The 72,089-nt window shown below is 37.3% G+C and overlaps 1 protein-coding gene and 1 long non-coding RNA gene across 3 annotated transcripts; both read right to left on the reverse strand.

The window, feature by feature from the left end:
• Positions 1–18,243: 18,243 nt before the first annotated feature.
• On the reverse strand, positions 18,244–35,294 carry LOC128031488 (paired box protein Pax-1-like). 2 transcript variants are annotated; one of them, XM_052619785.1, is made up of 6 exons: positions 35,128–35,294; positions 34,182–34,802; positions 33,221–33,354; positions 32,684–32,894; positions 32,118–32,253; positions 18,244–18,899 (listed from the first exon to the last, which is right to left on the reverse strand). In XM_052619785.1, exons 1-5 carry the CDS (start codon positions 35,129–35,131, stop codon positions 32,168–32,170), a joined length of 1,056 nt encoding a protein of 351 aa, XP_052475745.1. In that variant the 5' UTR covers positions 35,132–35,294; the 3' UTR covers positions 18,244–18,899; positions 32,118–32,167. The 2 variants fall into 2 exon arrangements, with proteins under 2 accessions (XP_052475745.1, XP_052475746.1); XM_052619786.1 differs by lacking the exon at positions 32,118–32,253.
• An 18,438-nt stretch (positions 35,295–53,732) lies between these two features.
• On the reverse strand, positions 53,733–56,364 carry LOC128031499 (uncharacterized). The gene is made up of 3 exons (XR_008188101.1): positions 55,950–56,364; positions 54,996–55,030; positions 53,733–54,574 (listed from the first exon to the last, which is right to left on the reverse strand). It is a non-coding gene; the product is annotated as an uncharacterized LOC128031499 (long non-coding RNA).
• Between the last annotated feature and the right edge of the window lie 15,725 nt (positions 56,365–72,089).

Here is a 72,089-nt window from a genome sequence, read left to right on the forward strand (position 1 = left end):
AGTCTGCCTGATTATGAAGGGTAAGTAACTGTTAATATAATCGTATGATGTATGTAACTGTCATAACATTAAGTAATGTGTCTGATACGTTAATTCTTGTTTTTCTATACGTTAAAAAAAGTTTTAGTTTCCCTTTAGTCCATTTGTTTCCCCCAGATAATCAGATCAATTGTATATGAATGCTATTCCTGTTTGTTCACCAGTATAAATACATTAAAAGATTAGCTGCAAAAAATGTTTAGACAATAATTACTTAAAATTAATAAAAAAAATTAGAAAAGCCTCACGGACCATTTATCTGATCAGACCAGTGAAAGCTGCTCGAGCTGAGCCAACGCTATCTCACGGCCAATTCGTACGTATTTTACGAGGTGGCTTATTCGTACGAATTTATACGACCTCACTCGTACGATTTTATATGATTTGTCTAAACCCCAGTGACGGTTAGGTTTAGGGACGGGGTTAGGTGTAGGTCATTCATACAAATTCATACGAATTGTGCAACTCGTAAAATACGTACGATTTGGCAACAATCAAAGTATGAATTTGTACGAGTGTGTTCGTACGAATTCGTACGAATAAGCCACCTTGTGAAAGATTTACGAATTGCCATGAGATCGGGTTGGCTGAGCTCACACATCAGTCATGCGACAGACAACAGACTCAACGAGAATCGTTTGAATGAACCTGCAATTTTTTGTTCTAAAAGTTCAAAACCCAGACGAAAGAAAAGCATGCAGTCGTGAGGTAATCCACTCTTTCAGCGAAAATTTATACCAGTGTTTTTATACATTTATACCCCAAATTTACATAACGTTAACGTTACTCCTACAACCAACCTTTAAGAGGGGAGCGTAAAACAGGAGCCATATTCGTCTTAGCGCACCAGCACTAATTAATTGTACTGTAAAAGTGTTTTATGATTTATTCATATTAAATATTGTTATGCAGCTATTGGAATACACTATAATTGCAGCAGTTTTTCTTATGATTGACATTTTTTTTTTTTTTTTTATAAATGTGTTGTACTAAATGTGTTTATACTTATGTTTTAGACAATGGACTTTTTCGGGAAGGAAAAATTGCAACAATAGAATTTCTGCCTGTTAACTGAAACATTTCAACGTAAGTAACCTTTTTAAATTAATGATACATAAGTTTTCAATTTTACTTAGACCTATGACTTCCAAAAATTATGAAAAAAAGACAAATGAGTTGAAATAAGTGTATTGTTGCATTCCGTCCAACAAAGCTTCCTTTTCATTTACAGTGTACTTTTGTTCCTCCCTACAAGTCCAAATCAGTTAAAGGGTAAATGGTGGGAAAATTTACTCACATTAGCCGCAAATATAGCCAAATTTTATGGAGGGAGTGAAAACTGGTTTAGTCTGTCTCTTAGTGCAAATGATAGTAGATCCCCACAAAGACTGTAACAATGTAAACAGTAAGCTTAGCTTTTTTTTTTTTTTTTTTTTTTTTTTACTTTTCTGTAAAATAATAATAATAATAATAATAATTCCATACATTTATATAGCGCTTTTCTAAGCACTCAAAGCGCTTTACATAGACAGGGGGTATCTCCTCATCCACCACCAGTGTGCAGCATCCATCTAAAAATCTCTGTACTTTTGTCATTTAAAGGCCTTCGTGCAGAAATTGTCTTTAAAACCCTTCCTGCCATCTGCACCATACCACACAAATGGAAAAATGGTGTGCACATCATACACGGAAATTAAGTGGTCCTTCATTGACATTTAACCTGTAAGTAAAAGCAACACTTAAAATTACAGTGCCCTGTGTAGTCAAGTCACCTTTATTTATTTTGTACAAGACAGTTCCAAGAAGATATTTTGAATTAAAAAAAAAAAAAAAAAATTACAGAATTTTAATTTTGGGGTGAATTATCACTTTAACCAATTTAAATTCGCCATAGCTTTTAACTCATTTAAATCCACTCATTTGTAAAGTGAGTGTATCAATGAAACATCATCACAATGCATGTTAACTGAACTTTTTATTTTTATTTTTTTTATTCTTTTAAGGTTGGCACGAATTAGTGCTGTACTTGAATCATGAGACAAGCCATAATCCACATGTCCTGGTGCTTGATGACAAGGAAAACTCCTCCAAAGATTTTATTATTTTAAACAGGGAGGTGATGGAACAGAAGACAATACTACAAGCAGTCGACCTGTGTTTCAAACTTTTCTTTGTATATGACATCTACTACCCAAAGCCCTCTGCTCATATTTGAGAGTTTTTGGAACACACAGTCTTTAATAGTTTCTTCTGCACACTGTCTTCTCCTTAAAAACTTTGTATTTAGTAATCAGTAAAAAAAAAACTTTTTTATTTTATTGATCATCAGTAGGTCCAGCAGTATATTTTTTATTATTATTACTTGATCTTATGATTATTTTTTGTTTTATTATATGTTAAGTTCATTTTATTTGATAGTCGTAATATTTGCCTAGTGTGGTAACCCATATTCGTAATTGGTGCTCTGCATTTAACCTGTCCAAGTGCACAGACACAGCAGTGAGAAGTGAACACACAGTGAACACACCGGGAACAGTGGGCAGCTATAGAGCAGCACCTGGGGAGCAACTGGGGGTTCAGTGTCTTGCTCAAGGGGCACTTCAGTCATGGGTATTGAGGGTAGAGGAGAGTGCTGTTCATTCACTCCCTCCACCTCCAACTCCTGCCAGCACCCCCCTGAAGCTACCCCCCTGGGAAATGTAGCAAGCTAAGCTACATCAACAGTAGCTTGCTACATCTAAGCTACTTTTAAAATTAAATTTTTATGTTGAACATGTTTTATTACTAGTCAATGCAATCTCAGTGCTCAAAACTGTCAGTCAAACAGATAGGCAGGTGTAATTGTTAATAGTTTTTTGTGTTCCTTATCAATTTGGCAACAAAAACAATCAAAATACATGTAATTGACAATCTGCGCACAAGTAAGTGTATGCACCTGTTGCATGGGCATGCTTAATATACTGTAGGCCTTTACAGAACAAAATGCAAGATCTCCAAACAGTACAAAAAAATGGCCAGGCTGGACCCTGATAATTTTTACAAGCAGCATCTGAAAACATATTTTCTCTCTGTTATCTCGGTCAGTGTCAATTCGAGGTACGGCCACGGCGACTCACTCCTCGGGATTAACTATTCTCCGACTTCATCCTATGCCATCATTTCATCAAATAATTTTTTTTTGTGTGACTGGCAAAGGAGTGGTACCATCCGGAGCAGAAGGTGGCGGTAATGCATCATAAAGATGGTTGGTTGCTATTCACCGTTAACACGAACAAGATGAAGTAGCGCCGTCGCGTCACTACTGATCCAGGATCAGCGATCTTAGCAGTTGTATTTCCCGATTTGAGTTTGAGCTTCAGAAACGCTTGCGAAAATGTAGCTTGTGTGGAAGCTACCGCACTAATTGGTAAAAAAAAGAGCTTCGCTGCTGAAAAGCTATTTGATTCAGAAAGCAGCGAAGCTACGACCAAGCTACTGAGAAATGTAGTTAAACTAGTAGCTTCGCTGCTTGTAGCGACGCTACTGCCCAACACTGAGAGTGGCTAAATTAATGAAAAATAAAGCATCAACAAATGTTGACATTGCCCAACATCACAGCAGTAATGACTTTATGAACTGCTTTACTTCTAAAATCGAAAATATTAGAGATAAAATTGCAACCATTCAGCCATCAGCTACAGTATCGCATCAGACAGTGCACTATAGACCCCCTGAGGAACAGTTCCACTCATTCTCTAATATAGGAGAGGAAGAATTTTATAAACTTAAATCATTTAAAAATCCATCTTCCATCTTCCATATTCCATCTAAGCTCCTAAAAGAGGTGCTTCCAAGAGTCATAGATACTCTTCTGGAATAACCTACCTAACATTGTTCGGGAGGCAGACACACTCTTGTAGTTTAAATCTAGATTAAAGACCCATCTCTTTAACCTGTCTTACACATAACACACTAATAAGCTTCTAATTTCCAAATCCGTTAAAGGATTTTTAGGCTTGCTTTAATTAGGTAAACCGGAACCTGGGACACTTCCCATAACACCCTATGTACTTGCTACATCATTGGAAGAATGGCATCTACGCTTATATTAGTCTGTTTCTCTCTTATTCCAAGGTCACCGTAGCCACCAGATCCAGTCTGTATCCAGATCAGAGGGTCACTGCAGTCACCCGGATCCAGTACGTATCCAGACATGATGGTGGATCAGCACCTAGAAAGGACCTCTACTGCCCTGAAAGACAGTGGAGACCAGGACAACTAGAGCACCAGATACAGATCCCCTGTAAAGACCTTGTCTCAGAGGACCACCAGGACAAGACCACAGGAAACAGATGATTCTTCTGCACAATCTGACTTTGCCGCAACCTGGATTTGAACTGCTGGTTTCGTCTGCTCAGAGGAGAACTGGCCACACAACTGAGCCTAGTTTCTCCCAATGTTTTTTTTTTTTTTTTTCATTCTGTCACTGATGTCTTGCCGCTGTCGCCTCTGGCTTGCTTAGTTGGGGTAAATTCATTCACAGTGATATCGTTGACTTGATTGCAAATGATTGCAAAGATACTATTTAAACTGAACAGAGATGATGACATCACTGAATTCAATGGTGAAATCCTTTTTGTTTAGATCGCTATATAAATAAAGGTGACTTGACTCACAACTAATTGTGTGGCATGCTGTGGTAAGGAAATACTAATCACAATAGAAGATCTGTCACACTTTTACTCATAGCAGATCTTTATGCCTTATGAAAAAAACAGCAGTTGATTTTGAGTCCTTGGTATATGTTACAATGGGAGTTAAAGCAGCTGAGATGCATTAGGAGAAATGGTCTTGGAGTGAAAGACCAACCACAAGAGGGAAAAGAATCACTACATATCTCCTGCCACTCAGTGTATGATAGAGGAAATGCATCCCCCAATCTTCCATACTCAATCATGGATAACAACATATTTCTTGCAGACTAATGTTCAAATATTACATTATTCGCAGTAAAAGCCAGTGTACAATTTTGGGGGAAAGAAAATCCTAGAATGTGTTTTCTATTGAAACATGATTCGGAGTTGAAATCCATGAATGCATCTTCCGTCACTTTCCATTTTCCCTTCTGATGGCATCCTACCTGCATGCATGGTGTCTTTTCTACATCATCAGCCACATGAGCTGAAGAGCTGAGGTCAGCTATAACGGCCCTTCCAAACTCCCGTAAGGCATCTGCTGGAAGCGGACACTTTCCATTAAGGCAGGACGTGCCGTAGGGGTCAGTTGCTGCGGATAGGCTGCCTATTGTGTCGTCTCCAACAGAGAGAAGTTCAGGTCCACTCAAAAGGATGTCAAACCCTGACTAACCATATTTCATCATATATATATATATATAAATATACTGCACTATACTCAAAAGGACATTCGCCAAATCAAGTAAATCACATTGCTGAATAAATCCAGTGGGGTTTGTTGCACTCAAGTCGTGTGTGTTTTCTCAAAAATAGCTTATCTTAATTTAGTTACTTCAGTTCAGAAATAAATAAATACATAAATAAATAATAATAATAAAACAATTAAGTTATATTATAAAAACTGATAAAATACCTATACAACGGACAAAATATTTGTTTAACAATTAATAATACATTACTAATATATTAATATTAATAACATAATAATTACTAATAATTAACAATAATATATAATATATAATCATATATTATTCTGGTCTCACTGTATTTCAAAGTCAATTTCTCACTATTAACTAACTGTTAACTGTTACTTTTGCCTCAATAAACTCCTTATCTGCTACAGACTAATAGTTGACAAGTTTAGGTATGTGTAGGTTTAAAGGATTTAAAATATGGTCATGCAAAATAAGGCATGGATATGCGCTTTATGAGTACCAATACACAGCCAATATGCTTGTAATATGCATGCTAGTGAATAGTGAGAATTGGTCCTTAAAATAAAGAGTTACCATTATTACAGTATAGTTCAAAATAATAGCAGTACAATGTGACTAACCAGAATAATCAAGGTTTTTAGTATATTTTTTTATTGCTACGTGGCAAACAAGTTACCAGTAGGTTCAGTAGATTGTCAGAAAACAAACAAGACCCAGCATTCATGATATGCACGCTCTTAAGGCTGTGCAATTGGGCAATTAGTTGAAAGGGGTGTGTTCAAAAAAATAGCAGTGTCTACCTTTGACTGTACAAACTCAAAACTATTTTGTACAAACATTTTTTTTTTCTGGGATTTAGCAATCCTGTGAATCACTAAACTAATATTTAGTTGTATGACCACAGTTTTTTAAAACTGCTTGACATCTGTGTGGCATGGAGTCAACCAACTTGTGGCACCTCTCAGCTGTTATTCCACTCCATGATTCTTTAACAACATTCCACAATTCATTCACATTTCTTGGTTTTGCTTCAGAAACAGCATTTTTGATATCACCCCACAAGTTCTCAATTGGATTAAGGTCTGGAGATTGGGCTGGCCACTCCATAACATTAATTTTGTTGGTTTGGAACCAAGACTTTGCCCGTTTACTAGTGTGTTTTGGGTCATTGTCTTGTTGAAACAACCATTTCAAGGGCATGTCCTCTTCAGCATAGGGCAACATGACCTCTTCAAGTATTTTAACATATGCAAACTGATCCATGATCCCTGGTATGCGATAAATAGGCCCAACACCATAGTAGGAGAAACATGCCCATATCATGATGCTTGCACCTCCATGCTTCACTGTCTTCACTGTGTACTGTGGCTTGAACTCAGAGTTTGGGGGTCGTCTCACAAACTGCCTGTGGCCCTTGGACCCAAAAAGAACAATTTTACTCTCATCAGTCCACAAAATGTTCCTCCATTTCTCTTTAGGCCAGTTGATGTGTTCTTTGGCAAATTGTAACCTCTTCTGCACATGCCTTTTTTTTAACAGAGGGACTTTGCGGGGGATTCTTGAAAATAGATTAGCTTCACACAGACGTCTTCTAACTGTCACAGTACTTACAGGTAACTCCAGACTGTCTTTGATCATCCTGGAGGTGATCATTGGCTGAGCCTTTGCCATTCTGGTTATTCTTCTATCCATTTTGATGGTTGTCTTCCGTTTTCTTCCACGTCTCTCTGGTTTTGCTCTCCATTTTAAGGCATTGGAGATCATTTTAGCTGAACAGCCTATCATTTTTTGCACCTCTTTATAGGTTTTCCCCTCTCTAATCAACTTTTTAATCAAAGTACGCTGTTCTTCTGAACAATGTCTTGAACGACCCATTTTCCTCAGCTTTCAAATGCATGTTCAACAAGTGTTGGCTTCATCCTTAAATAGGGGCCACCTGATTCACACCTGTTTCTTCACAAAATTGATGACCTCAGTGATTGAATGCCACACTGCTATTTTTTTGAACACACCCCTTTCAACTAATTCAACTAATTGCCCAATTGCACAGCCTTAAGAGCGTGCATATCATGAATGCTGGGTCTTGTTTGTTTTCTGACAATCTACTGAACCTACTGGTAACTTGTTTGCCACGTAGCAATAAAAAAATATACGAAAAACCTTGATTATTCTGGTTAGTCACATTGTACTGCTATTATTTTGAACAATACTGTATATCCTGATTATTTTATTATTTTTATTTATATTTTTATTTTTGTTTTGCTTCAATATTATGCATTGATGAACATATATTGCACATCTAAAAGGAAGTAATTTGATATTTCTCATTTTAACTGCAATTGATCTATACCTCTTATTCTGCAGTGTTGTCCAGTTTCAGTAACTTAAACAGGTGAAATGTGTGAAAGCTTATCCTCACTCTCTCCAAAGGAATGACTTGTGATGTGTTAGTCCCTGGAACCTCAGGGTAAATAGCAGTGAGCTAGAATACCAAGAGGGTCTCACTCAATATTTGGATAAAGGATTCTGGTAGGAAGCTTTTAGGATTGCCTCAGCTTTGAAAAAAAAAAACAAACAAAAAAACAAACTTTGTGCTGGCAGGTCACATTTTCCACTGAGAGGATTAGAAAAATGGTCCTGCTTAGTCCTCAAAATGAATTTCAATATCCATTATATTAGGTACAACATTACAGCTATGTATATTCATTGTTGTAAAACTGTGTTTGAAATGATGTGTTTGAAATTTTTATGAAATTGTGTTTGAAATTATGTTTCCTATAATTCTTATAAATAAAATATATATAAAAAAATACATTTAATATATTTAAGACATAGACCTCATTTATGTCTTGAATGCAGTTAGCAATTGATGAGTTAGATTTAGATTTAAATATCTAATCTATTTTGATTTATAAAAGTACAGTAAAAACAAATCAAAAACATTTATTGGCCATTAACAACATACTTAATTTGAAGAACAGCGATAGTAGTAAGTAAGCATGTATAAGTAAAGAAAGTAAGTAATTGGAAATGGGAAAATTAGATGCTGTTTTAGCATGAAACTGAATATTTAACAGAAATGTATTTTCCAAATAGTCAGAAATTAACCAGGGCTCAGAGCAAAAATGATCCAGATATATAAACTTATTGAGAGAAATGTCGATGTTCATAGTTAACAAATTGAATTTAATAATTTCTGACACTAGTTCAACTGCTCCAAAAATGTTTTATCTTTAGTCAGGTTTAAACTCAAATGTACCAAAAAACAAAAAAACAAAAAAAACATAAAGGATATGATATGCATGATTGTGTACATATTATTTTGACATAATAATTTCACTCTCAGTCACACTTATTGCACTACCATTGACCAATCAGAATGTGACAGTGAAAGACTGTGACTGATTGTGGCAGAAGTTGTGGCTCTGTCAAAGTAATAGAAACGATAACAATGATCACGATAACAGGGATTTGTCAAAATGTCACAGAAGTAATTATTCAGTTGTGCACCCTTAAGGGCAAATCAAGCCACAAGTAGAAAGTCACTTTTATTTCTGTTTGGGTGAATCACAAGTTAAGTTGACATAATAATTAGTTCCATGACACACCCTGACATAACAGCTGTCACTAAGTGGTGAATGTCTTTCAGGATCTTAATATCTCGATAGGCAGCGTTTTACATCAATTACTGACTTACTCACCACAAAGAGTCCTAACAGTCACAACAGCTATTAAACATCATTTGCCATATTGGCACAGAACACTGCTAATTACCCATCGTCTTTGCCAATGTTCACGATACGCTTTCGTGTTGAACACTGAACACAGACTGTAGAGTGAAGGCCAGTTTTGACCTTAATGATAAACTGACAACCACCTTCAAAACACAGATGGTAAAAAGAAAGTCACATGATGATTTAAAGCATCATGGTACATAAAATTATGCAATAAACATTAATTTGACAAGATTAGATTAAACATAAACAACTAATGTACATAACTGGTAAGAAAAAACTAACGATAAACAGTTACATGAAAAAGCATCAAATGTGAGCTGTCACAAGGAATTCTGGGAATACCATTTTACTTTTTTTTTTTTTTTACTGTAAATCATAAGATGTCTTGCTGATTATCACTTCCAAAACTGTACATTTAAGAGTATTTACTGTAAAATTATATGAACTGTGAATTTATATTCTATTAACGTTTTTCACTGTACAGAATGAGGCAACCTTTACAGTTTTTTTTTTTTTTTTTTTAGCATTAAAATTATTATTATTATTTTCAGTGTATGTATAGTTACATACATTTATATAAATATAAATGAACACAAGCATGCACAAGCATGAGCGTGTAAACTCTTACCCCTGTATACATAGGTTATTAGGTACAGCATATATACGCAAGCAACAAATATCACAATCAAAAGTCATACACATGCACACTTACTCCGTGTTCTATCTCCATCTCACATCACAACACAACACACACAATGAGCAGTACATACGCATCTGATATGGGCCACCTTACACGCAGAGCAGCAGGGACATGGCCCAGAATGCCTGGGTGGTGCCAAGTTGAATTTTGGTATAGGTCCATTACAAGCACAATCAGTGAGTGTGTGGCATTATGGAAGACATCCAGATGGTTAAGATGGAATGTTGTGATTTGTTTCTGAGACCTGAACCCTACCCTCCTTGACTTGATCGCTATCATTCAGCACTCCAGCCACACACAGCTATTCATTAGAGATGATTATCAGAGCAAGGGAGGAGAGAGGCGTTTCAAGGGTGACAAGCACAGAAAGATCAGCCGCCTTCACCTCTATTCTACCTCCAGTCATGGGGCTTGAAATGAGCACAAAGGTGAAATCACATCACTGATGCAAACTAGAGAAACTGAAGAATGCACATTGATTCTGGGAAAGTCTGGGAATTTATGCTCTTGGCTGTGACACAATATAAGTATTACATGTATGACACACATGCAAAAAATAAATAAATAAATAAATAAATAATAATAATAATAAATAAAATAATAATAATAATAATCGAAAATCCAGGATCTGATGACATACAGGAACAGTATGGAGTTTAATGTCTTTCTTTCTTTATTTCTTTCTTTCTTTCTTTCTTTCTTACTGCTATCTGTGCCCTGCAGAAAATCTCATTCTCATTCTGATTGTGATTTTGAGACTGTTCAGTCATTCTTTTTTACACTTTCTACACCTTTAAGAATTTAATTACTTTGTGAAAACACTATAAGATAATACTTAGTTTTATTAAATAAAAATTAACAATTCAACTTTTGAACTATATACAATAAATCGATACTAAAACATAATTATCGCAGTATTTTAATGATTAAAATATGGTAATATTACTTTATTAATAAACTTTGTACAACATACCAAGAAATGTAGTAATTTAATTTTGGCTTTGAGCTTAAGACATATGGCTGCCAAGCCCTAAATATCCAGTCACTGGTTCTTCACTATCACTATCTGTCGGCTGTTATCAGAGAACACACATACATGTGGCCATTCAACACGGGAATTACTGTACACAGACCAGAGATGCGCAGGTGTAATTCTCATTATTTTGACTAGTAGCTTACTTTTTTTTCTGCTTCTATAGGATAAAAAAAAAAAAATTATGTTTCACCGTATTATTATTATTACAAATCTGATTAAATGGAGAGCAAATTAGCACTCTAGTTCATCTCACATTTCTTTCTGAAAGAGACAATGTTTCAACAATGTCTCATGCCAAAACTGTACGTTTAGCTTTTTTTAAATGTAAATTAATTTGATCATAGCTTAATTTAAATCATTACATAATTATCTGACAATTCATTTGTGCTTTAACGTTTTAATAAAATAAATAATAATAATAAATAATAAAATGTGTAAAAAAAAAAAGATTTTAATCTGAAATGGATGCAAGCAAAATTGTATTACAAATGTTTTAGAACAATATTCCAGTAAATTATTATTTAAAATGATATTGATAGATTTGACACTGTTTTGTATTAGCTTGTTTCTTAATCTTATATTTCTCTCTCAAGTCTGAAGTCTGATGGCACATCAGCTAAAGTTTTTGCATGCTTTCGTTTGCCATTAATTTTGTATTAAGTCTGACTAGTTTAGCCAAGATATCAAAGTCTACTGGACTGTAACTACTAAATTTACTTACTACAGTTTATGCGAAATAGAGGTTTATTGATGTTTGTGTTCACATACATACATATACATACATATAAATGTATGTGTGTGTGTGTGTGTGCGTGTGATCTTGTTTTAGTGACATATCAGGACACAACATAACCCATGTCCCCATTTTTCCAAATGCTAATAAATCATACAGAATGAGCTTTTTTATTATTATTATTATTATTATATTTTTTTTTTTTTTTTTTTTGAGAAAGTAAAATGCCTCCTGTGAGGGTTAGGGTTAGGTGTAGGGTTGGTGTAGGGCCATAGTATATACAGTTTGTACAGTATAAAAACCATTACACCTATGGGATGAACCCACTTTTCATAAAACAAACATATGTTTGTGTGTGTATGTGTGTGTGTGTGTGTTCAAACGATAAGTGAATAAATATAAATAACACAACAGAGAGATTGCATGTATGTATTATGTTAATTGTTTAAGACCTTAATTAATGGTCAGCAGCAGTTGACTGACCACTGCACTGGAATGATACTGAACATCAAAGTGAAAGACTGCAAGACTGAAAGACTGACCTCAGAACCAAGGTTTTCCATTTTAATTTTAATAGTAAGGCTGTAATATTTTACAGATGTTTTGAAAGAAACAGTGTATAAGCACAGACTGAGAACCTGGAGAGAAAATCCTTGTCCTTTGAGGCTGTTCCGAGGTTAAATGTGCTGTCTTTATTAGTCTGGCTGATGTAAGATGAACCACTGTGTAATAACCAATTCTGCAGGCAGACAAGAAGACAATCCTCTTACAAATCTCTGTCAACTCCCTATTTCACCTTGTATTTATAAGTTCAAATGAGTATGTGATAGTGGGTACATTTAGCTTAAGGGTTAAGCAAAAATACTAAAGTTGATGCTTTTAAATACAAAATACTGGTGTCTCTAACAGCTACGTCTTTTTTGACGTAAGTTATTTTTTATAAAGTTATTTTTTTTCCACAATATGGCTTTAGTAAAATCACATATTCAAACAATGTGTCAATAGCTTTTATCTCTTTGAACTACTTACTTGTGTTACAAGTGCCAAACAAGTTACAAGTTACTAGAGTGAGCTCTTTTAGTGAAATGGAAAGATTTGCAAAAAAAAAAAAAAAAAGGTAGAGCACTAAGCTTGGTTTGAAGTCTGTCCACAGTGGTGAATCTCCATTTGACACAGATCTGCTCTAAATAAAATCAGATTTGCTTCCCCCAAAAATTAGTCTCTTAAATTACACAGTCCAGGAAACACTGTATGAATGCAGGAGTCTTGAAGGCTGTCCTGCTCTCCAGATTGTAATGAGAAACTGCTTGTAGACTATGCTTGGTCATAAAAGCAAACACCTGCAATGTTGACACCAGAGACATCCATCTCCCTTTATCACCACCATCAACACTCACAAGGAGGGGTATTTGCTTGACCTCTGTATTATTTTCATGTGACGAAAGTGGAGACCACTGTCAGTAAGAAGAGAGGAAGGTGCAGACAGAGAGAAAAGTAAAAAATGCCTGCTGAAATAATAAAAAGAATATATATTTTTACTAAAGCCATATTGTGGAAAAAAATAACTTTCAATCATTCAAAAAAGACGTAGCTGTTAGAGACACTAGTATTTTGTATTTAAAAGCATCAACCTTATATATATATATATATATATATATATATATATATATATATATATATATATATATATATATATATGTGTGTGTGTGTGTGTGTGTGTGTTAGTTTTCAGCACACAAACACACACACACACACACACACACACACACACACACACACACACACACACACACACACACACACACACACATATATATATATATATATATATATATATATAAGGAAATATATTAAATTCAATTAAATTAAATTCACATTTATTTGTTTAGCGCTTTTCACAATACAAATCATTGCAAAGCAGCTACACAGAAGTTTCTACATTATATTTAGGAGTAGCATATCTGTGGTATCTGTGTCAATGTGATGTCCATATGGCAGAAATGTACAGTAAAAATCATGCAGTTAATTAATGACGTATTCAAATGGTAAATGGACTGCATTTATATAGCGCTTTCAACAGACCACATGGCCATCCAAAGCGCTTTACAATTTGCCTCACATTCACCCATTCACACACCGACGGCGGTGTCTGCCATACAAGGCGCCATCCAGCTTGTCGGGAGCAGCTGGGGTTAGGTGTCTTGCTCAAGGACACCTCGACACTTGGTCAGGTGGAGCCGGGGATCGAACCACCAACCTTCCGGTTTGTAGACAACCTACATGAACCACTGAGCCACTGCCGCCCCAAACAATGGGGTATTCAAACAAACAATGAAAAATATTAATAGCAATGATTATATGTTGCATACAAAATTATAGGAAACAATTTGGCAGTTTTGCATGTTGGTTCAGGGTTGTCGTAATCTGAGGTCCTCTGAGGGGTTGGTATCATCTCTTCTTAGGTGTTTAGTCATCTCAGATCTTTGTAAGGGTTGGATCCAGACTGAAGCTTGTGTAATTCCTAGTTACCAAGCAAAAACTGATAATGTGTTTAAACTAAGCAAAGAATGATAATGTGCATTTAATCAGATATAACTAATGTACAATGTTATGAGATACATAATGTGAATGCTTGCCTAAAGAGATAATTGACTAGATTATCTTAAACTAAAGATTGACTTTAATCTAGATTTAAAGAGGACTTTGTTATCCTAGGTACTAGAACGCTAGTTAGGTACACAGGAGCTACACCATATATGGCCTTATAAGTAAGTAGTATTATTCTTTAACTGATACAGATCTTAATAGGTAGACAGTTTACAGATTGTAAAATTGGGGTAATATTATCATATTTCAAAAGCTTTTCTACATCAGAAACAGGTGATATGTTTTGTAGCTTGCCATTGTTTCTAAGATGGAAGAATGCAGTTTAGTGAAACTTTTGGCTGTAGAGGAAGTAACAGAACATCCCTCTAAATATAAATTGTAATCTAATAGATTCTCTGTACTGTTTTTTGGTCCAATAAGTAATATCTCTGTTTAATAGGAGAAAGTTATCGGTCATCCAATCTTTAGCATTTTTAACATACTCTGTAAGCATCTATAATTTAGAAGTTTAATATGGTCTTTCTGAAATATATTGTTGAGTATCTGCAAAACAATGAAATCTGAACCCGTATTTTCTAATAATATTACCAAGGGGCAACATATGCATTAAAAGAGGGCCTAAGACAGATCCTTGCAGCACTCCATATATTCTTATGCCTTCATTTACTATTACATAAAGATTAATTTCTTAGAATAACTCTCAGTAACACTTTACTTGCATGTGTAATGCATTATAAAAGTGTTTTCAAATACATTTAGTATGTATTTTAATGCACCTTATAATGCATAACATGATCTCATTAGTAATTATAAACATAGTTATAATGGGAAATGCATTAAAACACATGATGACGAGTTTCAGATGTAACTAGGAATCTGCCTTTATTATAAAGGATTTTACCTTCATTTAAAATTATGTATGAGATCAAATTCATTGCAATGAACAGTATGAGTACCTTTATAATGCATGATACTGTACATAAAGGCTTCAAGCAATGTGATACTGCTTACTCTAAACATTCAATGGGATTAAGTGGAAAAGATAAACAATTGTTCAATCGACACCCTTTCAGCACATTTAGGGAGAATTGTTTTTCTAAAAACACAGACTATAAAACACACCCAATAAAAAATAAAAAAAATAAAAAAATAAAAAATATTAATAATAATAGTGTGTTTCTCTCAAACACATTAAATTTGCACACCACAGTAAAATGCCACTGTGGGTGTGTGAACCTGTTGCGGACTAGTCACCTGTTGACACCATAACTAACAGGGCTTGCTCAACTGTGTTTATTTGCTTTGCATTTCAGGGGTGGAAAAAGGTGCAAGTAGACTGAAAGACGGACCTAGAATTTACTCAGAGGATCCCAGACTTTTCTTCAGGAAATTGCCCTTCAAGACCAAAGCAAATACCACAAATGACTACAAAATGAGGCTGAAAGCACTTCCTCAAATCTTCTGAAACAAAGCTTTTGTTCTCACCTACAGAAGAATAAGGAGACACTGGGAGTCTTTAGTCGGAGTAGCTAAAGAGTGACTAGAGTGACAGCTAAACACGTACTCCCATTTCCCACAATGCTAAAAGTTTGAGGTGAATTCTTTTAGCTGTGTATTATGATACCTCAATTGCAATCCAAATGAAACAACCAGGATAAACAATCAGTGAGCAGAACATCTTGTAGAGGGTTATGCTTAATAAATTGAGAGAAGCAGAAATTGTCAAACCATTCAATGTGCAATCCTAGCTGAACAGAACCAACATTGAACTGACTTGAGTTAAATAATGACACTATTGACTCTTGTTAATATTTTACTAATATATATATATATATAAATATATATATATATATATATATATATATATATATATATATATTTTTTTTTTTTTTTTTTTTTTTTTTTTTTTTTTTTTTTTTTTTTTTGAGAAATAAATAAATGCAGATATTCAACAGAAACAAAGTAATCCTCTAAGTCAGTGTGCCATGTAATTAGATTTAAGAAAGCGTTATCAATCCCATAAACATCTAAGGTCCTCCTAAGTCCAGAGTAGACCTGCATTTCTACAGAAAAGTTGGGTAGAAAACATTTTCTGGGCTCTGTTTGCATAGTGTGATCAGTAGATTATTAGTACAAAGGCATGGTTTTGACCTCTGCAGTGATGTGACTCTGCTCAAATAAAGCTATTTGCTCTTGGATCATGTTGCATTCCCCATTCCTGCCAAGAAGCAACTGAAACACAGCAAATAATTTACTTTGAAGAAAATGCTTACGAAACAATCAACCCTCTACTGGAAATCGTACAGTTCCGTTAATTAAGGAACAACTGAAAAATACCTATTATCGAAATATAAAGTTACCGGACAATGTACAATTTTCATTAAGGATTTGTCACAAATTTAAAAGAGACAGCAAGTAACACATGCACTGAATTAAAAACTGAAACAGTATTTTCTGGTAAAACGTATTACAATAACCTTTGCTTTATTAAAAACGTAAAAAAATAGTAAAAAAGAAAAAAAGAAAAAAAGAAATAAGTGTATGTTCTTTACCACATTTCTGGTAAATAAGTCAGATAACCTAAACCTTTATTGGTTTTAGTTGTCAAAAACTTATATTTTATTTAGCTAAATCAACCTAATCACATTTTCAGTGATCATTTAGAAATATCTCCTTAACATTTTGACTGATTAGATTTATTATTATTATTATTATTATTATTATTATTATTTTATTTTGTTATTATTATTGTATTTTTAATAGAGTAGGTTAGTTCATATTATTGAGGATCTGGTATGTAAGTCTTACATATCAACAAAAATAATAATAATAATAATAATAATTCCATTATGACATCACCAGCAGACATTATGAAACCATTTCTGGTACCACTTAACATTAAGGTTCAATTTGTTAGCATTAGTTAACTACATTGGTAACTACATTATTATAGATTATAACTGCATTATTAAAATCAGAAGTTATATCTATTAAGGTTATTTCATGGATCTGAGCTGACATGGACTAACAATATGTATTGATCATTATTAGTTTATGTTAATTAAGGCATTAAATAAAGTAAACAAATGAAACCTTACTGTAAAGTGTCACCCCGTGTCTTATACTCACTGTGACGCCCAGTGGCATTTTTCTGCCTTGTGTGTGTTTGTGTTTTGATTGCTTGCAGGTGGAAGTTGATTGTGGTGTAATTGGAGGCACCGGTTTCTGAGTGTTTGCTCCCTATAAAGACTGCTTCCTGTTGGTGGCAGGGGAAGACTGGAATTGGTGGCAGACTGGCAGTTCTAGCACTTTGTCTTAATGTTGGTTAATGGCATGATTGTAAAATAAATGGAGAGGTTTTGGCAATGAATGTATTTCGTCTTCTCCTTGTTTGTTGTGATCCTTTGTGGTCGTAACACTCACACCCCCTGTATTTTACAGGCCTGTCAAAATTGATAAAGAACTCCTCTTATGATCTGCATCTAGCATACTGCACTCCGCATGAGGTGTAAGATTATCTTTTCTATTTGAACTTGTCTCTCTGATAACATTCAACTGAATTAGTCAGTCTACAGGCTTAAGCGGAGTGGAAATATTGAGATGGAGATTGAACTGGAGTAGCTGCACTAATAAGAGGACATGACCGCTTCTCCATGGCTGGCCACGTTTCGTGCTCTTCAAAGACTCGTGGAACCATGTGTGGAACTGCTAGGGGCTGTACTCATCTGTGAAAAAAACTATGTCTACATTGCAAGTGAGCGATGCAATGCATCAAAACCACAACAGTGCCATAATTTGGGGTGGGGTCACAATATGAAATCACACTGGAAAACATACTAGTTTTAAATTTCTCATATCACTTTTTTTCACAGCTAAGTGAACAGCATGCATCTGCATGCATAGCCTAATGAATCAAACTGAAGTTAGATGAAATATGCTATAGATGATGGGAAACTACAATGAACATAAATAAAACTAAATAAAATAATAATATAATAATTTGCTCAGAAACACCCATTATAAAAATGGCAAATAATATAGTATTTCACCAAGTATTTGACTAAAAAGTGTTTAGAGAATATTTACAATGAATATTGTATTTCTGTTTCTGCCCTTTCACCACTCAAATGAGCTACCCAAAAACAACTAAAAACCACATTAAAATCACTACAATAAAAACCACAGTTATGACATTATGCAACTTTATTGCCTGTACAAAAACATTCACCAAACTTTTTCCATAAATATCTACATATTCTTTTTGTTTTTTACACAGATATCATAGGGTAGTCCATAGAAAGTACAATACTTTCACTATTACTTTTCTTTCTTTTCCTTTATTTATTTATTTATTTATTTTTTTGTTTTTTGTTTTTTTACTTGGAGCACTGCATGGACACCAAGTTGTAGTTAATCGAGATATGTATGTGAGAAAGTGATGATCAAGATTTCTGGGGAAATCAGGTAAAGGTTTATAGGAGTGGCATGCTGTCAAAAAATGATTAATATGTCCCATCCTTTGTTATTGTCTGTTGCAGACAGGATGGTGGCAGTGTTCATTCCAAGCTCCATTGTGTACGTAGTGTTTCATGGCTGCTTGTCTGGTCCCGTTGGAAACCTTTTCGCATGCTTCACTTAAGTCAGACACTGCCTCCCCACTAGCACAGAAAAAAAAAAAAAAAAATTCATTTGTCTGTGTGCACGTCTTGTATTTATATCACACATTAATCTCTTGCTAGCTTACCTACTTTATCTGTCGTCACTATAGCGCTGAGTTATGCACCATTGCAGTAAGCATTGTCTCAGTGTCTCTCACATAACCAGACGCACCAGTTGAAAAACATTTTCGTCTATATTCAGTTCATGCATTTTTACATATTGAGTGCCTCTGATGTAAATTTTATATTTAGGTGACCAAATTTAAGCAAAACTGTTTTATTTTTCTCTAAAATTTGCATTGACCTCAGGACAAAGCTTGTAGGCTTCTAAAAATAATGATTGCCATTGATGATTCAATGAAGACCCTTAAACATTAATGATACTATTCCATCTGACAAAAGGTTTTTTATACTAGAAAAGGGTTCGTCAGGTTCTAAAAATGTTCTTCACATTCTAGAAAAAAAAAAAAAGATGGTTCTTTTAAGAAGTTCCTTGAAAAGTTCTTTGGAGAAACTTTTCTTTTTTTTTTAAATCTTGATTTTTCAACTTTTACTGGCACAATATTTTCTCCTGGCCCAGTTATAAAATTTGCAACAGAGGTCGATGTTCTGCTTTATTAACATTATCTAACTGACCTACATTTGCATAACACACACACAATCACACACACACACACACACACAATAATAATAAAAAAATAATAATAAACCAGACACAAAACCAAGACAGAACAGTGGCTAACCGCAAACAAAAGACATACAGGCATAAGTCCTCATCTTGTTTTCACCTCATAAGAACTGGTGCCAAAAATTAGTTCAGAGACAGTTTGATCCTTTGCCACACAGCATGATGGTAATTGCAGAAATATATGAGATGGCAGGAAGCACACATAACATATTTCAGTTCTTTAAATAAATCATAGATGGGCATCTTAGCAGATGATTAATTTTCTAGTCCCTGAAAATTAGGCGGAATCATGCTCATCTCCATCCATTTCCAGAGACCTGTTCACCACACATACTGTATAGAGTCATCGCATCAGAAGCCATGGACGCAAAATATTTTTTTTTTTACTTGGCAGGGCACATATTTTCTACTAAAGGTCTCTGTGTCAGCTAAATGCGTGAAACATTACAATTTGTAGGAACAGTATTTGCATAACCACAGTTAAAAGGCATAGTTCGCCCAAACCTGCACAAACTGTCATCATTTTTGCATCCTCAAGTTGTTCCAAAAGAAAATATTTGAAAGATTGTGCATGACCAAAAGGTGGCTGGTAGCCATTGACTTCCATGGCTACCACAAACTGTTTGTTTATCCACATTCTTCAAAATATCTTTATCAAATGTGAGAGTTGTTTAGCTTCCCTGTGTAACTCAACAACTTGAGGGTGAGTAAATGACAAAAGAATATGCGTTTTTGGACGAACTATCACTCAAATGCAGTGCAGAATAGTAAGAGACAATGTAGCTTTCTTGCTGCTGTAGTTATTTGAAAACAATCATCATTTAGGTATCTAGGTACTAAGATCAAAGAAAAACAATGTGTTTTGCACATATAATGCTGCAAAGCCTTTGACTCCAAAAGCAAATAATTCATCCAAGAATCATGTGCGTGGGGAGGGAGAAGTCTTACAGGATAAGGACATGTTATGTTTTAATTAGAGAAGATGAATGTCATTGTCCCATCTGTGTCTCCACTTTCAAAGTGACTGGTTGATGTGGTGAGTGGTTTCAACGAATTAACCTAGTAGAGAATCATTTGTTATATAAAGCAGTGCAGCAGACATATTAGCCTACAAGTTGCACATGACAACAAGCAGCATTTAGGCTATGACTTACTATTTTGTTCCTGTTTGATGCTTTTTAGAAAACTGACACGATTACATACATTAACTAATCTTTGATTTCAGAAAGTGCAGAATTAAAATGCAGAAGCGCTGATGCAGACAGATTGACATTGACATTAAATAACTGTAACATGAAGTCAATTCATCACTTCCACTGGCTAGTAAGGACCATAAGAAGAGCACTTGTTTCTACAGAGCCAGTCCTATCTTTATTTTAGACAATGGAAACCATGACAAATCACTTCAGGATAAGAGTACTGATCTGCCTCAGTAAAGGCATACCTCTCATTATTGTTTTGCTTAACAGATAAGATTTGTTTCACCTCTGTGAATATCTGTTTAAGCTTGTTGAATGCCTTTAGAAGAATAACATTCTTCAGTTTTTATTTTATTTACAGTGCATATTAGTGTTTTGTAACATATTTATTTTTATTTATCATTTATTATTTTATTTTAGATCTTCATTGCATGACTTGGATCTTAAATTTGATAAGTGTATTCAATAGCATTTTTAGGTAAGATTTTATTTAGCTAAAGTTCATTGTCATTTATGCCATTATTACGTGATATACCCTGGAGATAATTTTAACAGAATGTGACAATTAATTGTTATCTGTTATAAGTACAGTTTTTGAAAGTAAAAAAAAAAAAAAAAGTGCATTCCCATGATTACCTTAAAATACCAGAGGAATTTACTGGAGCCTGTGGAAATGTGTTTCCCTTTAAAGGGAACTTCGAACTGCGTCCTCTAGGGGGCGCTATGGGGAACACCTCGTCATGACCCGTGTCTGACGCATACATTGAAAAAAGACATTGTGTGCATCCGTGTCGGCATTATTTGACACCCGATGACACACTCGATCTTTGCGTCATTTGTTTGGTTGAAGAGCTTGCACGCCACCGGCGGCGCCAAGGGGGGTCTTGGGGGGTCTCAAGACCCTGCAAAAAAACGCTCTGACCCCCCATTTGACCCCCCATCCTCTTCCTGATTAAGAAATATATATATCTGGGATAAAGATAAAAAAAAAAATTATCTTCAAACTACGCAGAACAATTATAAATAATAATTATTTCGACATTTATTCGTACACTGAATCGAGAACCGTTTCTGTCAGATGCGTCTGATTCGAGAACCGAGGAGCTGATGATACTGCGCATGTGTGATTCAGTGTGAAGCAGACCGACACACAGCTCGTCTAAACTGAACTGATTCTTTTGGTGATTGATTCTGAACTGATTCTGTGTTTATGTTATAAGCGCGGGTAATCTGAAGGCTTGAATGAAGGGCAGGCATCGCTAATGACGTTACATCAAGCGCAAAAGAACCGGTGAACCGTTTTTTTTTTTTTCAACTGGTTTATTTGATCGAATTGTCCGAAAGAACTGGTTCACTTGAGCACCTGCTCCTTTGCCCCTTAAGTGCCCTTTTGTCAAAGCAAAATTTCCTCGATTTTTTTTTGTAATAACATACCCTTTTATGAATGCCTGCCCACGCCCAATCATAATATTAGTACAATTTATTAATAATAATTTAGCAGTAAATAAAATCACCAACCTGATGACTTTTATGGTGACGATTCATCACGCCGCACGCGCATTTTTAAATTGCTAAAGGATATTTTCAACACACCGTGGCAGCTGGTAAGTGGTGTTTCATTCTCAGCGAGTGAAAGTGACTTTGATGTTTATTTAGGTATTATTATTTTACAAGAATGATGTGATGTGAGAACATGCAGATATGTTGCTGTGTGTAGCTGTAGTGTAGAAGTAACGCTAGCGTGCTGTTTGATGGAGAAAAGTTTCACAGGCATAGAAGGGTCTGGTCTTTTTTTATGTTATTTGACTAAACTTTTATTATATTACAGTACTTATTTATTTTTTAACACCTTGAGTGCCTTAAAAAGTAATTATCACAACACTGGTAAGTCTTATTCAGATTTTCTTATTCTCTGAATTATCATTATAAAAATAAAAACAATTCAGAAATTAATTATATAATTATATTTTAAATGTGATGCAAATATATATTTTTTCTACAATAGCAACAGTGTTTACAACAACAAGACCACTTTAGCCTGTAAACGCAATAATATCTCTCTGGAAATAAATGTAAAAATATCAATGTCAATAAAAAATGCATAATATACCTGGCATCAAAGTGCAGTGTGAAGGATATGAATAACACATGTAGCCTGTCATTTGTTTACATTGCAAAGGTGTTCGATTTTAGGCAATAACAACTACAACAGTAATAATAATATTAATCACTATATTCCAGTGTTTCAGTTTTTTAATGTTTTGCATCAATATTTAAGGTGACCTTTTTGATTAGGTGCAAGAGTAGTAGTGATGGTTAAAATAATAGATTAATGCTGAAATAGTAAATTGAGCCTTGTTCCTAGATGGACAGAGAGTGGAAAGTAATAGATCAAATGAGCAGATGTAGATAGAGGAAGAAAAAGAGGGAAATGTAGAGGCACAAGTGACAGAAAGAGAGCAGGGAACAGCAAGCCAGGAGACAGAGGCTGGTGAGAAAAAGGAAAATGTAGAGGTTTTCTATAGTTTTTACTATAACCAATGTTCTTAATTATTCTGTAGAACAGAGAAGAAAAAGCCATCAGGTTGGGACAATTTAAGACATTTCAGTTTCTAATCCCAGAGCTATTATTATTTTAAACTTAAAATTGTCTTCTCTATTGTTTCTTTTTCAAAACTGCATCAAAGCATTTGCTGCTGTATCAATACATAACCATCCATATCGATACGCGAATCAGCAAGGAATGCATCACAATATATTGCTGTATTGATATTTTGAACAGCGCCATTTAAAGCCTTGTTCCATGAGCCCCTTTTATACTTTGAGCACCTGCCCATCCAAAGGTCTCTGCACAGCACTGTTCAGAGGGAGTGTCAGCCACGTTAAAAAAGTTAACCGCTTAAGTCATTTGTGGATTAATGCTTATTGGAGACGCAAACCATTTCAAACAATTCAGTTCGATTTTGTGAACTGGTTCAAGAAAATCCGGTTACATCGAATGATTCGTTCATGTACCGGATATCACTACACTTCAGTGTTTTGAAATCTCACACAACTGACACTGAAGAGAAGACAATGCTGAATAAAGTCATAATTTTTGCACCAAAATGTATTTATGATGCAGTAATATGCAGTTATTAGCCGTGCCTACTGTATTTTTTGTTGGTTTTCAGGACCCCCCATTGCCCCCCCAATTGTCTGGAGCCGCCACTGATGCACGCAATATTTTTGAGGAGGCAATCGGTGTGCATTATAAGTATTTTATTTATTTTTTTCAGGGAAAAAGCTCCCCTTTCGTTCGTCTCTCTTCCAGGAAAAAAGAAAAAAAAATACAGTCGTCTGCTTCCCACAGATCAGGACCTATCGCTGCTAAGGCACGGAGGAGAATGAGCTTGTGAGAATACAGGTGGATCTGTTTTAATGTTTTAAAGAGGGATTTTCCCTTTCGCGTTCGTAATGGCGGCGGACAAGAGAGAGCCTCGGGAGGATGATGTTATATCTTTAACACTATCTGATACTGAGGACAGTGGTCTGCTGGGGATATTAGGGGATATTTGAGGATGGTGAAGAAGCTGAGGCTGAGCCTTGTCAATTCTCTTGTCCTACGTATGTAGAGCTGTTAGACGTTATGGATCGCACCACGGCAAAGCTGGACTTGCCATGCAAATGCGCTAACAAGATGACGATGTAAGGCCATTAAAAAAAATAAAATAAAATAAAGAAACCCCTTTCTCACCATAGCCCTCCAGCTCAGGTGAGCCTTCCATTTCTGCATGATCTCCATACAGATATCAAAAAGAAATGAAAAAGGCCGTTTTCTTCTCGCATCCCTTGGTTTTGGCATTAGAGTAAATCTGCCGACATTGAGGTTATGTGCGGAAGCAGCTATGAGGGGATGCCCCCTGTAGAAAGAGCTAAAAAAAAATCTTTCTGCGGGGGAGACATCCTCTCTTAAGCTCCCTCCTTGCCATCTAAGCCCCTTCAGAAATTCATCTGGCTTGGATGGCAAGGCATATGCAGCAGCAAGTCAGGCTGTGGCTTTGTTACACACAATGGTGGTGCTTCAAGCATCAGGCCTGGCACAACACTGCAGGGAATTTAATGGATGTCCGGCCAGGTCACCCTAAGGGGTCTCCTGGCTGCTTAGTGGTGCTTTTGCATCTAGCGGGAAGTGGAGGAGGCAGTTACAGGAGTCTTCTTGCATATGCTGCCTCAGGTGATGCTCCCCTCGCCTGAGGTTTGTAAAATTGAGCTTGCCTCTCCCGTGTGATTCAGCGCCTCTGTGATGCTTAGGCACCTTTAGATACACACGCTAAGCTTTGTGTACTTTCTCAAAACCATATGGTGGTCAGTGTGCACGTGAACACTTTGCACACTTTCTAAAATCCATGTGCTTAGTGTGCATGTAAGACTCTGCACGCTTTCTGAATTCCTGTACGATACGGGTTATGCGCTCTGCCTCGTTCCCTTTCTTGAGATGATTAGACCTTGGTTCCTTGGGCTTCATTCAGCCAGTGTGTATTTATTTAGACACTTCAAGCATCACTTCCCTCAACATGAGGGGCTATTTGGGTGATTCTCATGGTAGTTTAGCAGCGCTCCCCTTTTTTCAAAAAGGGTTGCCTATGAGCGCGCTACTCTAACCTCGGAGTTCTCCTCTCATATGAGACTGAGTTATCTGTTTTTTTCCCCCAGAGTACTCCAGTATTGTTTCCATAGATCGAGAGATGACTCTCAATCATACTGTTTTGAGATGCAACATTCCATCTATGAGCTGCTCTATCAGAGTGCCATGAGAGCCCCTCCTTAGAACAGTATTTGAAAAAAATCCACGCATATGAAGTGTGCATGTGAAGTCTTTGCACACTTTCTGAAATCCACACTGTGGTAAGTTTGCACGCTAGTATTCTGCATTATTTCTAAAATCCTATATGGTGAAGGCTTCGCGCGGTTGCTTCGTGCCCTTTCTTGAGTTGGTAATAGCCACTCCACCTATGTATCCTTGGATACCTATCTAAACAAGGTGTTACAGGAACTGTTGAGACAGCTCTTTCAGCAAGCTTATGTGTAAGCTAGCAGTAGCCCCTGTGTGACAGGCAAGACTTGGTAGAAAATTCTAGGTTCTTAGCCGTATCCTTTCAAAGGAATCTTTCCTGATTCCAAGCCTTCAGGTGTACCCTGGCCAGAGGCCCTAACAATTAAGTTGGGTATGTGGCCGTAAGGAGTACTTTCACAGACAGCTGTCTAAACGTCCCAGGGGCAACTCCCATGGAAATGGTAGAGTTGGTACTTAGTGCTCGCCATGATTCTGGCCTGCACTCCCCACAGCATGGTGGCGTGGGTATACTGTTCCCCATAGCACCCCTTAGAGGACGCAGTTGAAGTTCCCTTGAAAGTGAACGTCTCAGGTTACAAAGGTAGCCATGGTTCCCTGAGTAGGGAACTGGATCCTTTAGCCTCCTGCCATGCTTCTGACGCAAGCTTCCGACGAAGAAGGGAATGGCATGTTTTCCCAGTGCCTGTTTCTAGTTGCACCAGTAGTGACCAGGGTTCTAAATTAACACCCCCAACCCGCCAAATGCGGGTTAAAATTCATTTTGGCGGGTGTTAATTAAAACTTACTAGCCAGTTTTGCTGGTGATGCATAACATGAGGCTCTGTTCTCTGTCATTTATCCCCCTGGCAGCACTTCCTACATTTCCCATGAACACTGTGCTGTAATGCTACGTGTATGTGATGACGTTTCGTATGCCCATTGGCTGCATGCAGTTTGCAGTGAAACCATCTTGAAAAAACATGGAAAGGAATAGAGCATCCATCAGAAAACACAAGGAAGAAGAACGAATGGAGCCAGAGCATGGAGCATAGACTGAAAAAGTACGGAGTTAGCTATTAAAGAAAAAAAATTAAGATTAAACTAAATGCAGTGGTGGTTGGGACAGATTTCTGGGGGCGAAAATAGGAATGAGGCAGGGGATGAGGATATTACGGAGCCCCGCACATCACCCGTCAAATCAAATCAATCCGTCCCCTCAGTTTATAAACCGTGCTCACGAATTCATAAACTGTTCCCTCGGTTTAACAAATCGTACCCACGGATTAACAAACCGTTCCCACGAATTCCCAATCCGTGCGCTCAGATTTTGTAAACCGTACCCTCGGTTTTAGAATCCGTACCCACGAATTCATAATCGGTGCGCACGCTTTCGCAATCCGTTCCCTCGGATTTGTAAACTGACACGCATTTGTAGCTCCGCCCCCACCAGCAGATTCATTTCTGTTTATTAAACATTATTTTTCATAGTATTCAATGAGTCTTTGAGCGTTTATTTTACATTAATCACCAATAGGATAAGACACAGCCACCTGTGTTTTATGGCCAAAAAAATAAACGCTAAAAAGAAGAAGAAAATAAGGGTAAAAAGCAACACAAAACAAATAATATGCCGGTTATGTTTTCATTACTTTTCTCTCTAACTGAATGCAATGTTATTTTTGGCCTCATTATTTAATAATAACATTAACAATGAAACATGCATCTAACTCCGGCAGGTGGGGTGGGGTGGGGTGGATGGAGCTTAGTATAATAAAATCACAAAAATAAGTCTTCATGCATGTTAAGAAATAATTGTACACAAGCATTTCCTGTTAAAAGCTGTCAAAGCTTATTTAAAAATAAAGCAATCCATGAATTTTTTTTCTTGTACTCATTTATTTAGCCTACAAATTAAAATTATAAAAATAACTTTATTTTTATTTTTATCATTATTATATATTATTATACAGGTTATGCATAAGAATCTTTTATCCAAAACAACCGAGGAAAAAATTACTCCAGAGTTAGTCACAATGCCAGGTTTATTGTACAATAATAATCAAGTGCTATTATAAGATTATTCCTTTATTATTATTAAACCTATTCCACATAATAATATTCAATAAAACTGTTAACTATAAAAATGTTAACAGGAGCTTGCTGCATGAATCCGTGAGTACGGTTTACAGATCCGTGGGAAAGGATTGCGAAAGCGTGCACACGGATTATGAATTTGTGGGTACGGATTAAAAAACCAAGGGTATGTTTTACAAAATCTGAGCGTATGGACTGGAAATTCGTGGGCACGATTTGTTAAACCGAGGGAACAGTTTATGAATTCGTGAGTACGGTTTATAAACTGAGGGGACGGATTGCAAAACCGTCGCCACGGATTTATTTTTTTTCTCCTACAGGTATACGTGGCCCCGTAGGATATCAAAAGGAGAAACAAAGAAAATAAAATGTAATGCAAAATGGCTGACGGGTCATGAATGGCTTGTGTTTGATCACAAGAATGTCGTAATGCTTTGTCAGGATTGCTGCATGTAAGTTACGCGAAAGAAAAAAAAACCAAACAAGCAATTTCGTGGTGGGAACTAATCATTTTAAATTTGAGTCAGTGTATATTTTGTTGTATGCATTGTACTTTATATGTGTTTTTCATGCCAACAATGTTAATAAAATGATCAAATTCATTCAGTGGCACTCATCATTTGTTATTTTTACCGGAAAAAAAATGGCTAGTGGAAATTCTGATTGGCTGGTAACTTTAGAAAGTTACCAGCCACATTGGCTGGTGATCAAAAAAGTTAATTTAGAACCCTGGTAGTGACGTAAGAGGTTGTAGCTGGCCAACAAGTTGGTGTTTTTTCAATGTATGCTTCCGACAAAGGTCACGATGAGGTGTTCCCCATAGCACCCCCTAGAGGACGCAGTGTTTCGTTCCCTACTCAGGGAACCATGGTTACATTCGTAACCTGAGACACTTTTGATGCACTTGGATTCATCATTTTATCACCTGTGTTATTAAGTGAAAGTGACGTCACATACAGCCAAGTATGATGACCAATACTCAGGATACATGCTCTGCATTTATCCCATCCAAAGTGCACACACACACCGTGAACACACAACCATAGCAGTGGGCAGCCATTTATGCTGCGGCACCCAGGGATTCTGTGCCTTGCTCAAGTGCACATCAGTCGTGCTATTGCCAGCCCGAGACTCAAACCCCAGCCTTAGGGTTAGGAGTCATACTCTCTAACCAATAGGCCACAACTTTAAGGTGGCTTTCAGTATATGTTAAATAAATTATAATAGCATGGTCATGATATACTGTACCAGTTTTGTTTACATTTAGATTTACAAGCAGTTAGTCTTTTGTATGTTGTTTGTTATTAAATGAAATTATCTGGTAATATGCAAGCAAGCAAACAAAAAATATATAAATAAATAAATAAATAAATAAATTAAATAAAAATAAAAATAAAACATGTAAGTGTAACTTAAGTTTAAAAACTGTAACACTATTACTGGGTTTTAACAGCACCAATGTAACAACAACATTTATGTATTTGGCAGATAGTTTTATCCAAAGCTGACATTGCACTCAAGGAAAACTCATGGCCTGGCCATTGCTAAAACAACAATACTGACAAACAGATGACAATTCTCAACATTTACAGCAGCATCACTATCTCAACTGTAAGCACAAAAATCTCTGTGATTGTTGTCGTGACCCTTTAATTTGCAGACAAGTGCATCCAATGAAAGGAGGTATCAGACTACAGTTATAGAAGGTTTAAGCTGTTCAGTGTCAAAGTGCCTTTATGTTTAAGGAAGTACAAATAATTTAATGTGAGGAAGTCAATCTTGCAGAGGTTTTGCATTACATCATTAAATCTGACCTCAACCAAAAGCTGCTGTCTTAAAGTTTACCTTTTTGAAAATGGATTTTGCATCTTCTCCTCCAGTCTCTGCATATGAAACAACTGGGGTTTCTATTAGTTTATTTCAGTTTTTCTTTTTTTTTTCTTTTTTTTCTTTGAGAAAAGTAATAATTGAATGAAACAATTATGACAATTATTGTAATAACCAAAGCATATAAATATATAAATTGGTTAAAAAAAATCATATTCTTATTTGAGGTCCGTTGAAGAACTGAAAAACTGAACTGGAAAAAAACCCTGCAATTCTTTCTTATTCCCATACGAGTTAGGCTATGTTTAGGGGCTGCTCTGTAAGAGTTTTAAGTTTACGGTGTCATTTAAATATTAAAGTGTATATACGGCAGGTACAGTAATGCATTCATTAGAGAGCTAGAGGGTTTCAGGGACGTGTAACAAACATCTTTCGTAAAATCATCAGTCAGATTCTCTAGTACATTATTGCTATAGAAAACCCAGAAATTAACATAATAAAACAAGAACTACATTTGTAACTGTTGATTTGGCCGTGAAAAACATCACTTTTTAGCAAAATTAAATGGACTGAAAAACATCCATCAGTGACACCATTTTTTTACATTTATCATCAATCAGATAACAATTGGGATGGCTTTTTTTATTTGGTTTTTTTTTTTTTTTTTTTTTTTTTACACAGCCTACTAGAACTAGAACTAGAACTAGAAAAACAACATTTTAGAAGCTTGCGTGAGTATGATCCCTGTAGAACAACGATCCCACGCCATTATACATCAAATTTAAATATTTGCATTGCATGCTGAAATCCTTGATAAGACTGTTTTGGCTAAGCTAAGCTCTTTCCTTCGTGCATTTATTTTATAAAGTCATTATATTTGTGATAATGTTATTAACCGGGAGTATTCTCCGTTTTCCGTGTTCACGTTTTTATTGTTAGTTAATTGCAGTGTTCACCAGTTAAGAGATGCTCTTTACTGACCCACATTGATGGGCACAGCATAACACGGGCGAGAGGCCTTTGGGTGCCAGAGAGGAGGAGGAAGAGAGAGAAGAAGAAAAATGTAATGACTATAAAACGAAGTAATACGTCTGCTCCCATTAACCTTATTTCATTTAGGCACCGTTTGTTAAAAGCAGATGATTAATTCCATGAAAATAAGGCGGAATCATGCTAATCTCCATCCATTCTAAGAGATCTGTTCACCACACATACTGTAGAGTAATCGCATCAGAAGCCATGCACGCAAAATATTTTTTTTCTTCTCGGCAGGGTACATATTTCCTACTGACGATCTCTGTTTCAGCTTCATGCGTGAAACATGAAAATTTGTATTTAAATAACCACAGTTAAAAGGATAGTTCGCCCAAAAGTGCACATATTGTTATCACCGTTTGTTTAAACCAACTTCGTATAAATAAGGTACGTTGCTTTATTTAGTTATTCGTTCATCTATTATTTCATTTTATAACGTGTTTAATGCATTTCTTCGAAACTATTTTAAAAAGGCTAACCCAATAATATTTTAACAAAAAGTAAACGTATAAAATAAAATGTTATGATATTAAATCCACAATGTTTACTTTGTTGTATTTCAAATAGGCCTACCGTTCATAGTTTAGGTGTTTTCTGCTGTCCCGTGATGTAATGTAATGTTATTGTTTCTACTACTTCTAAGGCTTATGATTCTTTTGAAAAATGTAACCCAGATCCTTAAGCCATCACAATAGTTAAAAATTAAAAAAATAAAACATTAAAAATAACTAGTAGCCTATAAAACGCAGTAGTACCAGCAAAAAGAATAATTAAGTCGAATACTATGCAAAGGGTTTTATACATATTACTTGAAGATCTGTACCTATATATCAACTGTCATCACAAATGCTTTAAGCAAAATGACTGTAAGCCCGTCGTCCAATCGAAGAGGATATATATATATATATATATATATATATATATATATATATATATATATATATATATATATATATATATATATATATATATATATTGCACCGTGTGGCACTGATCCAGCATCAATACAGATAGCATCACTGGAGGCGCCAAATGCGGACAAGCACCATTACGCTCAGTAGCGCACATGAGAAAACAGCAAAATGGCCTTATCACTCACTGCAGAGCATGTTGCGTGAAACACTCTCTAGCTAAAAATTAAATAAATAAATAATAAAAATAATAATATAATAATAATAATGGCTGTTATAGCACATACTGAAAGCCCTATACAGAATGAGCAGGGTGAAGAAAAGTTTGTTATAGAAATTCCCATAGCCTGTATATTTGCGAGAATTTGAAGTTAAAGTTAGCTTATCATAAAAGACAATAAGGTATATATATAAAAATATCGACTTCAAAGGTTGTTTTTTTTTTTTTTTATGCAATACCTTTATTTAGAATATTTACACGTGAATATACAAAAAATATACAACTAAAGCTTTATTTATATTTACATTAACAATTTATTACTTTGTTCAAATAGAGGTTTATTTAATGTACACGACTATGTAATGTATCGCTGACTACGGACTCGAACAGGACAACACCGTCGAAAGATGTGCATTCGATGAACTTACGGTTTGCGTTCTTGAAATGCGATCATTTCTAAACTGATGTATCTGTGTTGTTACGAGGACGAGGTAGAAAGTCCGTGCATATTGCTCAAGGCTTCGTGCTGGTGCTTGCTTAGGGTACTCGGTGGTTTTCTGTCTCCTGTGGAGGACAGGAGAACATATTTAGAGAGAAAACAAGTCGTAACTCTCCTCACATCCAAACACGCATTTTACCGCACGACCTCATTATTTTAAGAAATGTTATGTGCATGCCTAATGGTTTTATTGAGAACACTTGTACCCTATTAGGGTTCTATATGAAGGTTGGAACCAATTTTATTTATTTATTTATTTCACCAGGAGTTATTTCTAGCTATTAAAGTGAACAATACTACAAATATAGCCAAGGACGTTTAAGAGGTGTATATATATCTTAAAACTGGCTAAGGTTAGTATTGTCAATAAATGTTTTAAGTTAGTCAAAATGCCCATGAAAAAATTGCTCTATAAGCAATTATAGGATACTCAAATGTCATCAGTAATGGACAACAGAAGAAGTTTAACTGATTTCAAAGTATTAATTTGCATACCATCTTGCACAGCATGTTTGAACCCCATAGAAGAATGGTTGTCACTCGGGTGCATCGCTACGCCACCGCCAGGGTGGGAGAGGCTGGTGCCCTGGGCCTGCCAGTGATGCCCTGGGCTCACATAACTGCCTGCTGGACCACTGTACACGCCATACTGGTTGGAGGGAGAGTATGCGCATGCTGGGACATAACTAGACAAAGTCGAAGAAGGCTGAAGAAACAGGAGAAAAACAAGCACAATAAAGACAAATCAATCCCCATAAAAACGTATACAAATAATGCATGATTGGGTAACACTTTGCAATGTCCATTTTATAGGCTATTGCACATAAATATACTTGCAAAATAATCTTTAGTAAAACAGTGTATAAGCAGCTCTATTAAAGGAATTATATTTGGGTAGGCTACGCTATTAATTTATATTACACTTACTTCAAAATAACACCAAATTGCTAAATGAAATCCAAAGACATGCAGATTAATTCTAAACAGATCTTGTATTTGAAACAATAAAATAGTTTATAATTGCTTTGATACCTGAGGGTATTTTATGTCTGCATCAATAGCTGATTTGTCTATTCCATTGACTCCATGAGCAGAGGTAAATGTCGCTCTATTCACACTACCCCAGTCCTCCATTTTTGGTGCGTATCCTTCAGCGCTAGCAAAGGCTAGAGGGGGAAAATTATTTAAATGCATTTAACTTTTTGTTTTTGCATTGTTTTGCAACCAACTAAATCAAAATTACTCCGAGAATAATAAGGCATTATTTACTGAATTAATAATGTCAACGTAATTGATAGATTTAAACTCTCTTTTAAATACATTCGACACAAATGTGCAGCACATTTAAAATTAATAGGTATTAAGCGAAAATGCTATGTATTATCAATTATTCGAGGTGACCAGTATTTAAACAGTATTTTCAACAACGCGTTTTATATATAATTCATATGATAATGATTTCTATATATATAATGCGTGATCACAATTAATTCGTTATAATTCACAATTAAGGAATAGACACACAGTAGTACCAATAATAAACATGTTTTTAATATCTAAATCGATATAATTTGCTCATCTGAATATCTAATAAAATGTTTTAGTCTAAAATGCTATTTAACATGATCCAGTCAACATAAATACATCATAAATGTTCAAATCTATTTTATCATTAGCTATAAAAGCGGGTAGCTAAATATTTATAACAACTGCAGGTTACCACTTTTTAATCGAAGGCCTACTAGGTTATTCTTAGGCCATATTTGTGTGAAAATATTTTAATAACTGGTTTCTAAATTTCACATTTTAATTTTAAACTTAAAGTATCAATATTCAAACTTAATCTCTGTAATAATAACCCACAAATTAGGTGATTGCACAGGCCTCGTTTGCTTTGTGTATGCACCACAAATCAAGCTTGAGGCTGGGGCCTAAGTAACCGTTTGATGTGCTTAAGATTTGTCTAAACCGATAGTCGCACACCGAGTCTCACCTGCAGGATCCATGAAAGCCCGAATACCCAGTATATTGCTGACCGTGTGCGCTGAAGGCCAACCGCGGGAAATGCTTAAATGCCCACCCGTGACAGGGACACCGGGAGGATTGCTCATTTTGGTCCCGGAGGGAGACATTGCAGTGGGGTATGAATACGGGTAGTACGAGAGGCTGGACTGCGGAGCTGCTTGCTTGCCATTTTCATATTGGTTAGGCTGGGAGAAGTTTCCAATCTTGTTCCTTAATATCCTGCTGATAGAGCTGACCGAAGGAACGTTGTACTTGTCACATACTCCGTCCGCGAGAAGACGGTCCCGGATCTCCCATGCAAAAATTCCCGGGTCTCCTTGTTTGTACTCCCTTATGTTTTTTACTACATTTGGTGTCGTAACTCGTGGTTTGCTGCCACCGATTGCGCCTGGCAAAATGGACCCAGTTTCGTTGTATCTCGTAAGGATTTTACTCACACAGCCATGGGAGACCCGAAGCTGTCTGCTAATGTCACAGGGTCGGATGCCAAGCTGGGCTAACTCCACGATTCGTAATCTTATTGCATTGGGCAAAGGACGTCCATTGACAAAAACTCCCCCGAGCTGGTTCACCTCCCCGTAGTTTTGCTCTGTAAGAAACAAAAGGCATTCAACTTATGCTATTGAAAAAGTGCTATGTGAAACAGCATGGCACATCTTGTGCATGTTTAGTGACTTAAGCAAACCCAAGATTTTTTTCCAGGAACATTGCGTTCTTTGTCAGCTGAGATAATTAATATTATTGACCTAATAAGACAGTCGTTGCATGGCAGGCACCTTATTTGAATTATTTAAGTACTCATAACCAAAGCAAACATTTGACAGTTCAGTCTGAAGCTCAAGATTACGATTATTTCTGGTTTAAATAAAGCATCTCTCTGCAACATAAATATGCAGATGTGAATGAGATCTCACCCATTTGCTCTTGCGATGCGTGTCTTTAAAACAGTTTCCTTTCAAATGGCTGAACGCTCCAGCGTTCAGTAATTTTTAAAGATGTTTAAAAAACTTCGACAACCTCTTTGTTTATTCCGGCTGCAAAACTTCTACATGCCAAACTTGTCTAGGGTAGAATGGGATACGAGTGACCATCTCCAGTCAAAGAGGGATCTGTCTGATCCGGCAGGGTGAAGTTTACTGGACTCAATCTGACGCGTCCTGCACGTCAATCTAACTGATTACGCGGAGAGCGATGGGTTGATTTCATTGGTCCAGGATTCTTCGGGTAGGCTGCGTGTGTGTGCGTCCCATCCAGAATGCAGAACTTAACTTTTTCAATACATTAATTCAGATTAGAAGTAATGTGCAAGGCTTTGTTTAAACGTGACGCATTCCCAATGCTGATGATACGTTAAACAATATACTCTTAAAAATAAAGGTGCTTCACGAAAATAAATAAATGAAAACTTTTTTGTCCAAATGGTTCCATAAATAACCTTTAACATCTGAAGAACATTTATGTTCCACAAAAGGTTCTTTGTGGAGAAAGAAGGTTCTTTAGACAACAGAAAGGTAAAAGAGATGGTGCTTTAAAGAACATTTGAACCAAACATTGTGGAACCAAAAATGGTCCTTCTGTAGCATCGCTTGAAGAACCTTATTGAAACACCTTTATTTTTTAAGACTGTATGCAGTTATGAAACGTGGAAATGGGCGTGCGGTCTAAGCAATAGAAATTCTGTTTATGCATCCACGTTTCGTGAAGTGTATAGTCTATATGTTATGAGAAAGAGTACTATAGGCTACATGTATTTGGCCCATATTCTACACGTTAAATATTTTATCTGTTAAAAACAATCTGAATGAAGTGCTCCTTTGCAGAGCAATAATTAATTAATTAATATATAACCTATCTCAAGTGAAAGCTTGATGAGTTAGCCATGCGCCAGTACCAATGAGAATAGCAATGCATCCCTGCAATACCAAGCTCTTTATTTGTGTATTCCATACTTCTGATGTCTAAACCATCACTTGCAATTAAACATACACAACTGGCTTTCAATTATTATTATTATTTTTTTTTAAGTAAACAAGTCTTTATGAATAAAGAGTTGAATATTCTTCCGCTTGATATAAACAGTTTTTATTTGATATAGAAGCAATGGAAATGCTCCATTAGCGTGAGGTAGAAATGACAAGTTGTGAGAACAAAAAGACGAAGTGGAATAACTAAATAATAATAATAATAATAATAATAATGATAATAATAAATCATATAAAAAGTATATTGTTATGGACATTACACAGAAACGTAGCCAACGCAGTTTACCAACGCACATGCTCCACAATGCAATCGCATCTTTGTCACATGATTAGGCCTACTATATAAGGTATTGACTGAATTCCAAAGACCAGCACTATCACAGCGTGCACACAGAGTTTCCTGTGGAAGTAAAGAAGGTATAGTTTATTAGCTCACAAAATGTCACTTGTAAAAGTTTACAGACGACCCAGTAGAACAAGAAGCAGTGTCACTATCCATACGTGTGCAAGTTACAAGTCTCCAACTTCAACACGTGGAGAACATCTTTCGAGACCATCAAACATTTGGGGAAAATGTTTAGGTTACTGTAACAAATCAGTGAGCAAAAGTGTTTAGTGTGCTTTTGTTGTGTAAGAAAACAAGACAGAGCGTGCGGGGAGAGTATACCGTGACAACAGATATATTAGTGGGATCATATATAGCCTACGTGTTGCAAGTATGATCACTACGTGTAAAAGGTTATTATTACCATATCGAGGCGAGTGCTGTGCGTAAAAAAATAAACCTTTCAAAAGAGTACAACAGGTTTAAGTCGTGGTCAAAACTCATTAACAAGGGACGTATTGAGAGAAGCGAGCCAAAAGTCTCCCTCCTCTGGAAAAAATAGGCAATTACACTCTGTGGTCACATTTGTGGATACACAATGAGGTTAGTAGGGGGAAAAATTGGCTATCGAAATTTCCTTCAGGAGATCATTCTTGAAACATGCAGACGACGAATTCACTCCATTGGTGTCTTGCACCGGATTCTCAGGTATGCAGGTTTATCATAGACAGCTTTACATACTTTATTTAAATGGAAAAATATTGCGTAAATTAAATAAGTGCAAAGGACTGTAGGGTGTGACTGCTGTTGTGATGCATGTAGGTAATTCCACATTATTTATTTATATATATATTTTTTTTTTTTTTTTTTTTTGACAAGTTAATACATGGGAAAATGTAAATAGTGGTTCCTTCCAAACGCATTAGATCGGTGATCGGATCGACCAGAGACTCGAATAACTTGGGTAGGAGAGCGCGATAAAAATAAATAAATAAATAAACTGTAACATATTTCGAAATAATTCATTTCGATCGCACAATTTTGATTGATTTATTTCTTAATTTATTTATCCGTGACTTGCAACGTATTTTAGGGGCAGATAATATAGGCTAGTGATTATACAGTTCACATTTTATCCTTACAGTAATGCTGCATGCGTTCAATAATGATAAATCAACATGGTGAAAACTGCATGTTTATAATACATGATTTGACATCCTTCTGTGCTATGTTGATGGTAAATGATGAACCACTGTACTTTTTTGAAGGATCAGTGTCTTTGATGAATCGCATCACTTATATACTCTTAATCTCTTTTTAAATGTCTTTTATGAGCATATGTCAACTGTAACAATATTGTTTTTGTCAAATGTATATTATTTTCACATTGTTTGGACATTTATTTAGGAATTGCTGTGAGTAACGCTATTATTGAAAATTGGGGTGATATAATTTTCAAACGGGAAAAGAAACCCATCTGTGTGGCGTTGTCTTATTAGATCATGCAGTTTTAAATAAGAAAGTAATCAGGATCAGTTTTTTTTTTTTTTCTGTCTTCAGTAGTAATCACACAGTTAACCAAGTTAAGCATAGCTAACACCTGTATGTTCACAGTTTCGCGCATTCATTTATAAATAGAATCGACCGGCAAGTATACTGTCAGGTCTTTCTGGTTTGTTGGTTATATAAAGTCTTTAATCTCTTCTTTAACCAAAAATAAATTCCTTTTTGGCATGAAAATCTGTCAAGAGTCGAATTATCTCTGGTTTTATTTTAGTAATAGCCTACTATTAGTTCTAATTCTTCCCCTTGATAGTAATAATTCGGGGTGTGTGGGGTATTAAAGGGTTAATATATATACATACATACATACATACATACATACATACATATATATATATATATATATATATATATATATATATATATATATATATATATATATATATATATATATATTAAGGTTACATAATTTACCACTTTTTGTCAGTGAATTGAACATTTGCACAATTGCATATTTATTTACTGTACATATGCCAATAAAACATTTGAATGTCTAACGGCAATTATTTATTTCCATTTTTGATTATCAAAGCTGTAAAATATTGCAATGATAAATATGACTTTGGAATTAAAACGTTTAAATCACTGATGCACACAGTCTACAGGCGGTTATTTATTTATTTATTAAGACCTGCTGTGGCTCAGGTTTTGATTTAATGTTTGTGAATTTTGTGATCTCATTGCTATGTGTGGAAATTATTAGGCCTGGCCTGTTTGCTGTCAACATCTGAGAATCAACATGGGGTGAAATACACAAAGCCTATAAATTTACAAAACATAACCGATCCCCAGGGTCACTCTGAGAGCTTTTAAAATCATGTAGCATATACTCTCAAAACAGGCAGCTTATTAAGTCGTGGTCTAATGGTTAGAGAGTCGGGCTTGTAACACAAAGGTCATGGCTGCCCACTGCTCCGGTGTGTGTTCACAGTGTGTGTGTTCACTCAATGCTGTTTGTGTGCATTTGGATGGGTTAAATGCAGAGCACAATCCGAGCATGGGACACCATTCTTGGCTGTACGTCACGTCACCTTTTCACTTTCACTTTAACAAACATTCAGCACACTGTCTTTGGACAGTAGTTTAAAACAAATAAAAATGTGTTACGCTTACTTTTGATCTTATCAATTCTTTGAAATGCTCTGTACCACGAAATCAAGCAACGTGTTAATATAAATCCATCTTTACATCTAATTCCACATCCATGTTGTGTCAAAACAAAAATGATCGTGCAAGTACAAAATATCTTCTAAAGTGGATTGAATATGTCCAGAAAAAAAAGCAACACATTTGACATAACTTAGAACTAGCATCCATTCATGACCTCTTCGATAAACGACGAAAGGTTTCCATTAGGAGTTTATTGAAACTGTGAACTGAGAGACTGTGGAGGCAGCTGGTTTTATGGTTTGAAAGCTCCACCCCAAATTCAGCAATGCGAGTGTCAGTGTAAAGCCTGGTTAATTGTCTATGACCTTTACAAAAATGCTTCTAGTGTGGAAAAAGTGCGACCAATTGCCTGAGTGGGTGAGGACGCAATATCACATGGATGAACATATAGCAAATGTCAAAATGATTACGTTTTAGGAAAAAAAATACGATGCTTTTGGGAAACAGACCGTAATATTAAGATCAGTCGTAAGATCGTTTTTACGAACTTCTACGCTTACGAAACTTTCGGGAAACGCAACCCAGGTTAGTATCCTTCACCTTAAATAAATGTTAAGTATTTACCCCACTTTCTCCTGTAAACCAATCAGTCCAAATGCTTTCCCGAATTCTGTGGCCCTTGAAAGAAGGTGAACCTTGTAAGTCCGGACTTTTCTGACATGTATCAATATTATTTTTAAACCATTGATAATGGTTTAAATTTAAATTTACATGATAATTTACATTTGCATTTACATTTATTCATTTAGCAGACAATTTTATCCAAAGCGGCATTTAATTTAAAAGTCTGTAAAAGTGACTTTGTGCTTCTTTGGGATGGCACAATCAAGCGACGTTCACTTGCAGAACGCAAGCTTCTAGAGGGCACATAAGTCTGAAGCAATACATTTAGGTAAATGGGTGCAGAGCCAGTGGTGGTTTTGTAGGCAAACATCAATGTCTTGAATTGATTTGAATGCATATGAATTTAACATTCATAAGCATCTAGGCCCGGTTTCCCGATAACGCTCACTCTTAGAGTGCTAAGAAGACCTCGACAGATATATCTTACCAAAGTTGTTTATGTTCCTAAGTGTGTTCCCCGATGTGTCACTTAGGAAGCTTCTTAGCACGCTGCCTCTTACGTCCGACGTAACAAGAGCGCTGTCCAAAGTGAGGGTGCTGAATTAGTTGGCATCGATTGCTCATGAATCGATTTTCCACTTCACGCGATGGTGCAATACAGCGTTAAGAAAGACAACACGCTCTATGCAAATTAAACATTCCTAAAATTATTACAGTAACATTTATTTTAACATAGTTTAAGTTATCAGTAAAATATAGACTATAAATTAAATTATCAAATGGTCAGTAATATGTTCACACGATATGTTGTGACGGATAGACGAACCGGGTATCCCTCGCTAATCATCCATCCCGTTGTTGTGCCACTCGTGCCGCTTCTTGACATGGGTTTAACGACTAAAAATTATGTAATACACTTTTATAATAATGGTAAGGTACTTTACAATCAGAATTGATTGGCAAGCAGCTGCAGTTACTTCTGTTTAATGCGGTATTGATTGCCATTGGTTAATGTTTTCAAGCAACCTATCTACAATGAACAGAGAGAGACAGAGTTAGATACAGAGTATGGTCGGGAAGCAACGTAAAAAGGGGCACCAAGCCTTTCGTCAGAGGAACTTGAAGTTTTACTGGACATTGCCACAAGATCGGAGATCACACACCCCTGCACGTTTATGGCCACGTCTCCTTTTCGAGATATGTACGCCTGATCAATCACTGATGGATTGGCGATAGTGATGAGTGTGCCATCCACCAGGATGTAATCCCCGGCATGGCGCAGAAGGGCGTTGGTGACAGTGTGGACGCACCTCCACACCGAGGTCTTTCATAGACTGTAGCCCTCTCCCACGACCTCAATGAATCTCTCTGTAGCAAAAAAAAAACAAATTAAAAAAATAAATAAAGAAAGAAAGAAAGAAAGAAAGAAAGAAAGAAAGAAAGAAAGAAAGAAAGAAAGAAAAGTAGCGCTGGGCTTCAGGGCTTAAAGCAAAATTTCGCCGCGTTAGCCTGGCAAGCGCAGGTCTGAGAAGGTCAAGCAGCTCCATTATTAGCTGTCTTGGGAGGCGATTTTTTTAAATATACCCACGTCAGGAAAAATGTCGAATTCGCTTTAATTACATATTTTTTTACACCACATAAAGTCAACTTCATAAATAGGCCTGTGTCCATTGCGAACATAATTTATATTCTTACAAAATAACATAAAATCATTGTTAAGCCACAAAATTGTCAACATACCATAGTTTGACTTGTACTGCGCTGCGCTGATTTCTAAAGACTGCTGTACAGTAGCGTTTTGAGCTCAAACAACGCTAAGAGAGAGCTTACGAATGGTCCAGACCAACCTTTCGAAAGTATGACTTACAGTTTATATACTTAGCGTACGAACGTGTCGGGAATCGTGCCACAAGGTTAAGAGAGAGGTTAAGGAATAGGTTAAGAACTACTTAGCGATAAGAACGTTTTGGGGAACCGGGCCCTAAACAATAAAAACAAAGCACTCATGACAATTTCAGCACTGGGAAGGGGTAAATAATGCTGAATGAAAGAAACTGAATGTTGGCTTTAGGCTGCCATATTAAACAAATAAGGAGATAGCAAACAGGGCTCTTAGCTCGCTACGAAGACTCTAAAGGTATGTCTTAACTAAAAGTAAACGTGTTCTGGGCCTGTTTCCCGAACTATACTTCAATGACTTTAGGAGGCTGCTTAACATATACATCCTTACGTGCGAGGTTACCAGGTGCTGTCCAAGGCGGTGGTGCTGAATTGGTTGATATCGATGCCTCCAAAATCGATTATTCATTATATGCACGGGCTGCTTCAATGCATTATGTGAGAAAGCAATGTTCTTTATAAAAAATAAATAAATAAAAAAATTGTTGATATTAAATAAAGACACAACTCTTTCCTTTTAGAACGCATCAAACTTGCGTGAAACTTTTACATATGACATATGTCAGGGAATAAACCACGAAAGAAAAATATATGCCCAGAGGACCTCCCATTGACACCAAATAAAATAATGTGTGTGTGTGTGTATGTATGTATGTATATATATATATATATATATATATATATATATATATATATATATATATATATATATACCCACTCACCGGCCACTTTATTAGCTACACCTGTTAAATTGCTTGGTAACACAAATTGCTAATCAGCGGATTCACATGGCAGCAACTCAATGCATTTAGGCATCTAGATGTGGCTAGATATGGTGACTACTTAATTGTTTAAGGACTTAAGTGACTTTTAATGTGGAATGGTTGTTGGTGCCAGACAGGCTTGTCTGAGGTTACAATTGGCACAGGCTCACCAAAATTGTACAATAGAAGATTGGAAAAACGTTGCCTAGTCTGATGAGTCTCGATTTGTGCTGCGACATACGGATGGTAGGGTCAGAATTTAGCGTAAAGAACATGTAAGCATGGATCCATCCTGCCTTGTCTCAAAGGTTTAGGCTGGTGTTGGTGGTGTAATGGTGTGGGGGGTGTTTTCTTGGCACACTTTGTGCCCCTTAGTACCAACTGAGCATTGTTTAAACACCACAGCCAACCTGAGTATTGTTGCTGACCATGTCCATCACTTTATGACTACAGTGTAACCATCTTCTGATGGCTACTTCCAGCAGGATAATGCACCATGTCACAAATCTCAAATCATCTCAGACTGGTTTCTTGAACATGACAGTGAGATCACTTTACCGCAAATGGCCTCCACAGTCATCAGATCTCAATCCAACAGAGCACCTTTGTTTGGGTTGTGGTGGAATGGGAGATTTGCATGATGGATGTGCAGCTGACAAATCTGCAGCAATTGCGTGATGCTATCATGTCAATATGGACCAAAATCTCTGAGGAATATTTCCAACACCTTGTTGAATCTATGTCATGAAGAATTAAGGCAGTTCTGAAGGCAAAAGGGGGTGTACCTAATAAAGTGGTCAGTAAGTTTATATTTTGTTATTATTATTTGTTGTTATTATTATTATTTAAGAATTGCAGCTTAATTGAACACTGGGTGTATCACCTCAGAATTACTCTCGTATAGACTGAGATGTAAAGAACTGTGAAATGTCAACAGTGATGAGGTTAAGACTGGTCCAGAGTCCATTGATGTTTTCCTGAAACATTTTGAACCCCATGTTGTTTGTAAGTTGCACCTTGGGCCTGTTCCATGAAGCTGGATTAGGTGGCTAGCCAGCTATGTTTCAGCTTAGTTTCCGCTAACCCTGGGTTTTAGGTACTATGAAAGTAGCTTGGCTTTAATCGGTGTTCGTTGTCATGGTATCTTACGCTGCACGGCTAACCTGCTCCGGGGCAGGTTATGTTCTGGATTCAAGATCTCAAACTGAAGGTGAACCAATCAGATGTGAGAGAAGTGACACATGTCTGGCACAAAGTCACTCCAGTTTATCTTGCTCCAAATTAAAGGTTTAAGGTTTAATGCTTAAAAAAAAGAAAAAAAAAAGAAAATAGAAGTCTGGCTTTAATGATAAAAGTCATTTTATGTTTTATATAATTATTGTGATTCATATTATTATTTTTCTCTTACACGCAAGCAATTTAAGTTTAACAGTTATTATAAATTATTTTAAATAAATATTAATGTATACAGATCATGTAATATAAATAAGATGTAGTATCAAAAGATTGAACTATTTTAAAAATTACAAATCTGAACTTACATGTTCAAATCTCTATCACTAAATATTTTTTTTTTTAAAATGTATAAACTAAGTTAACAAGTTCCACTTGTGACTACACTGATGGAGCAAGATCATTTATTTTATTAGTCCTCCTTCATTTTTCATATGACATTTAAATTTGTCATATTCTTCAATCTCTTTACCTTTAGCAAAAGGCTTGTTCGACTTCATGAAGCTCTGAGCAAACCGTTCGTCGGCTGACTTGAAGCAGTGCATGCCGGTTAGAAATTGTGTCCGACTTGATACAGCGCTGACGCAACGTGACTGTGACGTGTGCCATCAAAGTACCGCGAGAGCGATTTGAGAGTAGCCGGAGAACTCATCCAGCGCAGCTTCTGAAGAGCGGCTGCACAGGTTCTGATGACGACACAACTGATCCACGATTGGCTGGGTTCACTTATGACACCGATGACGTGATTTTCAAGTTTATTGCAAGTCGACTTCTTTTTAAGAAATTCTCATATGGACTTTTAAAACAGTTCAATACGTTTTTATGTCGTCTTCATCTAATAAATCATGTTTATTAAATATTGTTTTACTGTATTTACTTTATTGTTAATATAAAGTTTGTGTATGTTTATTTTGCATGACTTTCTTTTTTATACAGACCTTTTACAGGATTCAGCACCATAACCTATTCAAATGAGCATTTTTAATAACTAAAATGATTAATCTTAAAAACACACAATCTATTGTGGTCATAAATGTATGCTCCTATACAAATGATATAATACATTATGTTCCTCCATTTGTTTGGTTTCTTCATATTCTCTAGTTTATTTAGCAAACTGCTAACAACTTGCTGTAACTTCAACTTAACAACTTGACAACATTCTGTTCACTTTCAAATAGTTGGTCTAAATCACAATATAAATCCAACAGAATTGTGCTTTTCTGTATATGAAAATCAGTGGTGTTATTTTTAAAATGTTTAAAAGAGCTCAACAGGAGAGTACTGTAAATCTAGTTGCTGAAACCTTCTTAAAAACCACATACCCACCAGGGAATTTTTTTATAGGTTACTTGTATCATTTTGTATTAGCAGAAACACCCATGTCATACTGGTAGAGTATATATCCAATATGTTATCTTGTTTTGGAAGACACCCTTCCAAAACACCACTTATACACACATCTTAAAACGCGATCAAGTAAGCAAACGCCACGTGATCTGCCATGACTGACGTAATTGCAGCAAACTATGGCAGTCACAAATGTGTCCGGCTTCATATCTCCGTTTTCAGCTCCTCCACACCTGCACGCGGCTACTCTCGCCGATCGGTTGCATCCAGCCGCAGCCGATGTCGAACACACCTAAAACCTTTAACCTTTGGTTTTTGAATCTCGCTGGGTCTCTCGCGAGAAGTAAATCAAACTTGCTTTGTATTGCAAGGCTCGTGATTGGCTGTTCGCCAGTGATGTCACACATTCATGTGCACGCGCTCCACAAACTCAGGATCAAAGCCTGAATTGACAAAGAAAGTTGATGAACAGCATCAAGGTACCAACAAAGCCGGATTGGAGAGGTTTGGTTTTGTCAACTCAAAGAATGACAATGAAAGTAAAAGTTTTAGCAAGTTAATGCATTTTGACGCTCTTTGATATGGCGCGATAGAACGCTGCATGCATAAACGCCTTAATTCAAACAGCAGCGTGGAGCTAGCCTGAGCGTGATCATATTTTTCTCTTTAATACTACAGTAGTTTTAGCGCGAAATAAACAAGACTGAACATCTCATGTCTCAAGTAGAAGGTTAACACGTCAATAAAACTGCTTATAAGCAAATCTTCAAGACAAATTCATTGTCCACTTTGCTAAAGAAGTGAAGTTCAAAGAAGAGCATTTCTCATTACATTTTACTTGACCTGTTAGATATATATATATATATATATATATATATATATATATATATATATATATATATATATGAGTGTTGATTATTCTATAAAAATAAATAGGAATTTAATTTAAGTTTATTTTTAGTGGTTATTTTGTATGATTATTTTACTTTCTTTTATGTAAAGCACCTTGAATTACCATTTTGTATGAAATGTGCTGTGCAAATAAACTTGTATTGCCTTGCCAAATAACTTTTTATTTTGAATTAAATTTTATTTAAAGAAACAGCCATTTGTTCAGCAAACCATGGTTTATTATTTAAAAAGCAATTTTATGTTTAGTTTTTTTCCCCTGCAGTACCAAAACCAAACCTAAGGTAGGCTATGTACGAAAAGTCACGTTTGTGTACACATATTAACGATAATATGACATAAGAATGACGTAGCTTTAAGAAAGTTTCGGGAAACACAACCCAGATACTTTTGACATCTCTGTTTTGATGTTACCTCTCTTTGCATTGAGGAGTCTTGACATCCTTAGATGGAGAAAAAAAAAACTGCTTTGACAGAAGGCCACTTTGGGCATCAAGTGGAAAAGGTGCAGGTGTTTAAGCACTTACCAATGTAGTCGTAGTTCTCTCTAGCGCTGAGCACAAACGAACATGTTTGAGCAGTCTCAACGGAGAATATCTTGCTCTGACGTATCTTAAAAAAAAATGTCAGTTACATTGTTCTGTCTCAACATGCACACATGTAAAGTTTTCTTCTAAGGCATTTTTATAAAAGTTGCTTAAATCTTAATTTAACTAAGGCCTAGTCCTGGCTTAACCTACACCCCGTCTGTGAAACCGGGCCCATTTGTAATGAGTATGTTGCTCATCAGCATAAGAGCAGGATATGGGATCTTTCCACAGGACAACTGAAGAACATGGAATCATGCAATCAAATGTGCAGATTAAATAGCAGTCTTTTATTGTGAACCTGTAAATACACCAATCTTATTTCATTCATTTTAACAAGTTTTATCTCCCACACAGAAAAGTCAGTCTGTGAAGAGAGACCAAAACAACTGGAGAAGATCAGGAAGCCAGAATTTGCCATCTCCCCTCCCACTACAATGACCAGCCCAGGGCCACCCATGTTGACCCCTGGTTTTCCTCCGGCCAACGTTCCCACTGCCTCAGCCACTTCACAAACTGTCAACAGCTCAGCCAATGGAGAAACCTATACCATCACTTAGACTTGGCCAGATTTTCCCAACATCATCACCCTGCAGTATTTTCCCACATTCCCTGGGCAAGTGAATGTGGGAAAATACTGCAGGGTGATGATGACACTCTGCAAGGACTTACCATCTCTCTTTCTACACCACTGACCAACGGGATCTACGTTCAGGACCAACACGGATTGCTGTGTCGGCGGATCCAGAAGGACAGTGACAGCTATAAGATACAGCTCATCGTCCCAAAGTCCCTGGTACAGAAAACCATACAGCACTTCTATCCTGGACCCAGGATCACGACCAGGATCATGGCTAAAGGCCCTCCTACAAATTATCGACATTACCTGGTGGCCCAGGATCCGCGGAGACATCTGGAGGTTTGTCGCAGCCCACAGGTCATGTGGTGTGGAGACCAAGGAGGGTTTCATCATCACCCCTAACCAGAAACCACCTCACAATCACCAACCATCTCACCGTTCATCCATCAAAGAGACCCACAAGTCGGTTTGGAGGAAATGCCAGGGGGTAAGCCGACTAGCGTGGCTGGATGCAACATCATCCTGGGAGGATCGGTGCCACCTACCTTAGGACACCCAGGGTGGTATGGGACTCAACCTCTCTCTAATGTTCGCCTAAATGCCTCTGGCAGACTAGTGACTGTGGGCAGGGCCTAGTTTTAACTTATTTATTACGAAGATACATTCGCCAACACAGGGACAATGGCTGACAAGACCTTAAATAAAGGGCAAGTTCCTTCCCCCGGGAGTCATAGACTGGAGTGGGGGGTGGACTATGTGACACAGTCACACAAAGACACAATTTTACTGCTTAATATATATTAAGATGGTTTTATATCTATAGATTAGAGTTTTAATGGTTTTACATGTTGTCTTAGCCATTTTAATCAAATTAATTATTTGGTGTGTTTATGTCTTTACAATTTTACCTTGGGACTTCAACACACTATGTTTCTTAAGGACTGTTTTAGGGTTTGGTTTAAATGGTCAATTTGCTTTTAACAGACTAAGTTATTCTAGTTTTATTGTGTTGTTCTAAGTTCCTCTTACATTATGTAAACATATTATTTATTCATTCTACTTTTGTTGCTGTCTCATCTTTTTAAAAAACTTATTTTACCTCACACAGTTTAATCTGACCCCATTTTAAATCTATGTAATTCGGCCGATAAGGCCGATCATTACACACTTAAAATGGAAGACTAGCAGGGCAGGATTTAATTTATTTTGATCGATGTAAATGATAACACTTTATTTGGACAGTCCACTTTAGACTTTCTGCTAACTATAAGAAACTTTGCAAAGTGGCAGCTAACTTGCATTACAGTTTTAGACTCTTAGATTAGGGTCAGGATTAGTAGAATAAGTTGACATATTTTTGCATTTTTACTTAAAGTAAGCAGGTTGTCGGTTGGGGAACCATCAAAACTATTGACTGATATTTGACATGTAGTTGCAGAGTTACTTAAGGCATAAAGTTAGTAGAATGTCTAAAGTGGACTATCAAAATAGTGTTAGAACAAAAACGAGTGTGTGTAGTAAACATACCTATGTCGATCTTTGCATTTATGTAGCCTACTAATGTTCCCTATTTGGCTAGAACATCATGCAGTTATTTGTTTGACCTTATTATATTAGCAATTGCTATGACATATGGTTACAACTTGTATATTTTCATAGCGAAATTAATAATAAATAAAAATGTTTTCAATTACTGAAAACAACAGCATAAAATATGGCACTTACCTGCTCAGCCAAAAACATAACCCTAACCCTAACCCTAACAAGACACATGCAGTTGTATGTATTAACTGCAAGAGGGCTAAAAGTTAAATACTGTAAAAAAACTAGCAGTTTTGCCACGTTTGTGGCTTTCCCATGGAATTGTGCAAATTTTGTACTGCTGTTACTTTGTTGTTCTGTGGCTTGATGAAAACCCTCACCCAACAAATCACAATTTCCACATTGAAGAAGGTTTTGTCACGCCCAGAATTCGATTTTGGAGTCAGAGTTTCGTCAGATTGTCAGATTAAGCTGACTCATTACCTTGCCAAAAGGTACCAGTGGAAACTGAATTTACAGGCTCCCTGATAGCACACGCACATCACAGAGAGTTTTTTTTATGTCTGCATTTAGGCATACACCTGCAAGACATATTTTTTTAGAATGTTTGCTCATCTGCAACAGTCTATAGGATATCAAATAGAAGTTTGAGCCTGGTTTCTCCTGAGGTTTTTTCTCCATTCTGTCACCAATGGAGTTTTGGTTCCTTGCTGCTGTCGCCTCTGGCTTGCTTAGTTGGGGTCACTTCATTTACAGCGATATCGTTGACTTGATTGCAAATGATTGCACAGACATTATTTAACTGAACAGAGATGACATCACTGAATTCAATGATGAACTGCCTTTAACTATCATTTTACATTATTGACACACTGTTTTCCTAATTAATGTTTTTCAGTTGCTTTGACACAATTAATTTTTTTTTAAAGTGCTATATAAAGGTGACTTGACTTGACTTGACTTGATACTCAGCTCTATATTTCTCTGCAGCCCGGTGAGAAACACAAATTTGAAAAACTAATGGAATGCATAGTCGATTTAAAAAAACTGGATGATGAGTAATTTCTAACTGCTAAATTTTGAAAAAAAACAGAGGTGTTAATTATAGGACCTAAAAACTCTGCATGTAATAACCTAGATCACTGTCTAAGACTTGATGGCTGCTCTGTCAATTCTTCATCATCAGTTAGGAACCTAGGTGTGCTATTTGATAGCAATCTTTCCTCATAAAGCCAAATTACTAGCAATTGTAAAACTGCATTCTTCCATCTCAAAAATATATCCAAATTATGGCCTATGCTCTCAATGTCAAATGCAGAAATGTTAGTCCAGAAGAATCCATTAGAAGAATGGCATCTACGCTAATATTTATCTGTTTCTCTCGTATTCCGAAGTCACCGTAGCCACCATATCCAGTCTGTATCCATATCAGAGGGTCACTGCAGTCACCCGGATCCAGTACGTATCCAGACCAGATGGTGGATCAGCACCTAGAATGGACCTCTACAGCCCTGAAAGACAGTGGAGACCAGGACAACCATAGCCCCAGATATAGATCCCCTGTAAAGACCTGGTCTCAGACGACCACCGAGACAAGACCACAGTAAGCAGATGATTCTTCTGCACAATCTGACTTTGCTGCAGCCTGGAATTGAACTGCTGGTTTCGTCTAGTCAGAGTAGAACTGGCCCCCCAACTGAGCCTGGTTTCTTCCTTGTCGCTATAACCTCTGGCTTGCTTCATTTTATAACTTCATTTACATAGAAATCGTTGACTTAGTTGACACAGTTTTCCTAATGAATGTTGTTCAGTTGCTTTGACGCAATGCATTTTGTTTAAAGCGCTACATAAATAATGGTGACTTAACTTGACTAGGGTTTGTGTACTGTACAGTTTGTACAGTATAAAAACATTACACCTATGGGATGTCCCCACTTCTCACAAAAAAAAAAAACAAAAAAACAATGTGTGTGTGTGTGGGTGTGTTTGTTTTGTCAATTGCATTGTGTCCATTCTCTCACTGTGGACGTCCTTTGTCCACATGTGGGTGCATTCAATAGACAGTAATATATTTTCTGCATTTGAGTATGCATATTTATGTGTATTTTTAAGTGTCATGTGAGTCTGTGTCTTTGTGCATTTCTTAGTGTAGGTATGTCCTTTGCCCACTTATTTTCCATCACTGTGGTAAGACTGCTGTCCTCAGTCTCTAAAATGGTTTGATCTCTCAGTTTCTCTTTTCCATTGTCCATTCATTTCAGTTTGGAGAAGTTCCATCAGGACCATCCATGCCATTGTGGGTCTCAGGGTTCCTAGATCTTTTATGCTTGGAGTTCTGATGATCACTTCTTTAAGAAGTCCTATTTTTCTGGAAGTCCACTGGCTCCACTGGTTTTCCTGTCTTTCAGATGATCGGAACATCTTTCTCCAGGAGGGTACACATTTTAAATCTCGATGCATACACCTGTAATGAGATCAAAAAGAAGATGTTGACCCCCTTTCCTCCACAACAATCTTTTCACATTTAAAGCAACAAAGGTACAGAAAATTTGTCACCAAATGCAATTAAATTAATTCTCAACGGATATGCAGGTCATCGATTCATGGGTTAAATTCCGGCATACAAATGAAACCTTTTTGCACTAAATGCCTGGCCTGGCGCCAACCTGGCTGGACTTAAATTATTTACGATACCCGTGCGAGCCTCAAAGGAGAAACAACCCCCCCCCCCCAACACATTCCTGAACACACACACACAAACTTTTCTTAATAATAAAGTCCTTAATAATATGTATTTTAAATATGTTTATGGATTGCATAAAATGGTTAATCCTTGTTATGTGAAGAGTATAAGTTGCTAGCTTATACTTTGGGAAATGTCTCTCGTCATTTTAATGTTCTCAAATAGAGTCATTGGTTGTAACTCTGCTCCTTTGCAGCTCATAAAATTTTATGACCCCACTGGACAACAGGTGAGGAAAGAGTCCATTCACTGGTACCTTTTTCTCAATGTAATCTAAACTATTACGTATTCAATGTGGTCTCAATGTATGAAGTATTGCTTTTGGTGTATTAAAGATTCCCCATATAAATTGGAGAATCTGCAGTTTTATCATGTGTTAATCAAATCTTTAAATGTGTGTAATTCTGCATTTGAATGTAACTTCATGTTTTGATCATTTATATATATTATTTTTGGTATCTGTTTAATCGTCATGCTTTGACAGACCCATTTATCTAAAGCAAAATGATGAAAAATGTATTAATCTGGAATAACGAACTTGCTAGAATATCACTGCTGAAGTCTGATAAGCCCCAAAGTTAGTAGGGTGGGTGTTTCCACAGAGACAAAGGAACTTTTTCCTGCGTCAGATCACGGACGTTCATTGGTTGTTCACGCGAACAGAAGCGTGAACCATCCCAAGCCATAAGAGCCGACCGAACAAGGTCCGCCTCTCTCTCTTCCTGCTCTTCGTTCTCTGACATGCTGCTCTCCTGTGGGACCAACGTCGCTCCCGCTCGTGCCCATGCACGGCCTTGGGCCGCGCTCATATCGCCGTCCCCCTTAGCACAGGGACTGAGAGGAGCCAGTCTCATGGCTCCCCCGGAAGCTTTCGTTTTCGTTGTTTTCTTTTCTTTTCTTTGCTAAGTCTATTCAACTATTCGCCTCTCCACTCAAGGAAGACGAATTCTGGAACATGAACACAAGACAAAGGACCACGCTGCTCCAGCGCAGCTCACACGCGCGTCACACGGTCTCCGGCACACGCACGTTGTTTTCAAAACGATCAGCGCACAAAGCGTCACAAAAAGACCACGCTCACGCACGCTGGGCCATGCAAGTATCTTTCTCTATGGAGATTTAAATGCTGCTTTAAAGTTGGTCTATGATTTGAATTGTTGGCTTCCAAAAGTTACTGACTATGATTTTCATACCTGAGCTCATTCTGTGATCTCTCCCTCTCCCTCTTTCTCTTTCTCTCTCTCTCTCTCTCCCTCATTTGGATTTCGTTATGTCTTGTACAAAGTTTACTGTCTGTATTGTCGTACGCATATTTACCCAGCCGGCATTTCAACGTTGATTCAACGTTGAAACAACGTCAGGTACCATGGTTGAAACAACGTTGAATAACCTTTCGATTTTGCAAATTGAATCAACGTTGAAATCACGACGTTGATTCACCGTTGAAATCGTGACGTTGATGTACGGTTGAAATCACGACGCTGATTCACCGTTGAAATCCCGTCGTTGAATCAACGTTGAATAACCTTTCGATTTTGCAAATTGGATCAACGTTGAAATCACGACGTGGATTCACCGATGAAATCGCGACGCTGTTTCACCGTCTTACCTGCATTATGGGTGAATTAGGGTCGTGCTGCAGCCCTGGGATGAAAGCTGAATGAGGTGTTGATTTTGAAAAGTTAATCAGCGTTGATAACTCGACGTTGTTTCCCCGTCGTACCTTGCACCGTGTATAAATACACCTAGATCCTAGTTGGCATTTAGATCAACATGGTACATGCAAGGCTAAAAATCTAATGACTGGCAGCAATGGCTTTACAAACAACTTCAATAAACTACCCAAGGGCGTAACTTTGGGTCTACCATTGGGGGGGTTAAACTCGCGGCATATGAATAATTTTCTTGTGTAAAAGGTAACATGCTAATTTACACTACAGATTATTTTAAAATATGATACTATCTTTCTTGCTGGCAAATGAAATTAATAAAGAAAACGAACAAAATTACAAGAGTATTCATTCTGAATATTTCATATTATTTTAATCTGAATGAGGTTATGATATTAAGGGGGTTATATTAGTTGGATCTGATTTTTGGGGGGGTCATGACCCCCGTAACCCCCCTGCAAATTACGCGCATGAAACTACCACATGCTCAAAATTGTCAAACAGCAGTTTAATTTTGGAAACATACTGTATAAAACAGATGAAAATAATCCCACACTTTATTATGCAGAGTATGCATGGAGGTAATGCTAAAAACAGGTAGTAGAACAATCCAAAGACAATAATATTTAAAGGTTTTTGTGAAATAATTTGGCACATAAATGCATATTTTTTTGCAGCACTTACAAGACAAACCCTTGTACCTTTATGACTGAAACCAGTGGATCTTTTATTTTGGTGGAAACCTACAGTTTCTGTCAAAAACATGTTTTAGTAATGTGTCTCATTACAAGAGTTGTGTACATTTGTGCAGTGAAAATGTGTTGAACAGTTCGAGAAGGGAACCTTCAACCAGTTGATTTCTAATGGGAACCCCCCCGGACTGTGTCTTCTTTACCGTGGGGAATGCAGAATGAGATTTCTACCGCAGGGCACTCTAAAATGTTAGAACCAGCAGCCTTAGTGTATACAGTGTGGTTGTGCTTCGGGTGATCCTTGAAAGTGTCCCAGCGCTAGGTCCTATCTGACGCCGTCTCCTCCACTCTCTCCAACTTGTGCACTTTCTGTACCGTCCTGTATAAACATTTACATTTAATCATTTAACAGACGCTTTTATCCAAAGCGACTTACAAATAAGAAGAACAGAAGCAGTCAGGTGTACAAGCGAACAACAACAGGATACAAGTGCCATGACAAGTCTCAGTTAGTCTAGTACAGAACGCATAGCCAGGTTTTTTTTTTTTTATATATATATAAAAGACAAGAAAAGAAGGAAAAGTGCTAGCATTAGTTGGTTAAGTTCTGGTGAAAAAGATGAGTCTTAAGATGTTTCTTGAAAATGAGTAAAGACTCAGCAGTTCGGATTGAGATTGGGAGGTGATTCCACCAGCTGGGCACAGTCCAGGAAAAGGTCCGAGAGAGTGATTTTGAACCTCTTTGGGATGGCACCACAAGGCGTCGTTCACTTGCAGAGTGCAAACTTCTGGAGGGCACATAAGATTTAACCAGTGAGTTTAGGTATGTTCACAATGTTTTACAATAACTTTGATATTGTGAAATATATTTAACTGAAAACTGAATGCAAAATAAATCACACAATATTTTCACTTTACAGTTCAGTAACAGTGAGGTTGGAAACAAAGTGGACAACACTATTCATTAAACACTTATTTAATGTATTCAGATGAAAATGTACAATATTAACAAATTATTCACAAGCAGTGTTTTCAGAGCCCCCAGTTACACTGTTTTAATCAGAACACTAACATTACAGTGTAGTAAAACAAGTCAAATCAAATTCAGTACATTTTTATTAAACTAAGCACAATCAAAACCTATCACAAAAGGTCAAAGCATCTCTAGCAGAAGTGACAGTGCAATGTAGCAGAAGAACAATTTCTTACCAATGTTTCAAGAACAAGCTGGATCCTCGATGACTCTACAAGGGGAAAGAAGAAATGGTTTACTGAAAAGTTCTTAAAAAGCAGGATTTCATATTATACCATTTCTTTAAACCATTGATTCTCAAACTTTTTATAAGTACCACTTCAGAAAATATTTGTTATTAAATATTAAGTTGCACCATAATGATCAACATTACATTTCAGCAGCGTAGTAGGCCAAACTATTCAGCTACAGGTCTACAGTTAAAAAATGAGGCAGATTTATTCTAATAAGAATATTAATTGTTGTCAGACACTTTACCATGGTAAATACAGTTTGAACATTAACACTACAACTGTGCTTACATACACAGGTAAATGAAAAAAAAAAGTTTAAATTAAAATGTAATTTTAAATGTAATTATGTAACAAAAGTTACAAAACTGTACTGTACTTTAACTGTAACATACTTAAATGTGCAAAAAAAAAAAACTTACTCAAAGATTAAGTTAAAATGTATTAACATTAATTAGTTTAATTTAGTGATTCACCTGCATAACAACTTGAGGGGGCCTGACACTTTGAGAACCATGGCTTTAAACAATCCTTTTTTTTTCATTTTCATTAATTCATTAAAATTATATTATTTAAATACCTACATTTGCACTTATATGTTGCAGAAAACACTTTGAAACTATTACAAGAATACAAACATATATAACACACCTAATGCATGGGATTCATATCAGGAAAATATGGGAAAATCTCTAAAAGACAGACATTAACACATAACTTACCAGCAACACATTAGGTGAGTATCTAACTTGATCAGCTGTGATAAAGCAATGCAAAAATAGACACACGGGTATTTATTTATCTGCAGGTTACATGTCCTTTAAACTACACATTTGTAAACTCTGGTAATACTTTACTATTTTCAAAAGATAATAAAGATAAAGTTAGCGATTTTCTTACCTCATTTTGCCAGGATGTTTTCAGGACCTCGCAGAACACCTGACCCTTCTTGTGTTCACAGTTTTTGTTCTCCATTGACATGTCACGACTCAAATTCGCTCAAAATAAATAAAAAATGTACAGGCAAATATGAAATAATTCGGGACCGACCGAGCAGTCAGTTATAACGAGCAGCAGCTCACAGTTAGCCGCCTCACTCACAGAAAGACGACAATAACGGTCATATTTTTAAATGTAGAAAAGCGCGAACCGATTCATTGTCCAGTTTCCTGAATGACAGCCAGATTAACCAATCATGATAGAAGTAATAAAATAAAACTACCAATGGGAGTTGTTTCAGTGTGATAAAGCAGCGAAATGTATAGTTTTATTGTTGTTAATGATGATAATATTTAACATATACCTTTAGATTTTAGAATAGGTAACATGACTAAAATATTTTTAAATGCTATTAAAATAATAATTAATTTAAATAATTTAATATAAATAATTTAAAAGCTTGTTAACCTTTTTCTACCATTTAGCATTAAACATTTTTAACGTTGTTTCATTAAAACAACTGACCTTATTTCAACCATATTTCAATGTTGAAAGTTGGTCATGTGCTGGAAGTTTTTCAACAGTTCATCTTTAAACGTTGAATCAACGTTGTTTCAACGTTGAAACCACAACTGACCTTATTTCAACCATATTTCAACATTGAAAGTTGGTCATGTGCTGGATGTTTTTCAACCATTCAGCTTTAAACGTTGAATCAACGTTGTTTCAACGTTGAAACCACAACTGACCTTATTTCAACCATATTTCAATGTAGAAGGTCGGTCATGTGCCGGCTGGGTACTCTGTGTGATTTGTAGTCTGATGTATTATTAGTCAATTATTAAAAACCCATATATTCATGATTGCCTTGGCCTCCACCCCACTCACATTATGAATCACTGAGATGTCTGATCTTTAGCTACAAGCTTTAAAATTAGAAACTAAATTTATCATAATGATAGAATAATGTTTTCATGGCCAGAGAATATTTTTCCTTGAATTATAAGAAGTGATAACTTTATTGAAAGGTCAATCTTACGGCCGTTTGCTGGACAAACCACTGTTTGATTTGCAGTAATTTACAGTAAGAGATACCACAATAATTGATATGAAGAATGGAATATTGACATATTAATGAGTAAATTACAGTGCCCTGTAATTAGTTATTGGTATAGACAATTGAGCTATTTTTTCATAATCAATAAAATTTATTGTATCTGTCATATGAGATATATATATTAATCATATTCCTGATTAATTATTCAAATTCCCTATATATTAATTATTATATGTGACCCATTGTTGTTACATCAGAACTTAAATGCAAATATTAATGCAATTAACACATTTATCAGAAATTATAAAGAATCACCCCCCTCTTGATAGTAAACAAAATTTTCTAAAATATTTTACTATCATAAAACAATTCGTCCAATTCACATCAGCATCTGCTTGTGACTGGGCTACAGTCATGCTGTACATGCAGTGTTGTGAAAATTTTGATCAGAAAATGTGAAATTTTTGATTTTGGATTGTGTTTGTATCTGTGACGTGACTGAGGGTCTGATTTATTTCAGGAATGCAGTAGCAGTGACTACTCGTTTAGCCCGGCGCCCAGAGCAAACATAATGCTTAGTGTGTAGTGAAAATATAACCAGTAGAAATGAATTTTTATGCTTTAGTGATCAATGAATGATAAAAAGGGGGAAATTGTGGTGGAAAAATTCATTTAACATTACTTCTGTATGCATATATATATATATGCATGTGTTTTCTTTGAATTGCTGTGTGGGTTCTGATGAACACAGTAAGTACATTGTACTTATTTTTTTATGTAAGTACATAGTAGTTAAGGCCACCTAATATAAAGTGGGACCCCAGTTGATAAAGACAGCCAATTCTGATTTGCATTTGAATTTGAGGGCAAAGGTTAAAACGAAGCCCTAAGAAGGAGTTTGGAAGCTTTGACCCTGACAGCAGGTACAGCTCTGTTACAGTATCTGGATGATATTTGCTTGTGTGCTCGTGATGAGCTTAAATGTGTAAACTGACACTGTGACCATCTTGAAGCATCTGGCTCAGGATGGCCATAAAGTCAGCCTGACAAAACTGCAGTTTGTAAAACAACAGATTACATTCCTGGGGCATGTAATAACACCGAATAGCAAATCACTGTCTGAAAAAAAGGGTTAAAGCTACAAGAAAAGTCCCAAAACCAGTAATAAAGAAACAAATGCTTAATTTTTGGGGGATGTGTTCCAATTGTAGAATATTTATTCCAAATTATACAATTTTTGAGCTGTCCCTGAGAGCCCTGAGAGGGAAGGGGTTCAATTTATGACAGGATTGAGTGGACAGAGAAAGCGGAAGAGGCATTTCTGAACATGAAAGTTCAGCTGTCTCTTACGCCAACTCTGGGCTTGCAGGCCCCAAATAAACCCTTTGTTCATATGGTTGATAAGAAAAATGTATTTATGACTTCTGTATTGTTGCAGCATCATGGAGACAAATTGAGACCCGTGGCATATTTTTCCAGCAAACTGGACCCAGTTGCAGCAGGCCTGCCACACTGTCTGAGGGTGTTGGCAGCTGCTGAGAAGGCCGTGATGGCTTCTAGAGAATTCGTAGGTTACTCTGATCTGACATTGATGGTGTCTCATGCAGTGTCCATGATTTTGCAGGAATAGAGAACATCACACTTATTAACAGCATGATGGTTAAGATATCATACTATTCTGCTTGATGTGCCTAATATCACTGTTAAGCGATGCACAACCTTGAATGCTGCTTCTCTCCTTCCAATAGAAGAAGATGGGGAGGAGCATCGTTGTTTAACAGCACTTGAACAAGTGTGTACGCCACGTCAAGACCTGTCTGACGTGCCACTTGAAAATTGTGAAAATGTCCTCTTTGTGGATGGCTCAGCTTTTAAAGGTCTACAAACAGGCCTGAATAAAATTGGTTATGCGATAACTGAATTTGACATTGTGGCCTCTGGCTCATTGCCATCAAAATAATTCAGCACAAGCAGCTGAGCTTGTGACATTAACAGAAGCATGCAAACTAATGACAGACAAATGCATAACAATTTATACAGATTCACGCTATGCATTCAGGGTTACTCATGATTTTGGGGCGCTGTGGAAACACAGAAAGTTTTTAAAGTCAGATGGGCAACCAATATTAAATGCACCCCTTGTGGCAGATTTGCTAGATGCTATTTTGCTGCCAGAAAAGATAGCAATTTGTAAATGCTCAGTGCATACTAATAACAAAGATTCTGTATCTACAGGAAACGTAAGAGCAGACGCAGCGGCGAAGGCTGCGGCATCTCAGCAGACAAAATCATCAGAGTGTACTTTGTTATCTGACAATAACCCTGACATTTCTTCATCTTTACAGGGCATGCAGACATTTGCGACAGGGCAGGAGAGAGAGAAATGGAAGCAGTGTGGCTGTGAAGTGGTGAATGGAGTATGGATGAGCAGAGATGGCAAGCCTTGTTTACCTAAACACTTCTTTCCTCGCTATGCTAAGTCGATGAATGGGAAAGACCACGCATCGAAAGGGGGAATGATTATGCAAATGAAAGAATTGTGGTTTACAAAAGGGTTAAAAATTTATGCAGAATTTTTTTGAAAAAGATTTGTCATTTGTAATACACGTAATGTGGCAAGAGGCATAGAAATGTCTCAGGTATCCCAGACAGCACAGATGGATTTCATTGAACTGTTCCCATGTGAAGGGAAGGAAAATGGTTTGGTATATGTGGACAGGTGGTCCAAATGGGTAGTGGTCTGCCCAATGTCCAAACAGGATGCAGCAGCAGTATTAAGGGCTCTGCTGACTGAAATAGTCCCGAGATGGGGAAATTCCACGAAAAAGCAGTTCGGGCAATGAAACACATTTTAAAAATCTAATTGGCTAAGTGTTGTGAGAAAACTGGACTCACATGGGTTAAGGTGCTCCCAATCATTCTGATGTACATGAGAATGAGAAATCGATTCAGACCAAACCTGAGCCCTTTTGAAATTACCTTTGGCAAACCACCATTTGTGAGTATTGAAGGGGGTTAAACAACAGCTACCATCTACAGGTGTGTGAGCATGACATGTTGAGTTATTGCAAGGGAATGTCTTCTCTGTTGTCTAATGTCTGTGTGCAGGTGAAAGCTGCTCAGGAGAAGGTTGCTGAAATTCCATTGCACGACCTGAAACCAGGAGATTTCGTGGTGGTACGCGATCTGAGGAGAAAGAGCTGGAAGGCGAAAAGGTGGCCGTGACTGTTCCGGGTGCTTCTGATCACTCACACGGCTCCCAGACAGTAAGCAGTTTCGGCCCAGGTCTGGCCCACATCTGGCCCACATGGATTTCATGCGGGCCAGATGTGGGCCAGATTTGGGCCAACACTATGTTGCTGTCTGGGCTGTGAAGGGAGCAGAGAGAGCAACGTGGATCCAGGCCAGCCACTGCAGAAAGGTCTCACAGAAAGGAGTGGAGACACACGTCAACAAGGCCAAGAATCCAGCCTAAACATCAAGCGTCCTTATCAGCGGGAAGAGCAAGGTTAAGACTGAAAAACAGCATCGAAGTAGTCTGTGCGAAAGTGAAAAGATAAATATAAGCATCATAGTTGGGCACATCATGTTGTTTTCATATTCCAGATTACAGTGACAACGTTACCAATATCATCACCCAGATGAGAATGGCCGTAAAAGAGCCTGAGCGTACACATAATGCTGCTAAATGATTTTTGCTGCTATTATGTCTACAATGTATTTTTTTGGATATCTTCAGCTTTTATCCACAAGCTTCCCCTCCAGTAGCCAATCAGAGGGACCCGGTGATTGATGACAACCAGAACCAGCTGATCTTCATTAAGCTTTTGAAATGGCGTAGAGAGAATAGGGAGACAAAACACTGCACAAATAACACCTTAAATTACGCCCAAGGACGTAACACCCCCACCAGCAAATTTACAACCCTAAGGATTGTAAACACAGATTATTGTTAGTGTATAGTGGCATATGGGTATCTCAATCACCATCAGCATCACAGGTCCTAGAGAGTGCATCCGCCACCACATTCTCCGAACCTTTCTTGTGCTTGATGTCCAAGTTATATTCCTGGAGACAAAGTGACCAGCGCATCAAACGCTGATTTAGATTGCACATGCGGGAGAGAAAAACTAGAGGGTTGTGGTCAGTATAGACAACAAGAGGCATACTACTACCACCAACGTAAACTTCAAAATGTTTAAGTGCCATCACCAGGGCGAGAGCTTCCTTCTCGATGGTACTGTAGTTTCGTTGACACTTAGAGAACTTCTTAGAGAAGTAGCAAACTGGATGTTCTACTCCCACACCATCCTCCTGTAGCAGGACAGCACCCGCTCCAACAGCACTTGCATCCACTTGAAGCTTAAATGGAAGAGAAAAATTAGGGGCAGAGAGAACTGGAGCATTACAAAGAAGATCTTTGGCAGAAAGAAAAGCAATTGCACACGGAGGACTCCAAACAAACTTCTTCGCAGAGCTAAGTAGGTCAGTCAAGGGAGACACCACTGTTGCAAGTTTTTGCAAAATCCACGGTAGTATCCGGTCATTCCAAGAAACCGTCGTAATTGACGCTTGGTAATGGGAGCAGGAAATTCAACAATGGCAGCAACCTTTGCCGTTACGGGTCTTACACAACCTTGACCCACCTTTTTTCCAAGGTAAGTTACCACAGCCTTAGCAAACTCACATTTTGCTAGATTCAGAGTTAACTTGGCATTACTCAACCTGCTAAACACTCTCTCCAAGCTACGGATGTGGCCTTCCCAATCACCTGAACAGACCACAATGTCATCCAGGTAGGCCTCACAGTCGCACAACCCTGACAAGACTTTCTGCATGAGCCTCTGGAATGTGGCTGGGGCATTTCGCATCCCAAAAGCCATACAGCTGTACTGGAGGAAGTTATCAGGGGTGACAAAAGCAGAGATTTCACATGCACGTTCAGTTAAAGGGACCTGCCAATAGCCCTTTAATAGGTCTAGCTTTGTGACAAACTTTGAAGAACCAACTTTATCCACGCAATCTTCCATACGGGGCAAGGGGAAAGAATCAGGCTTTGTGATGCTATTTACCTTTCGATAGTCAGTACAAAAGCGAAAGGTAGAATCGGGCTTTGGGACCAGCAAGCATGGAGAGCTCCAGGGACTTTGGTTAGGTACAGCCAGCCCATTTTTAAGCAGGTAGTCCGTCTCAGTCTTCATGACCTCTCGTTTTGCACGATTTACTCTGTATGGGTGCTGTTTGATAGGGACTGAATTCCCTACATCAATATCATGAGATAAAACTGTGGTTCTTCCTGGAATATCAGAGAAGAGTGTGGGATATTTTTGTAACAACTTTACAACATTTTCACACTGACTTTTTGGCAAATATGACAAATGGGAATCGATTTTACCCAAAATGGCAGAATTATTCAGACGCACAGTAGGAGTCTGAGGTTCAGCCAGCAACAAATCTTCATCAACAGGAACATAGTTAGGAACTACAGTAACACAAGGTTTACTCAGTGGCACAGAGAGTATTGTTGGTTTAGTTGAGTCACGTGCAACATAGGACTTCAACATGTTAACATGACATACTCTATTCTTGCGTCTGCGATCAGGGGTACCCACAACGTAATCGGTTTCACTCAGTTTCTGTTCAATGACATACGGCCCTGAAAACTTAGCCTGTAGAGCTGAGCCAGGAACAGGAAGTAACACAAGAACAGAGTCACCCGGTTGAAAACTGCGACGTACTGTTCTTTTGTCAAAGTGGACCTTCATTTTTGACTGTGTCATATAAAGATGAGCTCTTGCCAGTTCGCAGGCTTTATGCCGACATTCACGGAAAGAACTTACATAGTCTAGAACAGAAATGGGTGCACTATCCTTACCCATCAACTGCTCCTTTAACAACCTCAAGGGGCCACGGACAGTATGAGCAAACACAAGCTCAGCAGGGCTAAATCCTAGTGACTCCTGAACAGACTCTCTCACTGCAAACATGAGCAATAGCAAGGCATCCACCCAGTCCTTTCCAGTCTCAATACAAGATGTGCGGAGCAAAGTTTTTAGGGTTTGATGAAAACGTTCCACTGCTCCCTGTGACTCCGGGTGATACGCACTAGACATGTGATGTTTTATTCCCAACTCTTTCAACATTTGTCCAAAGACTTTTGAGGTGAAGTTTGACCCCTGGTCAGTTTGAATAACTCTGGGCAAGCCAAATGTTGTGCAAAACCTTACAACCTCTTTCAGAACTACGTGTGCTTTCAGTGTACGCAATGGTATGGCTTCAGGGTAACGGGTAGCAGTACACATTATCGTCAAAATATACTGGTGACCATGTATTGACTTTGGAAGAGGCCCTACACAATCAATTACCAGCCTCTCAAAAGGTTCTCCAATGACAGGAATTGGCTGAAGAGGAGCTTTAGGAATGATTTGATTGGGTTTACCAGCACACTGACAGATGTCACATGTGCGGCAGTAACGAGAGACAGCAGACTTGATTCCAGGCCAGTAGAAATGTTTAACTATCCTCTGAAATGTTTTTGTGACACCAAGGTGTCCAGCAAGAACATTTGCGTGTGCGAGTTGCAAAACATGAGAACGGTAGCTGGAAGGCAAAACAATCTGATATACTGTTTGCCAGTCACCTCCGTCTGAAAACTTGGGCTGCCACTTGCGCATCAGAATTCCATCATCCCAAAAGTACGCTACCTTTGCCAACAAAAGACTGCGACTGTCCACTGCAGCAGTAATGCAGTTTACAAGTGTAGGGTCTAATTTCTGTGCAGCAGCCAAATGTTCCCTACCCACTATGGAATGAAGTTCGACTGGAAGCTGGGCGTCATGCTCAGCTACCATCTCATCCTCAACAAATAACTTGCACTCTACCAGTTTATTTTTGCTCCATGCTAAGCATCTTTCTTTGAGTTTGTCAAATAAACCAAAATTCTAGACTGTGACAAGACTGTGTGGTTTTTCTGTGGCATGCTGGGACAGGAGAGAAGGTCTCCAGGTGGTCTGTAGAGAACTTGTTGTTTTCTACCTTGTTTAAAAATTTCCTTGTTTCTGCCATCCCTGACCCTAGACCAGGGAGGTACGTAACAATTGGGGGCTCGTCCATTTCTTTTTTACTACGCAAATTAGAATTGCAGTTTTCTTGTGGTTGGATGTAGGTTTGTTTGGCTGCTTTAAACTTTGGTGGGTGATGAGGTCTTATGTTTTATTGGAAACATGGATTTTGATTTGATAAAGTTCACGCTGTCTCCTTCTTTGGCGGAATACAACTGTTGTCGAAAAAAAGATCTGCTTTTGATAGCTGACTTTTATAATGTTACAGTATCTAAAGCTGCACGTAAACAGGCAATAAAAGAGGAGCTGTATAGCAAGTTAGTAGAGGCAGGTGTTTTCCCAGAAGAAACACTAGAGCAGGGGGATGAGGCTGGCATTGAAACAAAAGATGACTCAAGCTCTGTATCTAGCGGTAAGAACGCAGCTTCTGAAAATCCTCAGTTAGCCCTGAAATTAAAAGAGCTTGATCTTGCATTAAGAAAGCAGGAGCATGATACACAGCTGCTTCAGCTGAGAGCTCTTGAAATACAAGCAGATCGTGACATTAAGTTACGTAAGCTTGAGTTAGAAGTGGAAACCCTGCGTAGTCGCCCGATTCCTATACCTCGTTCTAGGCCACCTTCCTCTAGTGATGGCATTGTGTCTAAACCTGAATTTGATGTTGGCAAATACATCAAATTAGTGCCACCTTTTCGTGAATCAGAGGTAGACTCCTATTTTGTTGCTTTTGAGCGGGTAGCTGCAAAGTTGAATTGGCCGAAAGACATGTGGGCTTTACTGTTGCAGAGCAACCTCGTTGGCAAAGCACAAGAGGTATGTGCTGCTTTGCCAATTGAGGAGTCATTAGACTATGATACTGTGAAAGCCGCTGTGTTGAGGGCATACGAGTTGGTGCCAGAGGCGTATCGACAAAAGTTCAGGGCGTGTTCAAAGCAAGCCAAACACACTTATGTTGAATTTGCAAGGGAGAAAAAGGTGTTTTTTGAAAAGTGGTGTCTTGCTAGTAAAGTTACCACGTTTGAGGAATTGCAAGAATTGATCTTACTTGAGGATTTTAAAACTTCTGTGCCAGAAGGCATTGTGGTTCATTTAAACGAACAAAAAGTGGCAAAACTTTCTGATGCAGCCGTGCTTGCCGATGAATTCACACTTACACACAGAACTCTCTTTTCCTCAACACGTCAGTCTAAAACATCCCTGACCACAGAGTCTAGAGTTCAAAATGCACTCAGAGTGAATGGCAGCAAGACTAGTGGTGGAGGGAAGTCGTTCTCAAAGAGCACAGATAGGAGGGTTTGCTTTTATTGTCTTGATCCTAGTCATATGATTGGGGATTGTAAGGCATGGAAGCAGAAAGCCACAAATATAAAGCCTAAAGGTGTGGCATTTGTACAGTCTGTTCCTGATTTGTTTGCTGCTGAAACATCATCCTATGGTCCCTTTCTTTTGAATGCTTATGTATCGCTAGCTGGTGACTCTGCAGAGAAGTGTATGCAGGTTCTTAGAGATACTGGTTCGGCCCAATCCTTTGTGCTTGAGGATGTTTTGCCATTCTCTGATGTGTCATATACTGGTGCAAATGTCCTTGTGCGTGGTATTGAGATGGGCTGTATTAGCATTCCACTACACAATGTTAACTTGAAGTCTGACCTTGTTACAGGCTTTGTTCAATTGGGTGTGTGTAAACGGTTGCCTGTAGATAATGTTGGTCTCATACTGGGTAATGACCTTGCTGGTGGTAACGTTTTTCCCAGTCCAATAGTGGTAAGCAAGCCAATAATCTGTGATTCCCATGATCTCTCTGCAACCCATCCTCTAGCTTTTCCAGCATGTGCTGTTACACGTTCTCAGTCAAGAAGCTTTCAAGATGTCGTTGATCTCTCTGATTCTTTCCTGAGGGAGCAACCTAAACTGGTAGAGTGCAAGTTATCTGTTGAGGATGAGATGGTCGCTGAGCATGACGCCCAGCTTCCAGTCGAACTTCATTCCATAGTGGGTAGGGAACATTTGGCTGCTGCACAGAAATTAGACCCTACACTTGTAAACTGCATTACTGCTGCAGTGGACAGTCGCAGTCTTTTGTTGGCAAAGGTAGCGTACTTTTGGGATGATGGAATTCTGATGCGCAAGTGGCAGCCCAAGTTTTCAGACGGAGGTGACTGGTGACTTGTTTTGCCTTCCAGCTACCGTTCTCATGTTTTGCAACTCGCACACGCAAATGTTCTTGCTGGACACCTTGGTGTCACAAAAACATTTCAGAGGATAGTTAAACATTTCTACTGGCCTGGAATCAAGTCTGCTGTCTCTCGTTACTGCCGCACATGTGACATCTGTCAGCGTGCTGGTAAACCCAATCAAATCATTCCTAAAGCTCCTCTTCAGCCAATTCCTGTCATTGGAGAACCTTTTGAGAGGCTGGTAATTGATTGTGTAGGGCCTTTTTTTGATATCCAGCTCAGTACAGAGACTGGTGAAGTTTAGCGTTTCACATCAATTGGTTCAATTGACTGTGTACAATGAAGACATTATCATGGATTTGAACAGGGAGAAAGCAATTGATGAAGGGACAAACAGCAGCGGAAGCTACAGTGAAATATGTTAAATGTAAATGAGATTTATGATATTTTTTTCTTTGAAGTAAGTAATGTTCAGGCCTATCTGAATCTATACTGTTTGCTTGCTTGGAATAGGGTCTGTCCCCATATAAAAAGCCTTAGCATATTTTCTAACTTTTACAAACTTAAGAGAGTGATCATTTATGCTAAAATCAGAGATGAAGAGTATGAATGTGATGAAATGCCTTAAGTTTGCTTTATTTTGAATCATGTTTGTATTTCTGAGTGTGAATTTTTTTTTATTTTGGATTGTGTTTGTATCTGTGACGTGACTGAGGGTCTGATTTATTTCAGGAATGCAGTAGCAGTGACTACTCGTTTAGCCCGGCGCCCAGAGCAAACATAATGCTAAGTGTGTAGTGAAAATATAACCAGTAGAAATGATTTTTTATGCTTTAGTGATCAATGAATGATAAAAAGGGGAAAACAGTGGTGGAAAAATTCATTTAACATTACTTCTGTATGCATATATATGCATGTGTTTTCTTTGAATTGCTGTGTGGGTTCAGATGGACGACACCAGGGGGGAAAACAGATGTCTGAGAATGACCTGAGAGGGTCATTGGGCCATATAGTGGGGGGACAATGCCTGAGGATGACCTGAGGGGGTCACCTAAGTCCTAAATGTGTGAGAAACCGCCCATAGAGAGTGTTCCTTGTTATGTGTGGAAAGTTACAGCTGTTCAGACTGTATAACCTTGGACGCAGCAGAGGTATATAAGGTGGAGGACTGCCCTCTTTCTGGGTCGGTTTCACTCTGCAGGAACTCGGTGTTGCTGTATGATTGTCTGACCTTCTTTGCAAAGAATAAAAGCTTTCTTTTTAATTATACCTGATTTTGAGTCTGTCTCTTATGCTGACGAGAGTTGATTGAAATTTTGCCACGACAAGAGTTATACAAAAAAAATGCAGCAAGTTTAGAAATTCCTTTTTACCCATCATTCCAACAAAAAGGTTAGCAACCAATCTGACTTACCACTTAGCTCCTTTCTAGAAACAATAAAGAAAAAAAAAAGCTCTATAGACCTATTTACACTCTTGTGTTTTTTTTTTCACTTTAACATCTATCAGTGGTTAAGTTACAGTTCTTTTCCTGGTGAACCTGGCCGATATATACTTAGCCACTATAAGAGTTCAGAGATGTGTTTAAATGATAAGAGTCTTTGCTTACGTGCTGTAAATGATAACAGATGCGGCACCTCAGCCTATCAAATAGTAACTTACAGTTCGGCTATCAGGCTTGAATTTTCTTCTCGATGAATTTCTCGGCTTCTCTAGGGTGTTCGAACGTGTACCTGATTCCGTCCACGGTGATTGCTAGTTTGCCTGGATAGAACAAACTGTAGTTTATCCCGGCAGCTCGCAGCTTGGCCTTCACTGGATTGAACTCTGCGTGCAGTTTGCCAACCTCTGGACTTACATCGGGGAAGATGTGTACCGGTGATCCCTTGTAGTAAAGACGGCCTTTATTTCTCAACAGTTTCAGAATTTTTTCCTTGTCAGAATAATAGTGAAAACGAGCAATTATTGCTCGGGGCCTCTCTCCCGGCTTCGGTTTTGGTGCGAGAGTCCTGTGCGCATGGTCTACAATCATACTGGAATCCCCTAAGTCATCGGCTCCGAATAACTCCAACAGCAAGTCTTTAATGAAACGAATCGGGTTTCCCACCTCCACTCCTTCTGGAACCCCAACGAAACTCAAATTCTGTCTCCGACTTCGATTCTCCAAATCCATACATTTTTCATGTTAAAATATACGCAGCAAAGACTCCTTAACAAAAATGATAAAGTTTTACATGACTGGCTAGTCTATTGAGCAATTATCACTTATTTATTCGAGGAGCTCCCTTTCTCTGCTACTCACTACATGCGGGCGGAAGCGGAAGTCCTCGGTTCTACCATACTTCTAACAAGAAGTAGAATTTACAGTTTTAGGTATATGAAGTTTGCACAAGACTAAATAATGATCTGAGATATCACCACTTGGCTGCATAATTTCAACACCATCAACATCAATTCCATGTGACAGTATTAATTATTAAGTATGATTTCGACAATGAGTAGGACCTGACATGTGTTGTCTAACCCCAATAGAGTTCAAAATGTCTATAAATGCTGATCCCAATGCATCTTTTTCATTATCAACATGGATATTAAAATCACCAAGAATTAAAATTTTATCTGCAGCCAGAACTAACTCGAATATAAATTCAGCAAATTCTTTAATAAATTCTGTATGGTGCCCTGGTGGCCTGTATACAGTAGCCAGAAAAAAAAAAAAAAAAAAAAAAAAAACATCACAGGGGATTTATCATTAACACTTGTTTCTCTGGATAATGTTATATGAAGCACCATTACTTCAAATGAGTTATAATTGAAGCCTGCCCTCTTAGAAATACTGAAAACTTTGTAATAAATTAAAGCAACACATCCCCCTTTACCTTTTGGACATGGCTCATGTTTATAACAGTAATCTTGTTGGGTAGATTCATTTAAAATAATGTAATCATCAGGTTTTAGCCAGGTTTCTGTGAAACAGAGCACATCTAGGTTATGATCAGTGATCATATCATTTACAAGAAGTGCTTTCATAGAAAGGGACCTCATATTCAATAAGCCAAGCTTTATCATTTGTTTATCCATAAAAAAAAAATATTTATTTGTTGAACATCAATTCAATTGTTACTCTTAAATTGGTTTGGCCATTTTTTTTGTATTTTCTAGTTTTGGTGCACAGACACAGTCTCTATAGTGTGATATCTAGGTGAAAGAGTCTCTATGTGCTGAGAATGAACTGACTTCTGTGACGTTAGCCAGTCTCTCTGCTTCCTGACCTGGGCCCCAGTTTGTCAAGTACATACTTTAAGACTATGTGCCATATTTCTAGAGAGAAGAGAGGCACCACCCCAGGAGGGATGAAGACCATCTCTTTTCAACAGGTCCGCTCTGCCCCAAAAACTTGTCCAATTGTCTATGAAACCTATGATATCTATAATAAAACCATGGTTAATTTTTGAAAGAGAAATGAACTACAGCAAAATAGAGTGAGATTTGGTGATAGCTAAGCGAATATTTAATTAGCATATTGTAAGACTGATTTCTCACTAGAAGTAACATCAAAAGTGGAAAAAAGCTGGTCAGAAACATTTACACACAAACTGTAAACCAAATGCAACTTTCAAATGCTATCTTTATTTTTTTAACTCAATTATCATGGAATGGAATGCATGGAATTGTAGGATATCAAAGGCAGCTTTATGATGACTTGTTGACTAGCTGCCCTGACAGACAATCAGACAATGACTTTGCAGACAACATTTACACCTACAAAGGTACATCACAAAACTGATTTCCAACAGACTTCTGAGGCAACGTAATGATTTAATGATCTACATCAAAATATTGAGAGATTTGTTGATAACTAAGCAAAAATTTAATTACTGCAATAGTATTTTTTTCACTAGAAATGAAGACAGTAAATGAAGCTGAAACTGAATTTGGACATACCTTAGTGTCTTCCTAGTACCTTGGAATGCATCCTCTGAAAGCAGGCATTGATGAGTCCAAAGGTGTGAACAGCTCCATGCTGAACATCTCGTATTCTCATCTCAGAATTACTGTAGTTAGGACATGGCGTGAATGCAGCATATAGTATTTTACCAGTGTAAAATGTGTAATGACTAACTTGGATCACACCTCAGCCAATCTTACAGTGGTCTCTGGTCTCCTTCCCTGCATACCTCCAAAGCCACCTGAAGCCAGAGTATCTTTGATGGACATCCCTTGTTTGAAACACCTTTCTTCAATGATGCAAAACCATTGTTAATGACACAACACCTCCATGCAAGGATACAACGTGAAAACTGTTGTTTGCAGAGTAAAGAGGAACTGAATCAGTTAAAAAAAAAAAAAAAAAAAAACAGCTGTTCAACCACATAACAACGATGTAGAAGGTTCACTGCTCAGGGTACAAGCATTTTAAATGAATAATACATTGTAAAGGTGTTACTTAAACCTACTGAAAGTTGGGACAACATTAATACACAAACACCTGTTTTAAATGATGAAGCTCCGGTGGATTCTGATTGTCAGTGGTTTTATTGTTCATCAGCTGAAAAAAAAAGAAAAAAAAAAAAACTAATTCCAATAGTGATTCCTAGAATACCATCCTCTTTTGAGGGGACTGTTATTTCTGACCAGTAAAGCTTTATCCAGAAGATGTTTTGTTTTGTGTCCATTATGTAACAGTGAAAAAAGCTCAAGATCTATTGTATAGACATGCTATGTGATATCTTTATCCACCAAACCAAAATCAAGGCCACAAATGTACCTTTTTATGTCAGGCATATGGGCAGTGTATGGTTTTGACAGTTTTTCCTTTCAAGATGAATGAGCTTGAGAACCTTGTGTCTACATCTGTGTCTTCATCTGGGAAAACTCTAAACCAGTCATCAGTTGTCCTTCACTTCCTATCCTATAACCAACTACTGTGCTGAGTTCAAATCGCCTTGGTATTACAGTAAATGTCCAAGGCTTGGCAAATGGCACCCGATTGTTTTTAGGCTCTGACTACATTGATGATAGTTGTGATAAAAATCTCAATATTTCTAATAATATGTTAATTTTAGCATGGGGTCAGAAACGACTGGATCCAATTGCAGTATCATGAAACTGCTGCATTTCAACATTCACTTTTGATTTTCACTATTAAATTTCTAATTTAAAGATCTTGTTGAACAAATAAATGATACAAATTCATCTTCACAAGGGTATTTCCACTATTTTCAATGCAGACTACATTGAACTATACTTCAGAGGGGACGGGTGGGGGGTGTTGACAGCAGGTAGCAAAACATGTTTCTTCTGAGTGAAGACAGAAAGAGCCAAAAGCCAGCCTGGGCTTGTCAGTGTGAACCCGATCTTTCGGAACAGCACCCCCTCTCATATATTCACGCATTTGCACACACATAGAGTGATTTTGTTCTCCAGTAAAAACACTGAATTACATCAAATTAAGTCACATGGATGACTCAAGACTGGGCCAGTGTCTGCTCCTCCCACACTACCATAGTTTTCTTTTAGTGATAAAGGATGTTAGAATTTAAACTCTGGTAATCTCCAAAAGCTCAAATAGACCCATACATCATCTGTTCTCCTTAAGAAGAGATGTAAGGTGAGTCTTGATGAAAGATGACAGCACACTGCTGGTAATCTGGGTATCTACAGGTTAAGGCATATTCTAACAGCAGCCTCCAGTTACTCAGAAGAGCTGTGTCTATTATATGCCTGGTATCATGCTAATTATTAAATGAGACTTAAGTGATTCACTGTCAATCATCGGTACAAAATTGAAAGAATGAAATCCAAA

This window comes from Carassius gibelio, chromosome A17 (genome assembly GCF_023724105.1).
Source record: "Carassius gibelio isolate Cgi1373 ecotype wild population from Czech Republic chromosome A17, carGib1.2-hapl.c, whole genome shotgun sequence".
In the NCBI taxonomy this organism is placed as follows: Eukaryota; Metazoa; Chordata; class Actinopteri; order Cypriniformes; family Cyprinidae; genus Carassius; species Carassius gibelio.

Bases quoted from the DNA above. Each gene is read 5' to 3' on its own strand.
- LOC128031488 (XM_052619785.1), bottom strand. The intron at 33,355-34,181 runs GTGAGACTCGGT...TTCCCCCTCTAG, and splicing joins GGCTTTCATGGATCCTGCAG to CCTTTGCTAGCGCTGAAGGA. The intron at 32,254-32,683 runs GTATGCAAATTA...TGTCCTCCACAG, and splicing joins CAAACATGCTGTGCAAGATG to GAGACAGAAAACCACCGAGT.